The following is a 71926-nucleotide window of genomic DNA, read 5'->3' as shown; positions in this document are numbered from 1 at the left end:
GTTACACCAGAGATGAATTTGGCTGTTTAGCATGCACCTCAGCTCTTTTCAAGGTAGATCTCATATATGGGACATATAGGTTACTGCAGATCCTCAGGGCCAAATGATTGACCCATATTAGCTGTATACTCAAGGGCTTGATAAGATGGATTTATTGATCAAGCAAATGTCAACCAATGCCAGTGGCAGCATCTATTACATACCTGATAAGTATTTCAACAGAGACTGCTTAAGAACATCTTGGTTTGCTTGATCAAAAATATTCTTTCATCTCTTGCACCAAGGTCTTTTCCTCACTCCAGGTATCTAAAGAATAACTTGTATTCCCTAACAGTGGTAATAGAGGTTGGACTTTTTCTACAGTGGAGGGAAAAGTATCTTGTATTCTGCTGCAAATAAAACTTGCCTGACCAACTGAGTTGGAGAAACGGAGTTTAGTAAGAAGAAAAACAAAACAATCCTCCCACCCAAAACTTTCCAAGAGAATGTTCTGATCAGCTACAATAAGGCTGTGGGATATTGGCATTTTCCAGTTTTAGGATAAAATGATATAACCTCACAAAAACAACAAAAACGTGAGAACAGTTTGTTCTTATAAAACATGTTGAAAATCAACCGTTTTTGCAGTGCTGAAATTAGCTCACGGCAAGCACTAGTAGTTCAAAGCCAAGCATTCAGAGTGTGGACGTGGAAGGACAATTTTTATCTTTAATTCAAGGCAATATTTTTAAGCCACATAATCGTTGCCTTACTCCTAATTTGCTTATAAACAAACACCACAAATCAGAAGGAAGACCACCACAAACCAGAAACCCTAGGTGTTGACGATTCATTCAACTTGCAAGCATACAGATTTGTTAGGATACCCAGCTTCCAAAAAAGACAAATTACATATTCCATATGGGCCCAAGTTTGATACAGTTAATGGAAAACATTGAATGGTACTGTTGTTATTTTTATTCCATGTCTTTTTTTACACCATGGACCTTTTATGCTGGAATGCAAGTCAGACATTTCACACAAGCTACTTTCACAATAGCATTATTGACTTGATCATTTGCCCAATAAGACGGCATTCCTGAAGTTTTTCCACTTTACAACAACATTTACGAGGGGGTAAATGAACAACTAACAAAAATGTAACTTTACAGAAAATCCCAAACTGATTTCTGGCATTTTAAAATGCACAAGGCCCTACTGACAATATAAGTTTCCAACTGGAGGTGGGGAACAGTGAAAAAGAGAAGATACACTTTGAATGGCTTGATAATAAAGAGCTACATAAATGTTATGCCAATACACGCAAGACACACAAGAGGAAAGATTTTTCTTACTTTCCTCCCGCTCAAATGTATATTATTCCTGTCTCCAAAATGAGGACCTGCCTGCAGGATCCCATTTTGCAACTTGAAGTTGATGGCAGGAAAGAATCAATAGCTGACACAATACTGAAGTCATATCTACTGCGCCTGTTTGAATTTATCACCATTAATGCACTCTCTTGCTGTCAATCAAGTCAAAATGCCTTTGAGAGTTCAATAAACACTTTATACATAATTAAAAAACAGTATCATGATTTGGGTAAAGGCCAATTTCAGAGTGATTTATGTACAGAATCAAATATGAACCTAAACAGCCTAGTTTGTTCACAAAGAATTTCTTAACTATTTTTTATAGAAAAAAATCTGTGTAGGCTAAAAAAGGTTGCTTATAAAATAGCATAAAACCATAGGAGCATGTGCCACTAAACTGAGGCATATTTCCTCCTACTAAAACATTTAACACAGAAATTCACAAAACCACAAATGTATATTTCAAAAGGTGTTTCCTATTTCAGAAGTTGCAGATGTGCTATCAGCCATACAGGATGCCACGAAAAATACCATGTTTTTAATCAGAACAGTAAATCAGGAGTGCAACTTGGATAAAAACAGAGTGGAGATTGGTTGAACCATCCTAGCAACTGATTGTCTTAAAAAAAGGAAGCAAACTGTAAAAGTTTAGGAGCAAAAGTTAAAAACTAACCCTGGACCTCTTATCCCCAAATATCACAATCATAATCTAATGATTATTCACTTTACATATAATGTAAGCCATCTCCACGACAGGGGGACATTACAGTATTGTTAGAGAGGGCTGGAGGCTTAACATTCTATAGGCGAAACCATGTTTCATTCAACCCTGTAAGTCAGTTTTATTTTAATCAACTGTCGATGCGACCAATTGTACCTATCAGTGTAACACCATCCTACAGCAGCATAATATTTTAGAGGCAAACTCCATCTGCCTCCTAAGTGGTCTGTGGTTTCCCCTCTCCCCCCCCCCCCCCCATTGCAGTTCTGCCAACTACAACTTATTTAATTCTGCACATGTATTTGTGCCTCATGTCAAATCATAAAGGTACCTTTAAAATAAAAAGTATTTGGCATTTCTGAGAAAAGTAACCGGAACATGTTCACAAATGGGCCAATCTGTGGAGGAATTTTAGTGTACACTGTATATTACACTTCTAATTAATATATTGATTAAATATAAGCTGTTGTACCAGTACAAAAAATACCACATTTGACTGTTATAAAATAAACTATTTTGTAACCAATAGTATAGATGGTACTGATAAGATATTGTTTCAGCATTTGGTAAATCGTGCTATACAATATCAAGAAAATGTGAACATATCTTCAAAAAAAGCAACCTCCTGCTTTGCCATTATTTTAAATCTCGTGGATTCGCTACACTTGGGGGGTTAGTTCTTAAAAATTAAAGTGCTGTTTAGAATATTGGCATCTAAGAACTTGAACATGAGAGACAACTACAAGTAAAATCTCCTGCTGCCATATATAATGCAGCAATGCAGACATCAATACATGTATTAATTTAATATCCTCATATAGATATTGTTTACAGCATCACAAGACTTAACAGTGCATGGTACCCCCTACCTCCCGTGTACAATCAAATGTTTTAGATTCATTTAGTATTGTTGGAGTAGGATCTGGGCGCCTTGTCTGCAGGATTTTCTGTTTGGGATTTTTAATTTCCTCCTCCTCCTCTGTTTCACTTTCACAAATGTGAACGACTACACTAGGAGTAGACTCCGTTCCTGCATGAAGCTCGTATTTCTCCCCTATAGAGTATAACACAAAGAAAAAGCAAGTTAAAAGGTTTGACAGTTAAACTCAAAGTAACCAATCTGTAACAGCATCCCACAGGAAATATAAAAATATCACTGAACTATTTTTATTTCAAAACATGTTTCCATTATCATTCACAGTAAATGATGTACTAAAAATCTAAAGATTCGTTTAATCCCTTTTCATCTTTAGTTTAGTCCACTTTCATACTTGATTTGACTAGTGCTGCTTACGTGTTTTGAAATACATTGCCACCATAGTTGGTAAATTGTGCTCTCTGCACACTAATAACACTTAATTGATATTTTGGAGGGAGAAATGGAAACAAATTTACGTGCAACGTTAAAGGGCTTATAGCAATATTTGTCTTAATTTGCATACAAAACTGAAGCAATATCATTTACACTATGCACTTCTACCACACCTTTCAGAGGATCTAAAAAGAGCTTTGCAAACATTAAGCCTCCCCCCATCCTCTGAAGTAAGTCGTGCTATTACTTTATGCATTTTACAAATGAAAAAATGGAGGTCTAGTGAGGGTAAGGGATTTTTTGACCAAAGTAACACATCAAGTCAGTAGCAAAGCATGTCACACCATGCACTGAGAAACTGGAGTTTCCGTTGTCAGGGGAAAGAAATGGCAAGGTCCCCAGAAAAGGTCAATTAAAAGGTCTGGCAGTTAAATTACATGGTGGCCATATCTAAATATGGCCGTGATTGGCACCCTAGAAAATAGCTAAGATAGAGAACTCCATCTAACTGAACCTTACCTTGCGTTTCTCGTTCAACTAAATATGCACTGAGATTTCAGTGGCAAAATTAAGTAAATATGTGGCGCTATCTCAAGAGCATGCAACCCAGCAGGGTGCTAAACTTTGAAGCTCTCTCAATCGATTAAGAAATTGGCAGAAAAGGCATTGAACCATTTTGTCCCTACAAGTAACCATGTAGGGACAACCAGGAGATCTGTGTCTATACTCCACTCCTTTTTCTAGAGAGGTGACGAAAGCTACCGAACAGACATTTCTGAAGCAGAACAGCCACAAAAGCAGGAAGACATTCTTACCTGGACCCAATTTGGAAACAGCACAGAGTAAGTCATAGTTTATTCCAGGAGTTGCATCTTCACTCTGCTTCCACCCAACTGGTGGAGATGCAGGAGGCGATATCAGGAACTGTTTGTCAGGTTCTGGGGGAAGGAGGTAGGACTTGTCTCCTACTTCACTGGACATCTGGACCTGAAGAAACAATACCACCATGATAACAGAATCACAGAAGTTAAACTAGAGGATCTAATAGAGAGAGAAGAGAGATCACTCTCTTGCAACGTGGGACTGTTCTTCATAACACCCTTCTAGTGTTTTATCCAGTCTAGCTTTAAAAGCTGCAAGTAACAGAACTTAAACCACTTCCTTGGGAGACTATTCCGCGGGGAGATTTCTCTCATGGCCACGAAGTTTTTCCTAATACTAAGACTTTGTCTACACTGGAACCTGAACAACGCAACTTTTGTCATTCAGAGGTGTGAAAAAAAACAACCCTCCCCCCGAATGACAAAAGTTTTGCCGACGAAAAGTGCCAGTGTGAACAGCGCTTTGCCTGCAGACAAAGCTACCACCACTCGTTGGGGTGGAAGTTTTTTGTTGGCAGGAGACCTCTCTCCTGCCGACAAACAGCGGCTACACTGCACGCCTTTTAGTGGCACGGCTGTAGCGGCACAGCTGTGTCGCTAAAAGTTGCGTAGTGTAGACATAGCCTAAGTCTATTTTTTCCTCTCAATTTCTTCCGACTGTTTCTAGTTATTTTGTTCAATGCTGACAATGAACTTGGCATTCTATATAACACATGCTGAGCCACTAATCCAACAAAATTTGTACATGGACCCAGTGTCTGTGGAGAGGAGATGCTGGACTGCACTTTAAGAAAAGGAGAGCATTCAGCTTGTGGAGGAGGGGAGAGCTTTGTCACTCAAGAGTGACCCTTCCAGCCAATTACGGAGCTGTATCATCTGCAGGTGGAAAAAGAGTCCCTAATGTGTAGATTCACGCTGAAGTGAAGATAGGATGCATGAGTGTGTGGTTAGAGGGAACTTCAGAACTCTGTCAGGAATGAGTACAGAATAGAGAGGAGATAAGAGTGCATTTAGAGCATCTACATATTGCATCATACCTGTGCAAAATACAGCTTCAGCTTTTTCCCACTGATGTCTGTCTCATGCAATTCTATCCGTGCTCTTGCTGCTGCCTCTGGGGTGCTGAAATTTATCCTTACTCTTCTAAAGCTTTTAAACAACTGGAATGTAACTTGATTATCGTAGATCGTGAAAAGTGCTTCAAATCTTTCCTAAAGGTGAAATAAAAAGATTCTTCAGATACAAAATGAAGATTTTCAATCAGTGGAAATACATTTTCCTTTGACTTTTTCCCTCCAGTTAAGTTTCTTCAACTAAATTACTCCCTTAGAACCTGAAGATTCTCTAGTTCACTCACCCCCTTGATTTTAAAAGTTTAGTACAGACCTGCCCAGCAAGTGTATTGGACATCTCTTCTATTAGAAGCTTGTAAGAGAAAGTAACCAACCTGAAACTCTAAGCCTTGTTTTACTGTCAATTCCATCTCCATTTTTATAGTAATTTGGACTCATGTAAACAAAGGCCTATAGATCTTAATTCATATGGTGCCATCTAGTGACAGCTCAACATAAAGATATTTCCACTTTTAAGTGTCTTTCACCTATGGCGCTCGAAAACACCATGGGGATAGATTATAGACAGAAAATATCGTAATGCCACTATATAAATCCATGGTACACCCACACCTTGAATACTGTGTGCAGTTCTGGTCATCCCATCTCAAAAAAGATACATTAGAATTGGAAAAGATACATAAAAGAGCAACAAAAATGAGTACGGGTATGGAATTAATTTCATATAAGGAGAGATTAAAAAGACTGGGACTTTTCAGCTTGGAAAAGGAATGACTAAGGGGGAGATATGATAGAAGCCTAAAAAAATCACGAATGGTGTGGAGAAAATGAATTAGCAAGTGTTATTTACTTTTTCACATAACCCATGAATCAGGCGTCACCCAATGAAATTAATAGGTTGCAAGTTTACCACAACTTCACATAAAGCACAGGCAACCTGTAGAACTCATTGCCAGCTGATGTTGTGAAGGCCACAACTACAATGGAGTTAAAAAAAAATTAGATAAGTTCATGGTCAGGGAGGCAACCCAATGCTCTGGGTGTCCCTAGCTTCTTGACTGCCGGAAGCTGGGAGTGGATGACAGGGGATGGATCACTCAATGATTGTCTGTTCTGTTCATGCTCTCTGAAGCACCCCACATTGGCCACTGTTGGAAGACAGGATACTGGGCTAGATGGACCACTGATCTGACCCAGTATAGCCATTCATATGTTCTTATGACACTACATAAGTCAGTTCTGTCTGAATTCTCCTGCCTTCTATTATTGAATGCAACCCCAATTATTAATTTCTTCCAGTTACAGCAGAGAAAAAAAAACTGTGAAGGATTTGTTAACTTCTGCATTGGACAACCCTTTCTGTAAGTGTATGTTTCATGTATTTGCCTTTTAAAAGCTGAAATAAAATAGTTCACTGCCTAGCTGATTATACATACACTGCAGTCAATAAGTTTCACCTTTTGTTTGGGTGGACCTTCACCAAAGCATCAGTGGGGAAAAAGAAAAAAAAAAGAGATAGCAAAATATCATTAACATCAAAAAAAATTGTAAGATGACTAGGAGGCAGGCCTGGTACCTGAAAATAAAAGTTAAATGTCTATATTTCAAATTCATGGCATCCCTTTAGCTTCAGTGCCCATCCCATCAGTTACATGGGAATACTGATCATTATCCACCTATGTAAAGGGCTTTGAGATCTACAGATGAAAAGTGGTACGTGAAAAATATTTGTGCAATACATATACACTATTTATATGTAATAGGTGTAATTATTGCAAAGTGGGGTTTGAATGGGGGAAGAGGGAAGATTATGTTTTGATCCAGATATATTCTGCTTGCACAGTTTGAAAACTCCACTAGCTTTGCCAATGGAGCTTGAAGTTTCCTTGAACTCCAGGAGGGTGAGTTGGGTGTGGAGGGCAGCATAGGAGAAACACGTCCATGCTGTTCCGGTTACGTAGACAGAGCGTGAAATCAGACTCCAGATCTGTCAATCCAGCACCTTTTGCAAGCACCAAGTTCACTAGAAAAGTTAGAAGAATAAAATAAATGGAGAGGATAACCCCGCAAGCCCCACCAAAAGAGCTGATTTTTGGATGCACTTTCAGTATGTGCGCACACAGCACATTTTCCATTTGATTCAGTAAGTGTGTCTGCTGCGCATTCACCCCTTAAAAGACGATATAGGGAGAACTAAATCAAGCTACTGAAATCTATGTCCAGAGGCTGACAAAGCAGAGTTTCATAAAACAGATAAAAGCCAAATAATATATCAAAGCAGCTCTGTTCTTGCAAGCATTAGGAATAAGCCTGCATAATAAGTTTTCCATTTATAGACCTAACACACAATCCTGGCCTGTTCTAAAATAATGTCTTATCTACTAAAATCAATCAGCTCAGATGAGCTTGCTAACAGGTCAATCAGTACTGCTCACAAACTACATTTAGAGAAAATTTAACCCAGTCCTAAAATATATCAGTTCAAAAGAAGGCTTCATGTGAATTTACATGCCAATGCAGATTGCATTCTGAAAGCCCACGTGACAAACACCTTACAGAATGATTTCATGTGGCAGCCAATTATCCAAGTGTCATTAGACAGAGAGCTAGCATGTCTCCATACATTAACCTCATGTGCCCAGGTAATGCTTTTGGAGTACAGTACTTACATAGAAAGAGCAAGAGTGGCAACAAGTGACGCTTATGAGAGACACGTATGAAACAAATTATAAAGCCAATGTCTTGTGGTACATGTTTTCAATACACTCCACACAAAAAAGGAATGATGGGATAGTGCCAGCTCTACAGAGGAAGAACTGGAGCAGTTTGGGTAGCTTGTTTAAGAAAGTATTTCCTCTTCAGTTTTGTTTTTAACTAATGTTGCAGTTTTACTAACTTTCTGAAAGGTAACAGATGCTGAAGGTACTGAAGTCCTTACAAACACAGAGATGGATTTGTATGTTTTGTTGTTTTTTATTTTGAGAGAAGAGTGCAGAGAAGAAAATATTTAAAAGATGTTCTACCAGATACAGGAATATTTTTAAATTAGTCTTATTTAAAATACTCAAGACAGTGTCTCTCTACATAAGCTTTCAGCCCATTGATGACAATGTATTTCTGCTCACCGATGACTCATATACATATATTTGGGCCACACCTGACTCATCTTTAGTAGAAGTTTAGTGCCAACATATAGGGCTGGAAGTTAGCTTTTCTGGGGACCTACAGAGACCTAGCAGTAACCCATGCTCACGCTAAACTGAAGATATGTATAACATTAATGGCTGATGAACTAGGTATTTTCTGCAGGGGAAAAAAAGAAAAAAAAAATGAAAGCTCTGCAATTGAAAATAAGTCATTTGAAAAACTCAACAGCCGGCACCTTTCTCCTGCACCACAGGAATACGATTATAGCAGGCTGACAGAGCAACAGCTCTTATATAATGTCCCCTCCCCTATTCAAGTGCAGATCTGTAAGCTGCTTTAAAAATTATTTGCATATCTGATTTATGATTCATCTCCAGTCTATCTGCACTATCCACTTCCCGTAGCTTCCGTAGTACAGATTTTAACAGTTAATTGTTTAAAACGAATATTAAAACAGAACCCCAAAAGAGTTAAACCATTTTAAGAGTAAACTAAATTAAAACAGAAAAGGATAAAAGGGGCTCTGATTTCCTCCCAGATTGGCTACCTCCTTGGTTAGCCTCTGTGCCAGGGTGCTAACAACCCTCCCATTACACACGCCCTTGTTAGGGTCAGTGAGGCACCGAAGTACTAGTGTGTGGATGCCTGAGGCTACCCATTGCCAAAAATAGAAACATATTTTCTTTGTTAACCCTCCCCCCCTTTGAGCCTTTAGCTCTAGAGCTCCTGGCATTAGCATCAAGGATCTCCAAGGTCGATAGCTGTGATATATTGTAATTGGAAAAGACCAATTAAAATCGGACTGCAAAGTGGCTTAGAGATAAGAAGCAGAGGCTATTGGTAAAACAAAAATGTAAAGCACGGAGAGAGGCAAACTAGTTCACTATCGTGCTCACTCTGGTTGACCTTGTATTTAAATGGCTTTGAAAATGGCACCATTTCATGAGTTGTTACATTTTCAGATGGTGTCCAATTAACATGCAGAGGCAGCAAATGCTATGGAATAAAGCAAATAAATCTGGAATTATATGAGTTGATCAGACTTATAGGATAAAGGATGCAGCTACTGGAGATAAGATAATGAGGATTATAGTGAACAAAAAAATCATCAGATTGTAGGTATTCTACAATGAAAGCCACTGGACAGGTCCTTGTAGCTACTGCAATATCTGCAGGGAACAAAGTACACTGCATCAGGAGGAATAACTACAAATGACTTCACTAGAATGCAAAATGAGTTCCATAAAGAACATAAACCAGTGTACACTAGTTAACACATTAACTCCATCTGCATGAGGGAATGGTTAAAAGACAAATACGTTCTGTCAACAAGGGACAAAGAACACAACTACAACGCAGCGAAAAACACAAATCCTGAACCATCCTGGATGACCGCAGTATCTAAAGGATAATGCAAAAAGAGAAAAGGGCAGCAGTCAGCAGCCAGAATGTCTAGATTTTCTAAAAACATGGTATGCTGGCTATCGCTGACAGGGCACCACTTAAAATTTGTTCTATTGGATGCTGGGCTCTTTTGCCTCTACTCCTCCCCACTGGAAGTAACGTTGGGGAACTAGGGAGTGAAATCCCTACTCCCTGAAATTGCTGATGCTATCTTACAGATTCCTTTTTGGCAGACGGGAAATTGGCGTACCTGTATATTTTGCAGGGATATACTCTCTCTTTTCTGTGAATTGTTTAATCGGGTTTATATCTTGCTGATATATTCTGAGCAGCTCACCTTGAGCATAACTTCTCCTTTTGTAATTCTTAAAGTTTACTCTCCTTGGCTTACGGAGACCAGTCCATCTCAAATCAAGTCTTACCCTAATCATCTGGTACAATAATGTTTCAAGAAAGTTTTTTAAAACTGCTTTTTAAAGACATTTTCCTAACACAGGAAAAAATGCAGTGAAGACAGCAATATAGGCCTTTGCGATTAAGGGTAATGAAGAAAAAAGATCTCCAAGACTCTAGGATCTGAAATGTGTTTAAACACCTGTTGCTGACAGAATTCTAGCTTTGTTTCCATGACCAGTTTGGGCAGGGATTATTTCAATCTGAAAACTGTTAAAACTGCATTATAAAACTGAATTCTAGGCTATGGAGGCTAGTGACTCTATAGCATGGCTTGGCTAGTGTGGTTCTTAAAAAAGGACACTAGGAATCCCAAGACACTTAATAAGATCAGGAACTTGCCCCTTGTTTTTCCTTCTCCCACTGTTATGCAATGCCATGTACACTACCTGGTTGTTACCCTTCATCCCAGAGATGGCAGCATTTCTGTGGTGCTGCATGTACATTTATGAAGTGCTTTGAAATGAACAACACTATATATAAAGATTAAGGCTGGTGGAAATTTTGTTCATCAAAAGTGTTTTTCGATGGCAAACTGGGTTTTCAATTAAACAACATTTTTCATTATAATTGTCTTCTTACCGTACACAATTTTGATTTTTCAACAAAAGAAAGTGTAAAAAACAAAAAGATTTCAATTGTGGACCAAAACCAAAAATAATTTCAGCTGGATACTGAAATATTTCAGTTTGGATAGGATGCCATGCTATCTCACAGGCATTTTATTCCAGCTGCCTCATGTTCACATTCTCCTCTGTGGGCCAGGCTTCCCAGCCAGACAATCTCCCGTGATGCACCATGGTCACTGGACCAAAGCCCTTGATGCACTGGCTCTCCTCACCAGAGAGGATAGTATGATGCATCATGGAAGATGTAATCTGACCAGAGAGCCTGGTTTATAGAGGAGAATGGGAGCATGAGGCACGTGAACTACAATCCCCATGAATCACCACACCAGTACAGTAGAAGCCCCTTTATCTGACCCTCCATTATCCGGCTCTCCTTATTAACCAAACAACAAGTGCACACAGGTCCAGAAGCAGATGATCTCTCCTCTAGCAGCTAGATGGTGCTGCAGCCATTCTCCAGATTATCCAAATTTTTGATGATCTAATCTGGCCCCAGTCCCAATTAGATCGGATAAATGGAGTTCTGCTGTATTTCCAAATCAAACTACTTTGGGTTTGGGCAGAATTACTTCAGTTTTCAATTTTTTGCTGAAAAGTTGAAATTTTCTGTGAAAAAAAGCCTTTATCTGATTAGCTCTAACAAAGATACATTATTACCAGAAAGGCTAGAGCCCTTCATCGTGACTTGGATAATCAGTTACAGAACCAAACTGTATCAGCGAGAAACGTAGTAGTCTTGTGTTCCACCCCAGTCATGGGAGCCAGGAACATCTACATTCTAATCCTGCTCTAAGATTGGCTTGCTGTGTGGTTTTGAGCTACTCCCACCATCTGTAACTCAGTTTCCCTATCTAAAAATGGGGATAATTACACCTATTTATATATCTCAGGGGCATTATGATATTTGTCTGGCGTTTTGGAAATATGAAGTGATATATAAGTATTAGATGTAAAACTCAATTATCCAAATATCTTAGGGCACTGACATTTTTGGATAATGAGTGTTTTGGACAAGTCAAATTTGTTTCTATATAAATTTCTGATTTGGGATACAACTACAGGATTGCTCCTCTCCGGGGAAGAGACGGTAGAGGGAAACTAACACTTAAGATGGCATATAATGTGTGTGGGAGGGTGCGGGGAAGGGAGGGTGTTAGATACAAAAAAATATTGTCTGTGAAACAGGTTGTTTAAAGCAATTATTTACTTTCTTCTGATGTTTCTTTCAAATAAAACACAGGTAAAATTGATCTTCAGCCCACAGAACTTAACCATCAAGCTAGTGCTTCACAGAGTGTTTGGCATAAACATGTATGTTTTGGCAGCAATTTTAACATGCGTTACTAAATCAGAATTTGAAGATATCTAATCCAGCCTCACACAAAACAGTCCCGAAAATACACCTGTCCACAAACAAAAATCTACTTGCCTGCTGTTTGTCATGATGATAGAAAAAATAATTATATTTTACTTTTCTGGAAAAAAAACAACAAAAAATCCAAACCTACTTATCATGGGGTAGCAGGTGAGCAGAATTTTGTAAGGCTGCCCTAATCAAATATATTTATACTTAAGTGGCATTATAAATCATAGGCCTGATATTCTTTCCCTTACAGAATAAGGATTGCAGTATCAGCATTACTGTCTGCAGTCAGATAATATATTTCAAGCTGTTGCTCCAGAAATCCCTCACCTCAGGAAATGGAAACGACAAGGATCTCTAGAGAGAGCTGTCGGTAAGGCACTCTCAGTGCTGGGGTCCTAGATTGTGAAACACCTGCTGGATGAGAATGAATCTTAGTCTGCCCAGCTTCAGAGTCCAGTGCAAAACCTGCATTTTGGCAGAAGTTTCCTTGTAATGAGTGACAGAAAGGAGGATAAAGGAAAGGGAAGAAAAAGGAGGAAGAAGGGAAGAAAGGATGGTCAAGTTTAAGCGAAACCCTAGGATGGCAAGAGTGGAATCCAATTTGATGATCTTTATAATTGTGTTTTGCATCTATGCAATTAGCAGCCTATAAAATCTCTTTGGTAGAGTTTAAATAGGTTTGTTTGTTGTGATTAATAGTTTAGAGTGCAGTTCACTGCCACTGCCTTTAAGAGGCTGAGTTAAACTGAAGGACACCACCTAGCATCCCCGATTTGCAGACCAATGTTTCCCAGCTGATACCAGCAGCATGCAGAATTTTAGACAGAACTGTAGAAGGCTTCATAGTTTTGTAAATTAAAACTGGAAGGAAGTTACAGATCAAGCCCTCCTCCATTACATAAACGGCTCACATTTCAGCCATAAAAAGAACGAGGAGTACTTGTGGCACCTTAGAGACTAACAAATTTATTTGAGCATAAGCTTTATAGAACTCATGCACTGTAGAAGATTCTTCCTGATAGCCATTAGAAGCAAAGATAACTACACATCTGACTCAATAAAAAATACGATAATGGTCCAGAGAAGCCTTGTTTGGACTAGAAATTTCAAACCACTTTCAAATTGTTATTTCTTATTCATTAGGTCTGACAAAGTATACTGTGATCAAATACTATTCTTTTAACAGTGATCCTTGTCCTGGAATCAAATATTTAAGTTCTCCCTGGACCATAAAATGTAAGGCAGGAAATCAGCATGCAGACGGGCTATGAAAAGTACTACAGCCATACCACCACACTGAGATGCTAGAAAGATTTTACATTACTAGCTGTTTTATAGTAGCAGAGTCCAATTTGAATTTATTGGCAAGCAGCATTGAAACCAATTTGAACTCGTTGGCAAATCTAGTTATTTTTCACCTGCTAGAATAAGTAATAACACTGAAAATCTGGACAAAATATGCTCTAACTACAATTGCACTAATTTAGATCACTATACCCTATGTACTCTTACCTTTTCTTCTTGTACCTCAAACACAGCTTCTGGCACACTGCAAGCAAAGAGTGAGGTAGGCAAGTCACTTAAATCCATCATCTCTTCCAAATCATCTTCATTTTCTCCAAAGATCATTTCTTCTTCCTCTTCTTGGTCACTGCTGTAAACGTCTGTCTGGCTGTCACTCCAGGACTTCATAGTGTCTCTGAGCATTGTCCACCAAAAACAACTCTTCTTTATGTGCCAGGGCTTCTAGCAGGAATCTGTTAAGAGAGAAAACGGAGGATTACAAGTACTGAATTTACCAGTAAATCACAGTTTCCTGCTACAGTTATTCTTTGAGATGAATCATTTTATGCAGAAAAGAGAAATCAGTGTGAAGGCTGCCTACAGCCTACAGTACAGAACCACTTTATCTCATTCCTATAAACCTGAGACTCAACTGTTTGAGCTGTGAAAAGGAATGTAAGAAACCATCCATTCTAATAAATGTAAACAATTTTTGTCAGAGTAATAGAAAATTAAAGTATTAGAAAATTGTTTTACAAGCTTTCCTCAATGCCATAATACTTTGCATTTAGATAGCAATTCTTTCTCGGAGTATGTCAAAGTATTTTATAAACAAGCTTCACCCAGCTAGTGAGAGTTGTAAAGTCTCCCCATTTTACAGATGGAAAAAACATGTACACTGTAAAGTTAAGTGTCTTGCCCAAGCTCCCCGCAACTCAGCAGCACAGCTAGGAACAAAATCCAATATTCCTGACTCCAAGCTCCTTTTTCTAACTGCTAGAACAACAGTGTCTTCCACAACAAACACTGTATGAATAGAAAAAAAATATATTCTAAGCTGTATGGGTAGTCTGCACAGTGCTATACATGCAATCCTCAATAAATATGAAATGGAAATAAAATGCAATGCAAACAAGATATCACATAGGATACTAAACCAAAGACCTTAGAATATGAACTATTTTTGCATAAGCATGTGTTATACAACACATGTTGTCAACTCTTGCTAAAACACAAGAGCACTTTTGTGGTGAGAAAGGAGAAGTTACCACATTACTGTATATTAATGTGTAACCTCTGGTAGAAGGGATATTTGTTTGGGGGTGGGGAGTAAGTTGTGCAGAACACTGGAAAAACTGGCACCCAAAGTATTGTTTGTTTTGAATATTTTATTTGCTTAACTGGCTTATTCCTCTGAAGCAGTCAGCTAAAAATGCCATTAACTGTAACCAGTATGTGTATGAGAAAAAAAAGAAAATCAATCCATGCTCACTCATGTGTTTGTTTAAAGCAAGCATAACTGACAATAGCCAGATACCGTTAGGAAAATTTTTTTGGAAATGAGGAAAAAAATTATTTGATATCCCCAGTTACTGATGTAGGTATTTATAAAGTGCTTGTGCACTGCAGTACTGAGGCTCCATATCCGTGTGATCACCACACTTGTAAATACATGAGGGCATTTTTGAAACATACATGGAAGTTGGCATTGCAGTTTACATCCAATGACCTAATGTAAACAAGCCTGTTCACACACAGAAATTACAAAGGTTTAACCAAACCTGTGATGTTAACTTATTTAGTTAAGCCAATGAAACTGCATTTGGATACATTTATAACCCACTTGAGAACGTTCATGCACAAAGTTGCATCAGCTCAACATCACGTCATTCAGAAAACCAGTGCAATTTTGTGTGTAGATCTGACCTAACTTGACCAGCAAAAGTGAGTTTTACACATGATTTTCTGAATAGAATATTTCAAATGCATTGATTAACCAACACCACGGGAAAGAGATGTCATGCCAGAATGTGCTTGTGTAACTGGCAAAGAATTAACGATTCCCTGAGGGCTAACTCATCTAAAAGTGAAGGGAAAAAAAGGCATAAAGATAGACTAAAAAACAAAATACTGAGTGGTTTGGAACCTCTGAATTTTAAGAGATCCTTCTAGGCCAGTCAGTCAAGGGTATTAAGAGGGCGAGGGTACACCAAATCAAATTGAGCCATGAGCAAATAGCACTGAAAATACCAGCTGTATTATTCATAGAATGACAAGGGGATGCACGGGGGGAGGGATAGCTCAGTGGTTTGAGCATTGACCTGCTAAACCCAGGGTTGTGAGTTCAATCCTTGAGGGGGCCACTTAGGGATCTGGGGCAAAAATCAGTACTTGGTCCTGCTAGTGAAGGCAGGGGGCTGGACTCGATGACCTTGTTTCAAGGTCCCTTCCAGTTCTAGGAGATGGGATATCTCCATTAATTTATTTTATTTATTTTAAATTTATTTATTTTACAAAAGGCTTAAACCACAGGGACTCTACCCCTCAAAATTAACAATCTATCTGACAAGTACTTTACCCGTGCAAAGGAGGAAAGAGAGAGTATTTGGCACAGAGAAATGGGACTCTGTAAGGGATGGCATAAAAAAAGGCATGACAACAGACGATTTAAATGAATAATGAGGAAGAGGGGTGACATATGGACAGACACACACTAAATATGGCTGAGTTACTGAGAGCCTTGAAAAAGGTCAAGTAACTTGAACTTGACACAGAAGAACCAAGAAAGCCAGTGAAGTTTGAGGGAAGGCAAAGAGGGTAATAAAGGAAAATTAACTAATTACTGTAACATAGAGAATGCCTTCATTTTCTCTCTCAAAACCCCTCCCCCCATATCTTTAAACAGTAAAAACCATCGCCACAGTTAGGTTTTCTGCGGGCGGGGGTGGCGCACAGAGCTGCCTGGCCATGCCTCCGCCTAGGAGCTGGAGGGAAATGCCGGCCACTTCCAGGAACCGCCTGAGGTAAGCACAGCCCAGAGCCCGTAACCCGAACTCCCTCCCACACCCCAACCCCCTGCTCCAGCCCTGAACCCCCACTCGTACCCAAACTCCCTCCTGCACCCCGCATACACAGCCCCACCCCAGAGCCTGCACCCTCAGCCAGAGCCCTCATCCCCCTGCCCCAGCCCAGAGCCTCCCCCCCAAACCCCTCATTTATAGCCCCAACCTAGAGCCCTCACCTCCTCCCACACCCCAACCCTTTGCTCAGTCGGGTGAAAATGAGCGAGTGAGGGTAGGGGAGAGCGAGCGACAGAAGGAGGGGGGATGGAGTGAGTGGGGGGGCGCCTTGGAGAGGGGAGGGGCGGGGCTTCAGGAAGGGACAGGGCAGGGGTCTGGGTAAGGCTGTTCTGTTTTCTTCATTCGGAAAGTTGGCAACCCTAACCACAGTGGAAAGAAAGACTTCTTTACTCCAAGTGAGAAAGGCTTCTTTACTCCATAGATTATCAACATCAGAGTCCATAACAGCTCCTTCAAAATGGTTACATTCTACTGTGTCATTTAAGGAGCTCTAATATGCAGATTACTGACACTAAACAATGCAATGACTGAAAAGCAGATGGAGTATTTAAATTTTCTCTCATATAACTAAGACATAGTGAGCATGTGTTTGTGTACGCTCAGCACATGGACATATTAAACTGGAAGGAGGCACATGCAAAAAGGCATGGGACTGAGCAACAGGAGACCTAGATTATACATATGCTAACGCTCACTGTGTGACCTTAAGGGTGAGTCTACACAGCAAAGAAAAACCAGCGACTGGCCCGTGCCAGCCGACGTGGGCTCAGGGGGCTGTTTCATTGCTGTGTAGGCTCGAGAACCCTGCAGGGTGTGAGGGTCCCAGAACTCTCTACCACAGGTTCCCATTCTGTAAAATGTGGCTTTGTAAGGAAGGGGCTTTGATATCATGCATGAAAAGTGCAATAAAAGAGCACATGTAAAAGATTGTATACAAAAGTAGTCATGGAACATGTACCATACAAGTGATTTAAAAAACTAACCTATCTCATAGACCTGGAAGGGACCCCGAAAGGTCATTGAGTCCAGCCCCCTGCCTTTACTAGCAGGACCAAGTACTGATTTTGCCCCAGATCCCTAAGTGGCCCCCTCAAGGATTGAACCCTAGGCTTAGCAGGCCAATGCTCAAACCACTGAGCTATCCCACCTTCCTAACAATAGTTGTTTTAAATTTAAAAACAAAAGTAAATATCCTTTAAATCAATCCTTGTTTTTTGTTGTTGTTGTTTTTAATTACAGGCTCATAAAAGAGCATCTGAAAGTATAAAACTTCCCTTTCTGGCCAGGCTGAGAGTTGGAAAGGAGTATTGCTCTGGGGATATTCACACTGAAACCTGAGAAGACATCACCATATGCTGCAAAATGAAAGATTTTGGACAAAAATAAGAGTATTGATTCCTGAATCTTACTCCACGCACACACTTTCAGAAAAGCAGCATGTTACATTTACAATCTGATGCATATGCTGGGCTTGTGCAGTACAGCACTCTGTGCGCTAAAACTGCCAACACAGAACGGTCGAAAGGAAAGAGACCAGATCTGTGTGTCCTGAAGAGTCCAAGAAGAAAAACAAAAAAGAAGCCTACATGTTGGTTTGATCACATCAACAGGATAAATCGTGTTTGTTAAAATATTCCACAAGGCTAATTCAAGCAAGCGGAAATTCGTTCTGCTCTCTGGTGGATGGATGGATATCAGTTGTTTCCTTCACAGAGGTAAGCAAAGTTGGTATTTGACTGGCTAAATATTTGTAGGTCAACTGACCAGCAACTAGTGAAATATCTTTAACACACAAAACTTCCACATGCACAATGCATTTTAGGAGTAACAGGTTTAAAAATAACGATTGTCTCTCTTGCAGAAAGTCTGGATTTAAAAGAAAAGAACGGAGAGTCAGGAGGGCTTGGTGCTAATCCTGGTTAAACTCCAGATTTGTAGCGATACCTAGGGCAAGTCACTTCACTCATTGTGCTTTAGTCTCCCTAGCTGTAAGCGGAGATAGCCGACATCACAGTGGTGTTGAGACTAATCTATTCATGTTTGTAAATGACTATGAGATCTTTGAGTGGAAGGCACTAGAGAAATGCAAACTACTTCTTGAGAACAGATTTTTGCATATCATACATTATATAAAAGTCTGAGCAATCAAATCATGTTTTGTTTCTAATAAATGTGAAATGTAGTGTTATCTGACACAAATCCAATTACAAAGCTGTACTTGTAAAAGTTACTTTATTCCACTTAAACTTGAAGTGATTTAGCATTATTTTACTAATCACAGCAAACTTGTTCATAGAAAATCAATGTTGGTAAGTTTCATTATGTCTGAAATACAAACAGGAGTGACAAATTTAAAAACAAATGCCAAATATTTAGAAGTTATTCACTGAAAAACATTATAGTGTAGGCCACAGATCAACATTAGCCACCATCATCCCACTCCTGAGACAAACTTACTCTTACTCGTTAAATTGCAGTTATTCAGATTCATAAGCATAAATCCTGAACTGGAGAGAAGATGAAGTGAATGAAAAATCTCCTTGAATCAAAATCACCATCCTCACACACTTTCAATCCTTATATTTTTTAGTCTTTATTTTAAGCGTCAGGAGCTGATGTGAGAGTTTAATAATCAAGCAACTCTATATTCTAACAAAGTCAGTGAAGAAAAAGCAACTGGTATGACTGGTAAATAAAAGGCATTTTAAATCGAATATAAAATAATTAATATGTCATTCCTAGCAGTCAAGTGAAAAATAAAATCAATGTACAGAAGTTGAAGGACGTGCATTCCAAAAGACACATTTAAACCAGATTGGGGAGTAAAGGGGAAGTGAGAGAACCATCTACTCATGATTAGGCTGAATTCCAAACTCCAACACAGACAAGTTTTAAAATCCTACAAGTTGGGTTTTATAACCAGAAATAATGTCTACTCCTTCACAACACTGATGTCATCAGGCGCTGCAATAAACAATTGTGACATTAACACACAATGAGGAAAACTGTACTGTAACTAGGATACACAACAAATTGTTTAAAAGACAATCTACACTATGTAAACAATGTATGTACATAGTAAAGCAACAAAGTATGATTTAAATACAGATAGAATTTTAGGGTGCAGTACAAAACAATACACAGTAAAGTGGCTGAAGTATAGCATGAAGTGATTCAGCTAATATGATGCAGATGGAAGTAAAATGTAGTAGCTGAAAGGCTAAAAGTCACAGTGACCTTGCACTGTACCTAAACTAGTCTAGTGAAGTTTAGCACTATCATATAATAAGTATCTTAACATGGACACAAGGACCCAATTGTAAGTGTTTTCACGTAAGACTGTCATTTAGCACTGAACAACTTAAACATGGACTATTTCATCCTCACTCCAACGTGAGGCAGACAATCATCATCCCTCTTTCGCAGATGGAAAAAAACCAAACACATGCATAAGTTAAAATGAGTTGCCCAAGGCCAGCACAGCTCAGAATCAGAGCTGAGATTAGAGCATTGGAGTTCCTGGTTTGTAGATAGAACAGGAGTAATTGTGGCACCTTAGAGACTAACAAATTTATTTGAGCATAAGCTTTTGTGGGCTACAGCCCACTTCATCGGATGCCCACGAAAGCTTATGCTCAAATATATTTGCTAGTCTCTAAGGGTACGTCTACACTACCCGCCAGATTGGCGGGTAGTGATCGATCTATCGGGGATCGATTTATCGTGTCTCGTCTAGACACGATAAATCGATCCCCGAACGCGCTCCCCGTCGACTCCGGAACTCCACCGCTGCGAGAGGCGGAAGCCGAGTCGACGGGGGAGTGGCGGCCGTCGATCCTGCGCCGCGAGGATGCGAAGTAAGTCAATCTAAGTCGATCTAAGATACGTCGACTTCAGCTACGCTATTCTCGTAGCTGAAGTTGCGTATCTTAGCTCGATTTCCCCCCCCAGTGTAGACCAGGCCTAAGGTGCCACAATTACTCCTGTTCTTTTTGTGGATACAGACTAACACGGCTGCTACTCTGAAACCTGGTTTGTAGATGTGTGCTCAGCCCACTACATAATGATCACATTACCCCATTTACAGCATAAACACCCTTAACGTGAGGAAAATGCTGACTTTTGCTTAACAGCAATTTAAGAAGTTATTAAATATATTAATGCTATATAGATATACATTATTACTGCAGAAAAGGGAAGCTGTTTGACTAAAGCACTGTAGGGAGATTCCTGGCTTCTTTTTCCAGCTCTGCCTCTTGCTGAATTGAGGTGATGCCTTGTTACTCAACTTCTGTTACCTGTTTCCACAGCTACAAAATAGAAGATTGCCACTTACCCATTGTTGTGAAGTACTCTAAGATCCTTGATTACAGGTACCAAAAAAGGCCCTGATCCTGTAAAGACAGGCACTCAACTTTACACACTGTGAATAGCCCCACCAACTTCAAATGCAGCATTGTTATAAATTAACCTCAACATGTTGTGAATAGTTTGATTGCAGCAACGAAGATATTATACACCATTTTCTGGTTTGTGAAGTAAAAGCTTGGCACAGTACTAAGTTATTCTGGGATGATGGTAGCAGCTTACAAATTCTAGTGCCATGATGCGGATAACTAGTTTCCCTCAAACTGACAAAAAATGAATCATCAGATAAATAATTTTATACCTAAGTTCGGGTATAAAAGAGGAAACTTGGGTAGTTGTAAGCAGCAGAAGAGACCGCAGTTGTTCCCTTCAGCTACTGCAAGCAAGGTCTATGTAAATGAGGGTTTAGTATCTACATTAGTGCCAATTCTAGCCAAAAACTGAGTTTTAACAAATCTTTTCTTTGTGGCCAGATAAAATGAGCAGAAAACTCCTAGCAGCAAAGATCAGCAGTTCTGCATTATTTACACTACAACCTTCCTTGCAAGTGTAAAAAATAGTCAAAAAGGAAACGGTCAAGTAGCTTAGATCCACAGCTTGAACTATTTTTGTTTAAAAAAAATAAGAATGCATCCCCTAATTCTAGTTATTAAATAACAAATCTAATTTTTATAGGATATTTATTTTTTTGCAGACTTGCCAAAAGTATCAGTCCCCGAACACCATAGCTGGCATTGCAGCAACCACTAAACTCTATGAAAGGCTAATCACAGCCACGCAATGCTCCACTAAAATTAGAGTGGGATATCCAAATAAACTAACTGATGTACATATGGTATTTAAGAATTAATTATTACAAGCAGTGTAGAGGGAAGTCTACCTTTTAAAAGACTATATACAAATATTTTACAGCATCTTTTTAAGAGACTAGTCAAGACAGGAAAGAGGAGCACTGGGTAGTGAGTGAGTGGTAGTGAGTGAGTGCACTACACTGGGACCATCAAAGCTCTAATGCAGGCTTTGACCCTCATTCATTGTGTGACCTTGGGCAAACAGCAATCTCTAACTAGGTATTTTTAATGGACTCACCACTGTGAAGCACAAACTCTCTGCCTCAGTTTCTCTTCTATAAAAAGGGGACAATCTTACTTACCTCATGGGTTAGGCACTTCATTTTTGGTTTTTAATGATTTTTACCAGTTTCTTGGTTTTATAAAAGCTATTATTTGTTTTTTACCAATTTTCACCCAAATTTTGGTCCACTCAAGTATGTGAAAATATTCACTATGTTACAAAAATCCTATACATTAGGTAGATATGTTGATGTTAATAATAAATTAGTTTAAGTGTAAATGCAAGACGGTACATTAGAGTAAGGCAATGTAATGGAAGATCACACACATGTATATATGTCCATGCTCAACTCCTAAAAAAATGCCAGAGCTCTCCGGCCCTGGCTCCCTGTTCCAGAAGGAAAGATGGTAGCTCAGATTACCGAGCCACCATCTCTTCCTTCCAGAGCAGGAATACTTTTATTTTTCTCTGTTGTTGCTTTTTTTCTGTCCTCCCATCCCTCAGTATTAACCCAGAAAACGAGAGAAATGCATAATCAGATATCAGTATTCAATACAGTTTGTGTATAGTTAGTCATCCCAAACACAATATCTTCCTTTAGCTAATGTACGTTGTTTGAATTCTCTCTCATGTTTATAGATGCTTAAGTGATCTCATACACTAGGACTACATCGATTCTGTGAACCAAACCAAGAGACTTAGCCACTCAATTGATCTTGACCCCTTATTAATTCCTTTATTCCAGTGAGAAATAATACGATCTGGTTAGCACACTTAGATACCAAGGTAATAAGCACTTTTAGAAATACTGACAAGGTGTTTTTAAAAAAAACTTTATACAGCTTTGTGAACAATGAGGATTTTTGGAAATTCTCCCCTATTGCTCAAGCAATAGAGAGAAATAACAGGTGGTGACCATGTACCACCAGTGCTTTTAATATTTTTTCTAGACCTGCTCTGAGCATTGTTAGATGACAGAATGGAAAGAACGCCAGCAGCAGGTGATTTACATTAGCATCTCCTGTCTCCTACCATTACTAGTGCAATAGTCAGAAAATTTCCAGAAGTCTTTCATGGCACTTTATAGACAGACATATCTGTTCCCAAAGTGTACAGTCTAAGACCAAGCTTGCCAACACAAACACATGTGTAACTTTACCTACGTGAGTAATATCATTTAAGTCAATGTGCTTGCAAGATCAGCACCGAAGTTTAGAAATAACATGTTCTGTTATAACAAACAAGGGGAAATGAAGGAATTAAGAATCAACTAAATGGTTAAGTAGGTTGTTTTGGTTCTCAGACCACAAGAGCATTTAAGACCATTTCAAAACATACAAACACAGGAAGAAGCCAAACAATATACCTTAGAAAACAGCACACTGAACATATGATGCCTAACCACTCCATGACTGTTGATAATAGGTTGTGTTCTATCACAGTGTACTGAACTAGCGATAAATAAATGTAACCTTAAAATAAAATGCCTATTTTTATGTCTCACATCATCAATTATAGCTGCAAATAATAGCAAGCTCCGGATCTTATGAAGTGCAGTGCAGAAATTGCTTTGAATATGTTCTTTGGAGCAAGAGCTTCTACACACAAATAAGTCACCATACAGGTGATTTGATAATTCTTTTAAATTCTCTACACGCACAACTGACTATTGGAGCTCAAGTATTCCGTTTGCGTCGGAGACATCAGCGCAATCAGTGCCTTACAGGTAGGATGCAAACAGGCAAGCCATTCCCATTTGAAGGAGAGGAGCTTTGTGGAGTTAATCCACCATCACATGCCTCCAGAAGAGATCTGCAAGCTTCAGAAGTTGCAGGAGAAAGCACAGCGACTGCTGCATCAGGGAGAGAGATGGGGAGGTGGGGGTGGTCTCCAAACTTTGGGCAACTCCTGCTCCTGTGCAGTACCTCGCCCATCCCCACCCACTTAACCCCCACAGCTCCAGCTCTCCTCTGGGTCAGGCAAACGGGGGATCTGAGCCTAGGAAGCTCTCCCCGCTCATCGAGCCATTCCCCCTTCACCCCCAGGCCCAGGGCCTGCTGCCCGCAGCAGCACCGAGGGATGTGTCCGGAGAGGGATGGACACTCAGATGGGCAAACAGCCCATCCGCGCCCTTTAAACGCAGCGGAGACCGCCCCCCCCCCCCTTTGCACTGGGCGGTTGCGAAACCCACCGCCGCCCCAGGGCGGCTAGCTGCCCCCCGCGCGCGCGCGCGCGCGCGTCCGCCCCCCCGAGGACGCGGCCACGGAGAGGCTCGAGGCGGCTCCCCGGGGGGGCAGTTGTGAGGGAAAGGAGGCGCGGGGAGCCAGCGAGAACATGGAGGGGAAGGGGGGAGCTCGGTCTCCGCTCTGAGGACTCACCGTCCCCGCCTGGGGTTCCCGTCGGCCGCCGCGCAGGGCCCGGAGCCCTCTCGGAGGAGGGCGGGCAGGACGAAAGGCGGGGGGGAAGCTGGCAGCGATGGCAGCAGCTGAGGGAGCCCCCCCCCGTCCGGGCGCGCGCACTGTAGTTCTCCCCGGGGACGCGCGAGCGGGCGCGCTCCCGTCCCCGCATCGCCACGGGGGGGAGTGTGACCCGGATGGAAAGGGAGCGAGCGCGGGGGGGCACGATTCCTGCGCATGCGCCGGCACTTGCCTGCCCGCCGTCGCCCGATATTCGCCTGACTATGAGGAGCCACTCCCGTGGGAAGGGGTGTGTGGAATGAGATGGAGCCCCGCCCCCCGGGTATCCTCTTGGGGGGTAGTGCGGGGGAGGGGCTGGGTTAAGGGGGGCATTGCCTTGGGGGGCTGCGTGGAGGGGACATTTCCTGGGGGGGCAGTGTGGGGGAGGGGCTAGGTTAAGGGGGGTATTGCCTTGGGGGATAAGGTGGGGGAGGGGCTGGGCTATAGGGAGCATTACCTTGGGGGAGGGGCTAGGTTAAGGGGGGCATTGCCTTGGGGGGTAATGTGGGGGAGGGGCTGGGCTATAGGGAGCATTACCTTGGGGGGTAATGTGGGGGAGGGGCTGGGCTATAGGGAGCATTACCTTGGGGGGTAATGTGGGGGAGGGGCTAGGTTAAGGGGGGCATTGCCTTGGGGGGTAATGTGGGGGAGGGGCTGGGCTATAGGGAGCATTACCTTGGGGGGTAATGTGGGGGAGGGGCTGGGCTAAAGGGAGCATTACCTTGGGGGGTAATGTGGGGGAGGGGCTGGGCTAAAGGGGCCTTGGGGGGTAAGTGGGGAAGGGACTGGGGAGCTGGTCACGTTAGCGAGGGCAGAGCCCTGGCTGGACTGATGGATGAAGCTGGGACAAGCTGAAGTTACAGCAGCTCCCTCCCTCCCCGAAGGGCTGTGGGGGTCCCCATGTTGAGCCTGACTCAGTGCTGAACACTGTTATCACTAAAGACGGGGTACCCTGAGCTAGCAAACCCTTATAAATAATTCTAATGTACTCACCGCAGTGTTGGTGCAGGCTTTGGGGCTCTACCACAGCATGTGTACAGACACACAGGGAGATTTCTAGGCCCCTACCATATTCTGTGTATGCATAAACACCCCCCTCCCATATTCTGTGTTCATGTACACACACAGGTTTCTCTCTCCCTCTAACCTGCTAATCCATTCTGACTTCTCCCCAGTTTCGTTTGTTTATTTTTGTATTTTTATTACAGTACCATCAGGAGGCCTCCACTAAAAACAGGTCACCATTGCCCTAGGTGCTGTACACACATTGTGAGAGTCAGTCCCTGCCCCTAGGAACTTAAAATTTATATTAGGGCTGTCAATTAATCGTAGTTAACCCATGTGATTAACTCAAAAAAATAAATTGTGATTTAAAAAATTAATTGCGATTAATCAGAGTTTTAGTCATACTGTTAAACAATAGAATACCAATTGAAATTTATTAAACATTTTGATGTATTTCTATATTTTCATATATATTGTAACCTGTGTTGTAATTGAAATCAAAGTGTATATTATTTTTATTACAAATATTTGCACTGTAAAAATGATAAAGAAATAGTATTTTTCAATTCATCTCATACAAGTACTGTAGTGCAATCTCTGTGTGGTGAAAGTGAAATTTACAAATGTCGATTTTTTTGGTTACATAACTGCACTCAAAAATAAAACAATGTAAAACTTCAGAGCCTACAAGTCCACTCAGTGCTACTTCTTGTTAGCCAATTGCTCAAACAAGTTTGTTTACTTTTACAGGAGATAATGCTGCCCTCTTCTTATTTACAATGTCACCAGAAAGTGAGAACAGGTATTTGCATGGCCCTTTTGTAGCCGGCATAGCATGGTATTTATGTGCCAGATATGCTAAACATTCGTATACTGCTTCATGCTTCGGCTACCATTCCAGAGGACACACTTCCATGCTGATGACGCTCATGAAAAAAATAATGTTTTAATTAAATGTGAGACTGAACTCCTTGGGGAAGAATTGTATGTCCCCTGCTCTGTTTTACCTGCATTCTGCCATATTTTCATGTTGTAGCAGTCTCAGATGATGACCCAATACATGTTCATTTTAAGAACACTTTTGCTGCAGATTTCACAAAACGCAAAGAAGGTACCAATGTGAGATTTCTAAAGATATCTTCAGCACTTGACCGAAGGTTTAAGAATCTGAAGTGCCTTCCAAAATCATGCTTTCAGAAGTCTTAAAAGAGCAACACTCCAATGTGGAAACTACAGAACCCAAACCACCAAAAAGATCAACCTTCTGCTGGTGGCATCTGACTCAGATAATGAAAATGAACATGTGTCGGTCCGTACTGCTTTGGATTGTTATTGAGCAGAACCCATCATCAGCATGGACGCATGTCCCCTGGAATGGAGGTTGAAGCACAAAGGGACGTATGAATCTTTAGTGCATCTGGCACATAAATATCTTGTGACGCCGGCTACAACAGTGCCATGCGAACACCTGTTCTCACTTTCAGGTGACATTGGAAATAAGAAGCAGGCAGCATTATCTCCTGCAAATGTAAAGAAACTTGTTTATCTGAGTGATTGGCTGAACAAGAAGTAGGACTGAGTGGACTTGCAGGCTCTAAAATTTTAGAGTTTTATTTTTGAATGCAGTTATTTTTTTACATAATTCTACATTTGTAAGTTCAACTTTCATGATAAAGAGATTGCACCACAGTACTTGTATTAGGTGAATTGAAAAATACTATTTCTTTTGTTTTTTTACAGTGCAAATACTTGTAATCAAAAATAAATATAAAGTGAGTACTGTACACTTTGTATTCTGTTGTAATTGAAATCAATATTTGAAAATGTAGAAAAATCAAAAAATATTTAAATAAACGGTATTCTATTATTAACAGTACGATTCATCGCACAATTAATCATGATTAATTTATTTAATCGCTTGACAGCCCTAATTTATATCAGAAATTTCCTTCTTCTATTACATTCTCTTTGAAATTACAATTCAAATCTCAAGAAGCAGAGTCTACTACAAAAGTTTTCAGAATTTCTAAAAAGTAGTGTTATGTTAAAAGAAAAACATATTTTCCTCTGTTGCATGTGTAACAGTTAACCTACATTTTAGCTGGAAATGGACAAAACTGTAAAAGAATGATATGAAATGGGGTTCCACAATGTTTATATGACATGTTGCTAGCATTTTATTAATTATGATGTTCATCCATACTAACACAGCTAAAAGTTCAAAATAAAATTTTCATTTTGTCCCCTCACTCACATTTTTTAGGTAGGGTTTGGGAACAAATGGCAGAGTAAGAGAGGGACCTGCAGGAATTCATATTCCTTCTATCACAAAGTAAAAACAATTAATCTGGTGATGAGATTTGTTGCCTAACCCCCCCCCCCCTCCCCGGCTGCCCAAACTTTGTGATATATTTGCATATGGTTACCTAAGTTTATATCCAAACCAAGTACATACAAACATTTGCCTGTACTTATATCTTCCATGAGAGGCAAATAAAAATTGCTGTTTGATTTCACCAATGCTAAAAACCTTTTGATGATCATTTTTGTCCTCACTTTGCAGCTATGGGGAGAATTTCCATAGCAGGCCAGAATTTCAATTTCATGTGCTGTACTTACCCTGATTTAAATGCTTTCTTCTAAAGTTTACCTATGGTCAAGGAAGGGCAGAAAAGAACGTTAGTCTGATCTCCCCTACTAGCTTTCCCATTTACATCTGTTCAAAGAAAGACTCTCCTGGGATGGGAGGAAGGAAGATAAGCAAAGCATTCTCAGAAAGGCATTCTTAATTTCACTTCTGTAGGCAAGAAATTCTGCCATTTAAATGCTGCAGCAACAGAGGCAATATGTAGTTATCCTTTATTATCATAGCCTTTATGGCTGAGATCAAATGCAGTATCAATTTAGTATGTGATACTTCCTCTCTTAGGGCCAATAATATATTCTGTCCTTATATAGGGACTGTAATAGTTCTTTTCTATTTCTATCAACTGATTCTGCAGGGGCATATTTATATTGTTCCTTTGATCCTAAAACACAAGTTGATTGCAATCTCTATAATACAGATAATTTCACCTAATGATGAAATGCAGCCCCTTCAGAATGCAATGCAGTAACTGTTTAACAATGTACTACAGCAAAATTCTACTGAACAATGGAAGATTCTGTTTCCAGTTGAAACTGTGTGGGAAATGTTGCCAATGCCCCTTTACTATATGTTTTAATATTTTCACTTTCATAGTTTATAAATATAATATGTAGTGACTCCTGTCAAAAGCCTTTTCAACACCAGGACATATGTCTTCCAGTGATTTTTCCACTGGTATATGGGTCCCCAGTGTATACATTTAATTAAGAGTATTCTCAGGGTTATCTTCTACTTATCCCTCTGGAATATGGACCCCATATGGTCAGTATCAATTAGGTTGGCAAGCATTCAATTAAGATGTAGTCTAAATTTATAATCTCTTTCATAAAGGCAGTGATAGGAAATGCTGATACATTTTCAAGTCCCTCTGGACTTGAAAGCAAAGACATATTCCACAAAGACGGCATCTCCAGTCATCACAGCAGGGTAATGGATGAGTACCACCTCAGAGAGAAGAGTGCCACTTCCTTAATCCCAGCATTGCCAATCCCAAACACTCAAACAATCATGAGCCAGACCCTCAAAATCATGAGATTTTAAAAAATAAAAATAAAGGGTCAAGAACCAGAAACTAAATAGAACTCTACAGTACACCTGAGTCACATTTTCAAGCTTTTCTCTGAAATCACAAGGGCTAGATTAAAAAAAAAAAATGTAAACTAACTTTCTTATGTAATTACATGAATCCAGGAGATGGGGCTTTCCAGCTAAATAATTCCAACCAACACCAAATATTGTGACACTTGGCAACACTGCAATTCCCAACCCAGTCTCAATGCAGTGCCATGGATTTTTTCCCTTAAGTCACCCATCCAAAAGTAGACTTTTTCTCTTTGAATGTATGTATCATTCATTGCTTATAATGCTCCACTGTCATGATGTCTCTCTTAATATGAACAGAATACAATCAATCATAATTGTTATCTTATCGGTCAAGAAAGAGTTCCATATATTTTACCAGAACCTTTTATTAAGTCTCATTTTTGAAGAGCTTACCTAAAGGACAATTACATAAACATGCAACATTGCTTATGAAAAATTAAGTTACTACAGTTCATAATGTAAAGCTCTTTATTTACATGTTTTAATGTGAACAAAACTTCACAGGCAAATCATTTTGTATATCTGCCAACATCAGGCCTGTATTCCACAGTATAAAGTTACAAGTGAGAGAGACATTTAGAATATATTTAAGCGCCTGGTACATTGAAAAGCCACGCAGTTTCCACTGCGGAGAAAATAAGTGTCTGTCTCACATGCTATAAAGCAGTTTTTAATTCTAAGAGTAAAGGAAGGAGTTAAGGGATGATTACAGTAGCAGTATTCCCACACACCACCATTTTAGTAAGAGAGGGAGCAGTCCACTGGTTTCTGTGCACACTTTAAGGGCTTGATTCTGAGAAGTTGTGCATCAGTGGGTATAGTCAATGGGTTTTGAAAGTGCTCTCTACATCTCAGGATCAAACCCTGAATAAACTGAAGCTCAGACAAAAATATACTGCTTAAAACTATTTATTTTAGAATAAATAGACTTTTAGAAGCTGCAAGGAGGATTGGAATGTGTGGAAGGTGACAGTGAGGTGGAGATGTACTCCTTTTAAATTCTAATGGTCAGTTTAGCTGTAAATATTTGCTGCAACCTGAATTATAATCCGTGGCATCTCAGACCTAAGAGTATTTTGTAAAGAGAGTATAAATTGAGATTAAAACCAACCCACAAGACCTGCCCTTATAAGTAAGCATGCTCTGAGTCTAGGCTGCTAAGTGGGTGGGGGAAGTTTGGTTTGATACCTAATTGTGCCCTGTAACTGCTGGGGCTGGAAGACTGCTTAAACGGAGGGCAGGGTTTCTGCAGAGATGCGTGTGGCTTCTGAGGGAGTGCCAGGCACTTCTACTTGATTAACAGGGATGGTGGCTGCAACACAGAATTGAGGAATAACGCAGGGGAGGTGATTTATGAAGCCATTTTAAATATCAAGCATTGAACACATGCAGCAAGTACTCATGAAGTACAATCTATTGGCTATGTCATGAGTGGCAGTAGGACCAACATAATAAAAACAAAAATTACCCTGGTGAAGGTGCTGCTCCTATGTTAGTATGTTTGGTCACAAATCTGCATACTGAGATCACCCAGTGCTGCCTTAACATGGCACACTGGAGCAGCCCAAGCTATTATTTTTATGTAGATTATATACACACACACCACACCTTCACTAGAGCCATTTGTTAGAAAGTTTTAAAAGCGAGTTTTATTGAAAGCAAATGCTATGAACATTTAAATACATCTAAAAATGGACCATTAACCCTTGAAATAAGGCTGAACTGCTTAAATCTTTAGGGCAAGAGACTGTGTGGACTCTTTATACCCGGTAAAAGGGTCAGAGCTATGTAAAAATCTAAAAGCCCCCAGGACCTGGCCAGGGATGGATTTCCCCAGTGCAGGATCCGCAGAAGACAGCCACATGCTGTGCCAAGAGTCAAGGGCAGGAGGGGTGTGTCTGGGGCGTGGGTGCAGCACTGTGGAGATCTGTAGAAGGCTGTTGTCTATTATTTTTATGCCTGGGGACAGTACAAAAGGTGACAAAGTCACCAGACCCCCTTTCTCTTGAGCTTAGAGTTCTGTGCTGCGTCTCTTAGAGGCACAGTAGAGAATCTCTTTCATGATATCAGTGATAAAGACAACCACGTACTAAAAAGCCTAAATATTTACTCTCCAGGAATTTTGCGTATTGCTCAGCTGCAATTTTTTATTTCTTTTTAAATACCACTAAGAAACCCCAGAAGCAGCTATGAAAACTACATTTGGAGTAACACAAAGGGCTGTATGTAGTCTATGGTAGGATCAGTAACCCAAACACTGAAGTCTACTGGTGGCTGTTACATTATTATAGTAGGATCAAGTCCATTAAATCAGACACTAGTTTATGTCATTTACTGCAGAGGGCTCCAGGACAGAGAGAGTTTTAAAATGTTAAACATTGAATTTGCGGTTTAGTGCTGATCTGTACTGAAGTAATATGTTTCTGTGGTTTAATAGCCACAATGTCAAAACGCCTACTGCCTCAGTGATTAAAAGGGAAGAGATATGAGAAGCGAGCATTCTTGCCTCCCCCCACACACCTTCTCTTTTACCATTCTGCTTTGTATTTTTAAATGAACAAAAGCCACACATACATTCACAAATAGTTGACTACTGGGGATTGAAAGCCAATGGTATTAAATCAATGTCATGAGGAAATCCAATAAGTTTTAATGGACTAGTATTGCCAGAACATTACTTTGTTATCTTGCTTAAGCATGAAAAGCACGATGGGCAAAAAAAACCAGACATTTCTCTAGGTTTCATAAGCTCAAATGTACAGGATGCCATTGATAAGCTCTGAATTGTCAGATGTGCCAAGCTAGTCAAGCAGCTCTGTGTAAAGTAAAACTATAGAAAGTGGCTATCCACCCTTTAGGAGGTCTTTTATACAATTTTTTTCGAGCTGCTCAAAAAGTACCAAAGCAGTGTCAAGTATTTGCTGGTGCAAGTAGTATTTATAGCCAACAAAGCAAACGTTGTATGCAGAAGGACCAACTCTGTTCTCATTTACGATATATTTCACCCAAAGCAATGGAATTTTTTGCTAGTGAGAGCAGAATCTGGCCCACTGTATATAAATACACAAACCCGCTTTTGCAAATCTTAGGTCCTCTCAACCCAGTTTGTGTAGGAGAAACCTTGTGCAGTGCATAGAAAGCAATTGCTATCGACTTCAAAGCAGCTTCTGCTTGTTTGTTCAGCCACACTGCTATGAAGATAGGCTGAAATGCACTGAGCAGACTTAAAATTCCATTCTTTAGCAAGACAGATATATTTAGAAAGGGGACAAAAAAAAAAAAAAAAAAAAGTTAAAGTGCAACTGCCTGAAAAGCAGATGTAATTTACATGCAGCTGTAAGCATTATACTCTTAAAAACAAATATTTTGACCCTGTCCCTTTAATCTGACAAAATTCCTCCCTATCTGCTTCTAACCACCCTTTGGAAGATAGAAAGTTAAATATATTTTTCCTTTTATCATGAATGAATGCACACTGCTGTGTTATTGTTATCCTGCTCAAGTGGTGAACCATGCATGTTCAGTTATTCTTGTTGGGTTGCTCATAAGTAATGGGCTGCTGCCTTTTTACTTTTGAAGGAAAACAAAACCTCACAACACTGAGGCTGAGATTTTCGAATCTGCCAAAGGGATTTGGACACCCATTGAGCATCCAAATCTTTAAGGCAGCTTTGAAAAAATCTCAGTCTGAATCTTTTGTTCAGGAAACAAAATTGAATTTAGACCTTACAAAGAAATACAAGAACACTAAGAAGTTGGTAAGTCTAAAGTTTGACCAACTACAATGCCATTTTAATTTCTTGCACTTCACTGTGTCAATTTCTGCACCATCTAATCCAGTCCGTGGCAAATTCTCTGAAATCAGAAAACTGGTGACCATCATCTGTGTCCTAAATTGATGTGCAATCTAACACAATGGTGCTACCAAAAAAACATTAAACATGCACATCTCACGCAACACTAGACAGAGAGTAGCGGTTATTGAGAAATGCAACACGTTTATGGTCTGGAAAAAATTAAAGGTGGATCAGATCATTTACTTCCTTATTCTACTGTTTTATACCATTCCTAAAACACAGTACTGGCCAACCTTCTTTTGCTTTAGATCAGTGACATTTTAATGCCATGTTAAAGAAGTGTTCATGAGGTAACCAACACATCATGGTCCAACTTTCTGGACCTCCTTCATAATTGATACATGATCAACCAAATTTTGCCCTTCAGTCCTGTTGACTTCAGTTTGTGTTGTACCTACTGCTGGCCGAGCTGAAAAGCGACAGTCACTGTACTTCACATAGCTTCACACATCTTCACAGTGCCAGCTGTCTGGTCAATATCAGAGAGCCACAATACTGCCTGTCATTGCACGTTCGAAGTTAGCCACCTTAAAAGGAGGACTATGATTTACTGCTAGCTTAGGATAAATGTTTCCAAGTTCACAACTATACGGAGTCCTTTATTCAAATAATCCATCTTGAAAGTTAAGTTTGAGACTAGTTTTAAACCATACTGAGTTCAGCTTTAACATACTCATTTATATTTTAATGGATCTAAAAACCAAAGCGATAAATAAATAAAGACCACACTCTTGTTGCCCTAAGTCAGCTTCTTAAAGAGCACTCACTCCTTTTTACTGTGCTCCAGCACACGATAGGGCAGTGCAGAAACTCCTTTGGAACCATGCTCCTCCTGCACTATTGGCAGTGTGGCTGGAGTGTAGATCTCCGCCATGCTATCATTGTTCTCCAGGGCACCATAGGAAAAGGAAGCTTTGAGGTCAGGCTGAACTGCAATTCCTTTGTCGTGCACATTCTGCATGCCTGCAACAGGGGGAGGAAAGGCAGGGATTAAATGGTTAGGAAGAGAAGTCCCTTCTTCCTTCGCCCGGTTATTGACAAATTATACAATTTCAGGACTAGCAATATGCCCTATCAGTTGTGTGAGTGTTAAATAGAAAGACATAAATAACCCTGGAAAATTACAGTGGCTAAGCTCCTTGTGGGCGGGTGATGGCAGTCAGCTATCATTAATTTGAACATCATTTAGTCACAATCCTCCTCTTTCCCCAAAGTTTATTCTTAATTTTTTGAATTTCTGGAGCACCTTTCATGAGAGGGGCATTGAGTGCTTGGAGCAATTAATATTCAGGACCTAAGAATTGATTACTTCATCCTGTGCAGTATAATTATGTTCATTTTTCAATAGTGGCCTGATTTCAGTAGTGGCCCACAACTCCCCCTGTGGTTAGTAGGAGTTAAGAGCATACAGCATTGTGCAACATTGCGCTCCTACCCTCTCTGCCTCATCCACTTGAGGACAGAGCTTCTCCCTAATTGGTGTTTGTAAAGTGATTCATAGGTGAAAAGATCTGGTTTTTATTAAGATTGCTTCAGATTCTAGATCTGATTCTTATGGACACTAAGGCCACATCGCACCACTCTGGCAGGGATAGACTCCCATTTTAAGGTCCCTTTACCAACTAGAACAGTGTAAAGCATCTTTAGCGTAAATGAGGATCAGACCCTCTGTATTCCTTTTAAAACGATTTTGACACCAAAGCTACAGTCATCATATCAACCGCATCGTGGTCACTTACACTGCTGAGCTATCAAAGATAGAGAAGCAACCCATCATGAAGAGAAAAAGTTATGGATGCATAAACAGTTTAACAAATAAAAATAATAAGAAAAAATTCCACAGCAGCCCAACAGGTTGCAACACTGAACAAACGTTAAAATAAAATAAAATTTAGAGAGAAATCAAAACACGACTTTTTATTCTGATAATGGATGTTTAAGAGGCAGAATGGCAAAATATTGGACTTTTCTTGTTACCTGGCATAGCATCCATTGAGATGTAGGGTTCAAATGGTATGGATTTCTTCTTGTTTCTTGTGATTAAGAAGACGCCTAAAAATGCAATGAGGCACCTGAGAGAGAAGGGGTGGGAAGGGGGAAAAAAGAGGAGAAAAAAGGCCTAGTGAAGTGAGTGGAAAAAAAAAAAAAAGACATCAACAAGCCAAGGTTGTTGCTTTTTCTGAATGTCCATCGTGCACCAGAAGAACAGAACACAGAGCTGGAAGAGACAAAACCTGCAGAGCAGAGATACAGCCCTACTCACCAGGAAGCAGCGTCTCTTAGTTGAATAATGACTGTGTTCACATTATTGAGATCCACGCTGCGTGCAACTAGTAATCAGAACGAGTCAACCTTTCCCTTGGCAAAATGCTCAGTTATTAATTTGCACTTATGGGAAGCGCTGAAGTCTTGACAAATTACAGGGGAATGGTAACAGCCCAAAGTTTGATTCACTCTTACTAAATTCCAAGGTTCAACAGTATGACCTTTTAGGCATTTCTGTAGGTAAATGTACTGACAGTTGTCAGCCCTAATTTCTGCAGTATGCTAATGAGAACAGACAAGGTTAATTAGTACTTTCAGTGGGTCTGTGTTTCTGTATTAATTTGTAAGATAGCTTAATGTGTCCCCTGCTTAGAGGGAGCTACTTTAAAAATCAACGCATTGTAACGAGACTCAGTACCGAGATAAGTAAGGAAGAGCTTTACTGATCCTGTCTGCACTGCATGAGTATCCAAGCAGTACTTGATTGGACTCCCAAAACCCTGTCCCCAGCCCAACATAGGTTCAGCATAAAACGTGGGATGGGTTCTCGGAGGATGGTCATTTATTTGGTTGTTCTAATCCTGCTTGGAAATTAGGAGGGACACCTTTAGTACCTTACTCTAAATGTTAAAGGGGATAAAAGGTAACTGGTATCAAGATTGATGCTTCAGGGCATAAGCTGATCTACATCTAGGGTCAGGAAGAAGTTTCCCCACATGGTATAGTTGTTGCACAATTGCGTGCACAATAGAGCTTTTATACCCTTCTGAAGCATCCACCTTGGGCCTATGTCAGAGACAAGATATGGACTTCATGGGCTATTTTACATTCTAGTAGGAGAGTTTTCAGAGTAGGTTATCCTACACATCAATGGACGCTAGAAGACAAAGCAGTAGTATAATGAGTCCCAGATAGGTTTCAATAAAATAATTCCTGCCACAGAGGACATTAAACTCCACTCCCCCTTTTTTAAAGTTTAGCCATATAGAGAAATACATTTCAATCTGCTAACACAGTAAGTAAATCACCAAAGTTCCATTCACTTCAACAGCACCATGTCAGTTTACACCAGCTGAGAATCTGGCCTGGTATTTTTAAAAACGTACCCTAGTGCAAACATGCATATATGGAGAACATCTTCACCAGTGAAGTCCAAGTAGAAGGTTGCTCCTGAGACAAGAGAAGATAACATGAACAGGTTTTAGCTTAAATTAGATTCCCTCCCCCATGTGACTGAGCAAGTAGAGGTACATCTTAAATCACCGCTTCCTCCAGCAATCAAATAATTTTTTGGGGGGAGGGGGGTAAAGTTCATTCCTTTTCCTGTACAGGAATAGCTCCACTGGTATGAGTACCTTTAGACAACACCAGCATCACTTCATCCACACTAGGGGGTTGTATCACTGTAACTACACCAGTATCATTAAAACAATACAATTTTTATGTTTAATCAAGCCCCAACCCCATAAAAAAAGCCACAACAACTAGGAAGTTTATTCATCTGGGGTAAATCTTTCTCTTTATGGGCAGACGCAACCTTCCTTGTGAAGTTTCCTTTACACAAGTTATATTCTAGGATGGAAAATAGTGACGCTCCATTTGCCACAGCCAACAATTATTTGTATTGCTATCAAACATACCTCACAACCACCTCTAAGGCTGCTATGCCAGTGATCTGGATGAAGTTATTAGCACTGAAGAGAGGTACCATATAAGCTATATTGAACATATTGCCTGAGCCCTGCACTGAATGGCAAGACAGGTTGAGAATCTCTAATTGCAACAGGGAGTGAATTCCCACCTGATTGCTTATGACTCAATCCTGCCAAGTGATCTCTGCACCCACTGAAGTCAACAGGAGTTGAGGAGACAGATCACCGTTCAGGATTGGGCTCAAAGTGTCCTGGCTCCTACTCACTTAAATTTGTAATTCAGGCAAATCAAATAACTTGCTGTGTCTGGCTGGGAACCCAAGAGTAGAGAAAAATCAGGCAGAAAAACTGAGCCACACCCATTCAGGACCTTGAATGAGAAGACCACCATCTAAGTCAATATGTAGTTTACAAGGGCACCAAAGGACACTGAGGCCTTGTCTTCTGGGCGGGTTTTACCAGCTATACAGGAATAACCCTCATAGTTATACAAGTATAATCCTCTTGTTTGGACTCCAGCATAAAAATGGCCTTTTCATTTGAGCTTAAATCCCTTCCCAATTGACATACACTAAATCAATCAACGAAAGAAGTGCCACTCTTGTAATAAAAAAAGTGTCCACACACGGATTATATCTATATAGCTATATGGGTATCAATTTATACCTTAGGTTATGCTGATAAAACTTTCCCATGTAGACAAGGCCTGAAACAGGAATATGTCAGCCCGTAAGGATGGGAGCTGCAGCATCCTAAATGCAATGCGAACAAGAGAGTTTTAGAAAAAGAATCACAGCAGACACTTCTTGAGAAAACAAAAGCACTTCTCAATAGCATCAGTCCCACTCTACTGAGCGCTGGTGAGGTTTCACAAATAGTAGAGGAGTTTTAGCCCTGGACCTAAGCTACACATCTAGCAAGCATTCAGATTGCAAGACACCCACTCTTATACTTTAGGACAGAGTGAGTGATCCAGTCTCAGACATAAGCACCAAATCAGTGGTCAGATCTTAAGAGAGTTTTTTCAACAGCCTAATGGGAGAATTCACACAAAATGAAACTGACTACAGAAAACAGCAAGAAAATGCAAGTTATCTTCCTCAGCTAGAAAATCAGGATTTTTCTCCAAAGTCTTTTGCCCTTATTTTAAAAGAACAACAAACCTGATAACATTGCACAAGTGTTTACCTGCTGTAATCGCTGTTGCTGTGGACAGGATGTAGCCTATGCTGGCAATCTGAGATGAGTCATACAGCTGCGAGGCTTGGGTTAAAAACCTTCAATACAATGGCAAACAATGCAGGTTGATTTTTCTTTTTTAGAAGAATTCTCAACATGTGTTTAGAAGTTGCTTCTGTAGGAGATAGTTCTTTCCCTGTTTCTTTCCACCTCTCAAAAGAATGCTCTCTAGATAAAGATTCTAGATTCTCTTCTTCCTTATACCTTCAGTGGAGACACTCCTTATCACAGCAGTTTAAAAGGAGAGTCAGACCCCAAAGGGAAATCCTGGCCCCACTGAAACCAGTGGGAGTTTTCCTATGGATGTCAACAGAGCCAGATTTTTAAAAAGTTCGTATCCGTGTTGCTAATACCAGGGTCAGATGAGAGCGCTGGTAACGCTTCTTTCTGTAGTGTATAGCAGACTTGGTCAATAGTGTTAGCACAGGGCTAACAGTTTTCCCACTGAAGTCAGTGTCAAAACTCCCATAGGTTTCAGTGGGAATAGAAACAGGCCCTTAATGATGAAAGCTGGCAGACCGTCAGCATCACGTTTTCATGAACATTATGGTTTCACTATTCGGTTTTTAAATTACAATCTTGTACCTTTCTTTTAATTCTTAGTACTACGGTTATTATGAAGGAGGTGGTGTTTACATAGCAAAGAGATGAAGAACTTCCCTCTGTCGGGGCCAGCATAACAGTGAGCAATTTAATTACCTAGTGTTGTCCGTGTGGGTTGATTTTTAAACATTTTAACTACATTGTACTGCACAGCTGTAAACCACAATAGGAAGAGACCATATCAACTCACCTTGCTTGAAATACCGCTGTTGCAACCATGCATACCAACATGATATAGAATATAGGGTAGCCGAGCTGGAGGCTTCCTTGTATTGAGACAACAGTCATGCCTGCTATAGCCTTCACAGTCACTACAGTCATAGACCCTGTGAATATGTAATGAAGCTCAGTTGTAACATAGCAGCACAGATCACTGGATTGTTAACTGGAATCTCCAGCCACAACAGGTGGCTGCTAACAAAGCAAAAGGTGACAAGAGCCTCAGCCTTCCTTTTGCAAAGGACAGACCAGGGGAGGAGTGTGATTCCTGACTTCTATTCTCAGTTCTGCCACTGGTTCACCATGTGACTTTGGGTGAGTCACTTAACCTCTGCGTGTGGCTGCTTCCCCACCTGTAGAATGCAGGTATTTACCCAATCTCCATTAATGTTTGAACAGCGCCTTAAGATCAAACAAAAGGGACTAGAAGGGTACAAATATGCCTTACTTCTGATGGTGTACCAGTTTTATTACTAAAACGGAGGAATTTTCTAAACACATTCTCAAGAATTAGGATTGAGAAAAGCCAATTCTCTTCCCCGTTTCTGCAAGCACAAGTCAAGGTAACTCAGAATTACGGTAGTCACCCTGTCCATGATTTGGTTGCCCTGTCAGGCCTCCGGTTATTAAGCTAGATACCACAGTGATGGATATTACATCCATAGCAAAGCTTGAGAGAGTACTGCAGCACACTGAATACTGCTTTCAAAGCACTGGATCACAGAGCTAGTTATACACCAAATGGAACCTTCAACTCCAAACTCTTTAGCATGTCAGTTGGTGTCTCTGCCTTTCTATTATTCTGTTTACTTCGTATTTCTTAAGACAACAGATCAACAGGCAGGAAAACGCTAGGGGAGAAATCCTGGCCTTAGTGAAGTTAATGGCAAACTCCCATTAACATCGATGGAGCCAGGATTTTGCCCCATGTCCAGAGCTTCTTCTAGATTAAACATGGATCTATTGACATAGTATTGTCTTGGAGCCCCAAGAAGCCAGAAATACAACTGCAGTGATAGTGTTGCAGCTGTTCCTTTAAAACTATAATGGCTCATAGAACAGTCACAGTCATCATCTTCTAGCCTTCTCTAGCACCTTGCAACTGAGGATCTCAAAAGCAAGCAATTCACAAACCTTCATGTAATTTAGTTTCCCCAACATCCCTGCCTCCCATTTTACAGATGGGGAAATGGAGACGCAGAGAGGTCAAATGCCTTACAAAGGTCACACAGGGATTGAGTGTCAGAGCCAGAAAGATTGCCGGACTAAAAATCGTGTATTTTAGCCACAAGATCATCCTTCCACCTCAGCTAAAGCCATAAGACACTTCCCAGTGTTTTGCATACATGAACACAACACATTGTCATTAGCAGGGTTTAGAATCTGACATATCCTCTATTTGGGGGACTAGATCCTGCCTCCAGGAGGAGTGGACTGATGGTCCAATAGCTCTTGTCCATCTCTACTTGCTTCAATCTGAAATACTATAGCAAGATACAGGCTGTATTTGCTTTTCATAAACATTTCTGGAATTAATTACTGTGATTAACGACATAAAATGCATGAACGTTCCCCACCGCCAGGAGCTCTTCGCTCCAGTTCACAATATTAAATCACAGTTAGAAAATTTTAAGCACACATTTGAACTTACCCAGCAATGCTACCAGCAGAAGAATAACTACTATGTAGTTTGCATTTTTCCTCTTGTAAAAATACAGCAGCAGGCAGAACAGTATGATTTCCACAAGCTAGAAAAAAAATTATATGCAGAAATAAGTATTAGAAAGTGAGGGATGGGGTGGGAAATCCTTTTTCTTGCTGTGTATGCAGCCTTGATGCTCATGTTGGCAATGGTAATAATACCTAGCTCTTTTCATCATTAGATCTCAAAGCTTTACAAAGGAGGTCAGTATCATTATGCCCATTTTACAGATAGGGAAACAGAGACAGAGGAAGTGACTTGCCCAAGGTCACCAAGGCAGGCCAGTGGCAGAGTTTGGAATAGCACCCAGGTCTCCTGAATCTCAGTCCTGTGTGCTGCCCACTAGGCCACACTGCCTCCCATAAGCCTTGTAATACTATAGCTTTATCTGATGCCACAGAACTGCCTGGTCCCATGAAACTTGATGGATGGAAACGATAGTGTACACATCTTCTCATATTGTGGTACTGCTAACATCCATGAAAGCTGAGGCAGGATCTAGTAAGACTATAGGTCAAATCAGCCCTGATCCGAATGGATGAGATCTTCAGTGACTTTTGCAAGAAGAGTGGAGTGGGATTTTCTGGGGACGTTGCGTTCCTTAAAATAAAAAAACAAAACAGGCCAAATAACGCCAATTGTGCACCCAGGTCACTGTTCTCATTCAGCTTTTCCTAAAGAGGTTCCTGCATGAGGACCCAACCCACCACCCATTAAAGTCAATCGGACTCTTTCAACTGCCTTCAAGTGGGACTTGGATGGGGTCCTAATTATGAGAACATGAGGTTTTTTGCCTTCTGGTAAAAGCACAGATCTGAGTCACAGTACATGGGCATCTTAAGCACAGTTGATGCCAATCTGCAGTCTGTTACCAGGGGTTAACAGTGGCAGGTTGGGGAGGGGGTGGAATATTTTCGACAGGCTTGAATCCTGGCACAATAATTCAGAGAGGGAAGGGAAGCTGAAGACCAGTCAGTTCTAGAAAACACACCCTCTGCTTTAGATTGTGCAGACAGACACATGTGCCGAGCTAGGGAGACAATTATGGGAAAAGCTCTTAGAGTCATTAACAGAGCCATGAGAATGATTAAAGGATTCAAAAACCTGCCTTATAATGACAGACTCCAGGAGTTCAATCTATTTAACTTAACCAAGGTTCCGGGGTGACTTGATCACAGTCTATAAGTACCAACAGGGAGAATAAATATTTGATAATGGGCTCCTCCATCTAGCAGAGAAAGGTATAACATGATCCAATGGCTGGAAGTTGAAGCTAGACAAATTCAGACTGGAAATAAGACGTAAATTAACAGCAAGAGTAATTAACCTTGGAATAACTTACCAAGGGTCATGGTGGATTCCCCATCACTGACAGACAATTTTAAAATCAAAATTGGATGTTTTTCTAAAAGGTCTGCTCCAGGAATTATTTTGGGGGAAGTTCTATGGCCTGTGTTATACAGGAGGTCAGACCAGAGGATTACAATGGTGCTTTCTGGCCTTGGAGTCTATGAAAATACAGCAAGTACCTATGAAAATCCATTTTAAGTAAAAGCCCCAGCCAGACATATTTCAGAAAGCATGGAATCCAACCCATATTTTATGGGCCACCTTACCATATATAAAAGAAATGGCCAGCTGACTAAATGCTTAGTTATATTGTCTCCTGTCATCATCTCATGACTGTTGGGTCCAAATGTTATCAGCAGGTAAGTTCCAATGACTGCCAAACCACAGCCTACGAAGGACAAAACATAGCGTCCTTTGGCAAACCAAAGACAAGAAACAGAAGACATGTTAGTGGATTAGTACAGATGCATGGGTTACACACTGCACATGCATAGTGATCATTCTAACTACAGATCATGCTTCCCCCTGGAAATGGTTCATTCCTCCACCCTCCGTGCCCCTCTTTCAAAATACTAGAAAAAACAAGCAATATATGTGCTCTGAGCTGAGAGCCAAGAGTTAACGCAAGATAAAAAGTCTTCTAAGCAAATAGGTGAGGGTGAGTGCTAAATCTTAGGCCTAGGCTACCTGGCAATGCCTCTTTAACAATGCAGTGTTCATTCTGTCAGGAGGTAGAAAGTCTAAGGCCCCCACCCAGCAAATACTTGCGCCTCTATGTCGTTCCTTTGAACTTCGATTGTGTTGGTGACAGATTGACAATTTCCTGCAATATTCTGAATTAGGTTTAATACCCTTTGGGGTCCAGCATGTTAAAGATGCAATTGTGTATGTGTTACTGTGGAATTGTATGTAACTTCACTAGGAGACTGACTAATGCGCTCTAAGGTATCAGGAACTTCAAAGTTGTTTTTTTTTTGGAAAAAGACATCTGAGGTGGATTTCCTACAAAATATCTGGGAGTAAGGGGGAATGCAAATGACCCATTTCAAATCCACCTTTTTGAGGCTATGCCTGGGGAAGGAAAACCCATTGTCTGTCAACTACCTGGTCCTGGAAACTCTCGATCAAAGACCCTGGAGCTGTATAAAAAGGTGGATTAAACACATGAGCGTGCTTGGTCTGAGCCGAAGCTGTGATTCACTTGAAACCACAAGGAAACCCCTTGGGTGGGGTTTGGAAGGACTGCTCCAGCCAGAGCCCACATTAGGGTTGGGGTGACCTCTAGTAGACTTATTAGCATATGAGTAGTTTTTTTTTAAATTGTTTTTAATAGGTTCTCTCTGTAATGCTTTTTATGTTAAGAATAATATAGGCTTGCTTAGAAAGAGCTGTGGGGTACCTCATACCAGTGGGCAGTCAGACTGTCAACCGTCTCCGCAGAGAAAGTAAGCAGGCCTGCTTTGGCAGCCTGTCTCTGCTAGGAATAACACAGTGAAGGCAGGGAACTGTTCAGCCTGGAGATACCTTGGTCAGAAGGGAGAGAGACATGGGTCTCCACCCAAGAGAGGTGATGACAGAAACCTGAGAGTGGGAGCCCTTGCTGGACCAGACAAGGGGGAATACAGGTGCAGTTAATCTGAACTGAGACAATATTTAAGGCAGGGGTTCTCAAACTGGAGGTCGGGACCCCTCAGGGGATCATGAGGTTATTATGTGTGTGGGGGGAAGGGGGGGGTCACGAGCTGTCAGCCTCCACCCCAAACCCCACTTTGCCTCCAGCGTTTATAATAGTGTTAAATATATAAAAAAGGTGTTTTTAATTTATACGGGAGGGGGGGTGGCACTCAGAGGCTTGCTATGTGAAAGGGGTCACCAGTACAAAAGTTTGAGAATCACCGATTTAAGGGATTTTCAGGATCAAGGCCCAAGGATGTGCCATCAGATTCCTCCAATAAACCCCACATCAAACTATTTCTAAAATCAGTAAGCAAGGACGGGACCTTACAGGTTCATTTTCAACAATCAACCCGAGATATGGAAAATCCATTTGTAAAAACAGCAGATAAACCTTTCTAGTGAAAAATGTCATTTTAAGAATTGGTGTCCCTTTAATAACTGTCATACTATATACTATGAAGTAATGAAGTAAAACTTAAGCCGCATTCAAAGCGGAAATGAAGAATACGGAATAATGGAAGTGAAACTTACTCAGAAAGTCTTTGGGTTTCCACTTTTCTTTAATGAATATAATTCCTATGATTGCGCTAGCTATTAAAAAAGACAAAAAGTTATATGCATTGCATTTTCATAAGCAATCTTACATAAACATAGATACAAGAGTCCTTTTCCTTTACCTATAACAGACACTGCACTGAGTGGCACAATCAGTGAAAGAGGTGCAAAGGCATAGGACGAAAACACCCCCAGTTCTCCCAGCAGCAGAAAAAACAGACCACACCACCATGTCTTGGTCCTGAAATAGGCCCGAGGGTCTCTGGAACCTGCCAGCCGGATGTGGCTATACTTCTAGAAAGGAAAAAATAAAAAAAATAAAAAACCAGATACTTGGGGATCCTTACTGCTTTTCAAGTACAGGACGCTTGGGAAGAGGGTCAATATTTGTTTCATGATACTCACCTGGAGGTTGAGTGCAATACTGATAACTAGATGACCAAATATAGCTAGTAATGCACCGATCAAGTTTTCCTGTAAAGCAAAGCAAACATGCAGATATTAGATTTGCCCCGTGAAGCCAGCGGAAGGTTGGGACGGGGGCAATCCTGATAGAAAGCAGATTTTTGAATACCTCGCTCTGAGTCTCTGAGTTCTGTCTCCAGATCTAACCACTATTCTTATATGATCTTGGGCAAGTCATTTAGCCACTTAATGCCTCAGTTATCCCATCTATAAAATGGGGTTGATTAATACTTTCCTGCCTGACATGGGCATTGTGAGGCTTAATTTAATGTTTATGGAGCTCCTTGAGATCCCCATCAGGAAGGTGATGTAGCCCTGCACCATATTCTTTTTTCAGTAAGTGGCACACCTAAAAATCCATTTTCATGGAGGATCTGAGAATTTTGTGTTCCCCAGAGTACGGATTAGGCAGGTTCTTCAGCACCTTTCTTCAATTCCAGGTTCAGCCTCTAATAAATATCTTGACTGACCTCCAACTGTCACAACAACTGGCCAGATAGGAGCTTGCAGGAAGAGATTTAGAATGCGCTTTTTAAATGAACCAGTTAGTCATTCCAGAGAAAAGCACAGGGGGTGGAAACCACTCCTGACAGACTAGTGTTTTCAGCCCAGCAATACCTTGAACAAGCTAGAGGCAGAATTCAAAGCAACCATGAATGAAAGGATGAATCACAAAAGAGATGCACATCACGATGCTACTAGAAGAGCTTGGAGTGATCTCTCTCTCTGTCAAGTAGGGACATTTACCATTTGCATTCCTCTAGCAACAGTCTAAATCTCATTAGAGCATCATTAACAGTTTTAGTTTCAAACACAGATATCCAAGGTGTAGCGGGTACTTCAGGGTGATTTATTTGGGATAGCTGAGCCTGTGTTTGTCCCTCTCTCTCCCTAACTATTGATATTAAAGATATTGGCATTATTTTTCCATGCACAGTCAGGCAGTGGCATTAAAGTAACAAATTATGTATGTAAGTGGGACAAAAAGCCCTTTGAAAAGTTGAAGGTGATTAGGGTGCAAAAGGAGTTGAATAAGCCATGAGTCTAATCAAGCCAACTTCTCCCAGGGTATCCAAGGGTATGTCTACACTGCAATGAGACACCTGCAGCTGGCCCCTGCCGGCTGACTCAGGGCTTGGGCTAAGGGGCTAGGGACTGTGTACAGACATAGTGAGGCGCAGTCTCTCTCCCATCTCACAGGGGCCTTGAGCCCGGGCTCCAGCCTGAGCCCAAATGTCTACACTGCAATTAAACAGCCCCTTACCCCGAGCCAACTGGCATGGGCCAGTCATGGGTTTTTAATTGCAGTGTAGACATGCCCTAAGAGAACATCCCACTGCAGACAGCAGGAGGGGAGCGATACTATAACCCTACCAGATTCCAGGCTAAGAAGCTCAGCAGGTTCCACTGGTTCATCAACCAAACCTCAATTTAGAAAGGCATGGCAGAGGCACTGCCTCCACCAAACAGCTCAGAGTTGCCGGCTCGGGAGGGTCAGACGTACTGAAACGTGCCCACCCCAGTTCTCTCAGCAGCACTTAGCCTTGCACGGCACCCAGATCTGCATCCTCAGCGAAGAGCCTTGCACAGTATTCAGAGTCATTCTAGCTGGGATTTTCAAAGGGGCCTTTGAGTCAGCAGCCAAATCCCAATCCTACCTCCATTAAGATCCTCTGAAAATTCCAGCCTCAGGACCAGTTAGAGAGGAAGGATGGGCTTCTGGTTAAAGCATTGGGTTCACTTCCCAGCTCCCTGTGTGACCTCGGGCAAGTCACTTAGCATCTTTGGCCCAGCTCCCCAAAGTTATTTAGGCTCCTAACTTCCAGTGAAGTCAGTGAAAGTTAGGAGCCTAAATATCTTTGAGGATCTGGGCCTTTGTCCCTCAGCTCCCCCTCTAGAAATTGCGAGGCAATAATCCTTCCTGTCTCACTTCCTTTGTCCCTCAGCTCCCCCTCTAGAAATTGCGAGGCAATAATCCTTCCTGTCTCACTTCCTTTATCTATCTCGCTGTTGGTCCTTCAGGGCAGGGACTGTGCCTCACTATGTCTATACACATCACCTAGCCCACGAGGGCCCCAGGCGCTGCTGTAATACAAACACGCAGCACACGATCCGAGAGCTCAGCACACTCAAGACAATATTTATATTTCCAAGCCGGACATAAATCCCAGCGCCATTCAGGTCAAGTTTTAGGCCTACTAGGCAGTGCCTTTGGTGAACATCTGACCTTGTAAGAATAGGGATCCTCATGGGGCAGTACAGATACAGCAGCTGTTGCGAGTGGAAGCTGCTGGAGCTGCAGATCTGGGCCTTCTTCCATTTTGGTTTATTCACGCATCTCCCTTGCGGCTTCCTCAACATCCGCAACCGCTCTTTAGAGAAGAGACTTGAGCATGGCCGGTGCCTCCTGGCCCATTACTTTACACCACTTCTCCTTTTCCATCTTGCTCCCGTGAGCTAAGGAATGGGCTGGTCAGTGGAATCCGAGCATCCTCACAATTGCTGTTCTGCTGCTGTCTCCTTTTTTCCCCACACGGCAAAGCAGGGACGAGCCAATCACTCCAGGAAGAGGTGTGGATCAATACGTATTTCCAATAGATCACCAGCACAGCAGCTTATCTTTCCCGAGATTTTAGACACTAAGAAAGATTTAAAAAATAAAAGGTAAATCAATGAACAATCATCACAAAACTTGCCACCTGAGAGCAGTGTATTTATAGTGACGTACACACACAAGTGTCGGGGAGCCAGGTGGTCAACTGAGGGAGGATGGGATGAGAAATTCTGGCCAAGTACACCAGGCAAACCTTTACTCTTATAGTATCACACACATCAGATGGGACCTCAGTGTTTAAGGTTTTTCCTCAAGACACCCATACAGCCCCAACTGCATAGAACTCAGTTTATCTGAGCCGATACTTAAACTGCATGTTGTCCTGAAGGCAAACGTTCCTTTGGGTGGTATTAAAGGTCAGGCCATCCCATTTGGAGAGCTGGAGTCAAAAAGCTCTCTGTCCTCCAAGGCCTGTTTTACACTCCTTTAGTGCCTAGTGACCTTGTGTTGTACACTCAGGAGACACATCATCACAGGTCCTTCCACCACCACACAACCGAGATAATAGTGCCGCTTTTCATTTGCTCTAACCAGGGGGTCCGAGCCTGCTCCCATTTTAATGAATGGCAATGCTCCCATTGACTTCAGTGGGAGCAGGATTGGGCCCTTAGAGACTTCAAGCTCCTGGGGGCAAGCCCCACTCTAGCTGTCTGGGAAGCACCATGCACACCTGAAGGACCTAATAGTAGCGGGCACTTTGATAAGCACCTTTCACTGGAGAATGTCAAAGCACTTTACAAACACCCAGGAACGGAGACTCAAAGTGATCCCTTATTATAGCTGGGGAGGTTAAGGCACAGAGCAGTTTAAGGGCCTGATTTTCAGAGGTGCTGAGCACCCACAGCTCCCAGTGAAGCCACATGATCCTGAAACCAATATGAGCTACGGATGATAAGCACCCCCCAAAAAAATCAGACCTTAAGTGAGTTGCCCAAGGTCACAGAATAATTAAGTGGCAAAGATGGGACTAGGATCCGGTAGTTCCACTGCTCAGTCCTATGCTTGGCTACAAACCAGAGTCTCTTTCCAAGTCTTAGGCCTATAAAGGATTTGCCTGGCCCACCCCCAGTGATAGCAGTTAAAACAAATGCAGCAAATGCCCTTCACATGCCCAGCAGAGGAAGAAGCAAGCCACCTAGCAAATCAGCTGTCTCAGGCTGCAGAGGGAAGAGCAAGATTTTACTTTTGAATGACTGTCCAAGCACAATCCAAATCAAGAGCTTGGCTACACAAACAAAAAAGTTCTTCCGTGTCACTTCCTGGTTTAGGCAACCCACCTGGCCCTGTACGGGCTACTTCTGAGCCTAAAAATAAAACAGGCTGGCTTTTTAGAGTAATGCCCAGCAGGAACAAATCAAAAGAAGACACACAATAGGTTCCCAGACCAACAGAAAACATGAATCAGACCAGAAATTATAGATAATTCATGAACTTTCTATTGCCCATGCAAAACCATTAAAGTCACTCACCCAATCTGAGTTTCAAACACACTCATCTGGCTTTCCACTTAGGCTGAGTGATGAAGTGATCTCTACTGATACTTCACTCCCAGGGATATAGATTTACACAAATTGCTTTTAATTTCTTACCCAACTTAGGGCTTCCAGTCTGCTGCAGTGTTTGGCTCTTCTCAAGATACTGTGATTTGATGCTAGACCTGCCAGTCAGCTGGGAGACTCCTGTATGATTAAGATTACTGGCTGCTAGGCAGGGTGTTAAATGGCAGACCCAGCCTATTGGTTGGGAATGGTAAAGCTTGTTTGCAGTGCAAGATACTAAAGAGAGAGAGAGAGAAAGCAGAGACCAGGAGCTGTGTTTTCATACCATTTTGTGGGGTGGCCTCTAGTGGTCACAATTTTGTATTTGCACAGAAGCCATCAGACTAAATGGGATGTTATGGCCCAAATGTGCAAGATTCTGAGAGATGCTGAGTACCCTCATCTCCTGTTCATTGCACTCAGAGGGGAGGACCCTCATCTCCTATTCAGTGCACTCAGAGGGGAGTACCCTCATCTCCTGTTCATTGCACTGAGAGGGGAGGACCCTGGATTGGGGCTCTTTCTCAGAATACATGCAGTTTTCTTTTTTAGAGGCCCGATCTTGTGAGATGACGAGCACAAACAAACCCCAATGAAATCATTGAGAGTTACAGGTGCTTCTCTCCAATGCAGCCCAAGATGCACTGGTTAAATGGATGTGCTTTGGATTCAGCGTCCTGGATTCAGCCTGCTGCACCAATGAAAGGGATTCTGCTGCCAGTGCATTGACTACCATACTAAAACAATAGTCCTAGTAATAGTTTTTTTAATTAATTAATGGAGATATCCTATCTCCTAGAACTGGAAGGGACCTTGAAAGGTCATCGAGTCCAGCCCCCTGCCTTCACTAGCAAGACCAAGTACTGATTTTTGCCCCAGATCCCCAAGTGGCCCCCTCAAGGATTGAACTCACAACCCTGGGTTTAGCAGGCCAATGCTCAAACCACTGAGCTATCCCGCCCCCCTAATGCTTGTTAACTGATTTGATGATCAAAGGGGTCTTAAGTGTTCTGATTATATCACTTAATGTTAGACACGATGGGACAGATTTCCAAAATAACTCACTACCCACTTAAGCACTTTCATAAGGGTCAGATTTTTTTAACATGGCACCTTGGCAGCTGCTGGGTGCTGGTGAGCACTTTAAAAAAAATCTGACCCTTATTTAGGTGTCTAAATGGGAGATGAGCAATTCTGATTACAGGTGTGGATGCTGACCTTTTATTTCTATCACAGTAGCCCCTAGAGGTTCTAAGATCAGGCCCATTGTTGTAGAAATACATAGCAAGAGGCAGTTCCTGCACTAGAGAACTTGCAGTCTGAAGACACAAGGAGGGAGAGAGAATATCAAGACAAAGTGACTTTGCCAAAAGCAGGTATCAAACCCAGGTCGCCTGATTGCCAGGCCAGCATCTAGCCACTGGGCCAGCTGACTCTGAGAGTTTTTAAAAATCTGGCCCAGGAGCCTGCACAATTGCAGCTAGTGGATGTTGTGCCATTAGGGTGATCAGATAGTAAGTGTGAAAAATTGGGACAGGGGGTGGGGGGTAATAGGTGCCTATATAAGAAAAAGCCCCAAATATCAGGGCTGTCCCTATAAAATCGGGACATCTGGTCACCCTACGCAACATTGACCTCAGCAGGAGCAGACTCAGCCCCTCTCGGCCAACATAAAACCTTGTTAACATTTAGAGCAGGGGTGGGCAAACTTTTTGGCCCAAGGGCCACATCGGCATTGCAAAACTATATGGAGGGCCAGGTAGGGAAGTCTGTGCCTCCCCAAACAGCCTGGCCCCCGTCCCCTCCCACTTCCCGCCCCCTGACTGCCCGCCTCAGAACTCCTGACCCATCCAACCCCCCCCCCTGCTCCTTGTCCACTGACCACCCCCTCCCGGGACCCCCACCCCCTATCCAACCCACACTGCTCCCTGTCCCCTGACTGCCCCGACCCTTATCCACACCCCCGCCCCCTGACAGCGCCCCCCAGGATTCCCACATCTATCCAACCCCCCCCTGTTCCCCGTCCCCTGACCGCCCCGCCAGAACCTCCACCCCATCCAACCGCCCCCTGTTCCTTGTCCCGACTGCCCCCCGGGATCCCCCGCCCCTTATCCAACCCCCGCCCCCTTATCATGCCACTCAGAGCAGCAGGAGCTCGCAGTCCCGCCACCCGGCCCGAGCCAGCCATGCTGCCCGCGCTGCGCGGCAGGAGCGGCGGGCCAGAGCTCTGGCGGCGCGGCGCGCTGCGGCTGTCGGGGAGGGGCCGGGGGCTCAGGGGCCTGGCAGGATGGGCCCGCGGGCCACCGTAGGTTGCCCCCCTCTGCTTTAGAGTGATCAGTCTGCGGAATTGTCTGAAATAACCCGGAGTGGGCTTGGCTGGGCTTTGCCTGACAAGTTGTGTTTCTATCTTAATGAAGAGCAGGGAGCAGACAAAGGGGCTGCTCCACTCTTCCCTGTGGTCCCTTTGTAACAGGGCCTGCAGGGGGTGAGCACAGCTGCCTTAAGACCCATGTGCAGAAGAGATTGTCCGGGACCATCTTAACTAGGGGAACACGCCCTCTAACTTGAGGCGGGCATAAGGCAACCCGATGCCACTTTGAAAGCCTTTCTCTGATTGGACGAGCATGTAAAGCACCAAAGTAACAAGCAAAATGATTGGAGAATAGCTGGTTCTGCTGTTGTCTAGGCAACCAAGTGTAAACTTTCTCAGAGTCCTTCTCTAAAGCAGCCCTGGCAGCCAGGTAGGCAGGGGTGGCACCGCAGGGATGGCAGGGCCCAGCATGCAATGCTTCCTTCCTGTGGCCCCGCAGAGACCAGGGTCCCAGCATGCAACGCTTCCTGTCCTCTGGCTTAGCAGAGACAAGAGTCCCAGCATGCAATGCTTCCTCTCCTCTGGCCTAGCAGAGACAAGAGTCCCAGCATGCAACGCTTCCTCTCCTCTGGCCTAGCAGAGACAAGAGTCCCAGCATGCAACGCTTCCTCTCCTCTGGCCTAGCAGAGACAAGAGTCACAGCATGCAACTCTTCCTCTCCTCTGGCCTAGCAGAGACAAGAGTCCCAGCATGCAATGCTTCCCCTCCTCTGGCTTAGCAGAGACAAGAGTCCCAGCATGCAACTCTTCCTGTCCTCTGGCTTAGCAGAGATGAGAGTCCTAGCACAGTGGTTCTCAACCTGTGGTCCGTGGCTCACCTGTCTAAGGGGTCCATGAAAGACTTAGACTGTAAACTGACTGAATAGAATTCAACTATATAGACAGACAATAGATTTCCAAAGAGGTCCGCACCTCCATTTGAAATTTTGTAGGGGTCTGCAAATGAAAAAAGGTTGAGAACCACTGTCCTGGCATGCAACGCTTCCTCTCACCTGACCTAGCAGATGCTCTTACAACTAAACACAGTACCTGGGCTTCACACTCCTTCTCTAGGGTTATCTTTAAAATAACCTTAAAAACAGAGGGCCAGTGTGCTCCTTGTAGACATTAAAAATTCCCACAGCTTTTTTCATAAGAACAGGGCTTTGCCTCAGTCTTTCCTGATCAAATCCTTTCCCTCCCTCTCAGCTGTGAAGCTGGATTGGCATCATGTCACCCCACCCCACAGGTGGCAGAAGGGTTGATGTTTATGTGTAGGGCCCACACCTGCAGCCTTCACTCACCCCCGCAGTCCCACAGGATTTGGGGAATTCTTGGTGACAGATTTGCTATGAATGTAAAATACGATAATAATCATAATCTGAAAAGGAAGTTCCCTTGTTTATTAAATCTTTACCATTCCAGCCTTGTTTAGAAATTCTGGCTAGTTTTTTTCTTCTAAATTCATATACATTTTGATATTTCCAATTGATGTTTTAGAAACAAAATGGTGACCCTGAGAAGAAGAATATGTCCAGCCAGTGGGCAGTAGTTGCGTAACATGGCTGCCTGCTTCGAGAACTTTTCTTTAGCTACTAGTATCAAAGGAACAGATGCTGTGCAGATCGGGAAAGCGTCAAGAGGTACAGTATTGTGAAGCGAATAATAACCACTTTGCATTTGAGAAGGGGGAAAAATAGCTACAAATATGTTGTTCTTTGAAACTGCAGCATCAGTGAAGCTAATCAATAGGAAGTGACATCCTGAACAATTTATATCCACAGCCAGTTCCAGTCATTCCAGGATCCAGTTTAGAATTGCTCTCCTTGGGCTATTTAAACCAGTGCAAAGTGAACATAAAATGACACCACACCAGAATCTTCCACTATGCAAATGTGTAAATGACAACACGCAGTGGACAATCATGCCCCGGCTTCTAAAACTTCTGTGGATTTGTATCATAGTCCGTGTGTCTCTGCTCCTTCTGCTCATTTAGCACTTGCCACCTCTCCCTCCACACAGCCTCGCTACTATTGGTTTGAGAGCATTGTCCCCTCTGCAGTTTCTCTAGAATAGATCTCCTGTATCTCTTCCCTTCTTTGACCTTCCCTTTAATTTCAAAGATCATCTTAAAGCATATTTCCTCCCTTGTCAACAGCATGGCTGTGTTTACACTGAGCTTCTCACTGTTGCACTACTCCGGGTTCAGCTCCACTATAGGTTGCAGCAGAGGGAGCTCTAGAGTAGACAAGACGCTGGCGATTTTACCACAATGTCAGCTAACATTACTCCGATGACACAGTGGTAAAAACACAGCAGCTGCTGGCTCCTGGCTCCTCTAGACCTCCCACCTGGGCTACCAAAGTAGGAGCTGCACTGGTGGGAAATGGCAAGAAAATCTCAGTGTAGACAAGGCCTTTGAGCCCAATCCTGCACAGCACAGAGACCCAGATCCTCAGTGGTATTTAGGTGCCTAACTCCTGTTGAAATCAATGGGAGTTAGGTAACTAATTACTTTGGAGGATCTGGGCTTGAGTGTCTCCTGGGAGGTTCTGAGTAACCTCAACTGTCATTGTGCTCAACAGGAACTGAGGGTGTGCAGCATCTTCCAGAAGGCGCTCAGCTTTTTGCAGGATCAGGCCCATGAGATGGGCTGCTAAAATGCCCGACTTTAGGCTGTCTCAGCGAAGGTCTAAATAAGGAGACGTGGCAAAAGTGATTTAGCAGCATTGAGTCAGCACTGCAGCTCTTCATGAGCACTGAAGCACCTTTAAAGTGCTGCAGCGATAGGTTTTTCTTTACTTCTTAAATAAAACAGGAAAATTCAATGCAAAAACAAATGATGATTTCTCGACCTGAAGATTGCATTAATGATAGATTTGCATTTCATTTCTGTTTCCAATTTAAAATGAAATCTGGTGCTACAGTTACATATTTCCTGTATCTCCACATTCAGGATCTTGTTTTTATCGGCTTTACCTTTTAGGTTACAAGGTCTCCTCCATTCCTTATAAATACCAGACAAGAATGATCCCAAACTCAGAAAAAAAGGGATTTAATTCTCAAGCAAAGAGGTTTCAGTATAACCAGGTAGGTAGTAGAAATATTTTGAGATTTATGACCTTTGCTGTAAATCTTATGTTGCTATTATCTCTAAGTGATCTTGTTTTATAATAAGTTTGGTTAAGTTGAACTGGACACACAGCTTGTATACATGTTTTAAATAGTATTCCATGGATCAGGCTTTTGAAAAAAAAACAACACTAACAGCAATGCAAAACAGAAGTGTTCTTGAAAATCAGCTAGGAAAATGCTGAAGTAGTTTGATGAAAGAGAGTCATGTGAGCTTGCTGATAAATAACTGTATGAAACTACTCTTTTAACACTCAAGAGCCTGATTCACCACTGAGTTACGCTGTACAATACCAGTGGAGCACCGCTGCATTTCAGTAGGATTTAGGTACCTAATTCTCTTGGGCTCCTTTGAAAAATGGCTTTTGTGCTCTTTTTTTTCTCCTCTCCATTCCAGCCTCCCTATCCTCGGGGCCAAGGCTGAAGGATACTGTGTCTCATCACTGAATTGAATTGTTAGTTTGTTTTACAACCTAAATATTATTTACACCTAGTCTCTTATATTGATTCTAATACTGCCAGACCACCAAGACCCTTTGAATTGAAGTGAATGGTGTGAATGAAGTGAAGATTTGCACCGGTGTAATGCATGCAGAATATGACCCAACTTTTTAGGACTTCTTTCTTTAATCCTGAGCTCTCCGTGCATAAACTCCCTACTACTAGCTAAAGACTATGATGTCTACTCCTCTTTGGCCAGAAGGGGGCAGCAGTAAGATACTGTAAAACTGTACAAGTCAACCAGACATCTACATGAATTCTTTTTCTCTGGCCAATACAGATGACCCATCCTCTATGTGCAAGGGGCCTTTTGGGGTCCAGCTTCCTAACTTCTTCCTCTTCTGATGGGAGGAGTCGTCTCCATGCCTCCTGCAGAAAGTTCCCCGCTCTCCATCTGGTGAATAACACTGCTATGGCTCCCTAGAATGCCATGAAAATTAAGTCAATTGAGGATTTCTGTAGCTTCATGAACCCTTTTCCAAGTGGGTAGATCAGAGAGTTATTTGGTATCTTCTCTTTTTCTTATTCGGCCTTTGATCTCTTCCTTCTTGCTTGTCTCTCCCATCTCAGCGATATCAAGAGCACATTATCTCAGGCCTGAATAATAATAATAACCATTGACATCAAGGACCAAAGATGAGGGGAAATGATCAAGGTGGAGACGTTGCTTAACTGCCTTTTGCATGCGCCGTCTGTCTGGTCAGCTTCCAAGAGTTCCAGATGACCTGATGCAAAGTTCTGACTAAAAGAGAAGAGGTAGAGTTTTAAGGTAGTTCCACAAAACACTCCCTTCTACTCCAAGCATTTCCTGCCGGAAGGATGGAGCAGCAAGTGGGTCAAACCACAAGCAGCAGAAGACCTTAGTAGACTTTTGCTTAAGCATTATCCCTAGGGAAAGGTTACTGCATCAAATACTAGCTCTTTCTAGGGCTACTTTCTGAGCTTCTCCTTCCAAACACACCTGGTCATGTCTCCACAGAACTTTATTACTACATACTATAGACTAAGTACATTAACACATAGCTACAGGTACAGGGATTCACTCCCCACTAGAACTTTTATGTATATTATTGGGTGTTGTATGCAAAATATTTCTGATCAACTAATACCATGACCTAGTGGCCTTCTATACTCACCAATAGAATATGATCTCAAGGAGGTAGAAGTAATAATGGTATGTAATCAGCTCGGGGGAGTGGGGGAGTAGATTTTCAAAGGCACAAATAGCAATTAGGTGCCTAACTCCCTATGTATCTTCCAGCCATGAAGCGTTAGTCATGTAGTGACCTGTTGAAGTCTGGTGTAAGTAGGGACAAGTCTATTGAAATCAATGGAGTTGCACCACTTACATCCATCCTCAGTGCATCCTATAGTTTCTGTCTACAAAGAAAAGTATGCCGAATGTGTCCATGGCCATTCACACTGTAACTCCCATGACCTTTTTTATAAGGAAGGCAGAGTCTTGTGAAACTATATATGGAAATAATAAGAACTAAAGACTCCGGGCCTGATTCCCATTTCGTGACACCAGTTTTCTACTTGTGTATTTGTATTATTAGCATTATGGTAGCGCCAAGTGAGATCAGGGTCCCATTGTGGTAGGTACTGTATGTATAAGTGGTAAGAAGCAGTCCCACCCCAATCTACATAGGGTGGGAGGGGAAATGGATGAACGGAAATGGATGAAGTAACTTGCCCATGGTCACACAGCAGGTCCGCAACAGAGCCAGGAGTAGAATCGGATTCCTAGTCCAGTGCCACAGCCAGTAGACAACACTGTCACTCATTGAACTCAATGGGGTCACACCAACATAAAGCTGGAGTAATATAGTGGTGAGCCAGGATTCCCCCCTCATCCCCTTTAAAGAAAATGGAATGAAGCTAATACAGAATCTCTGCTGGGACTGTCAGCCTGGAGTTGACCCGTTGTTATGAGGATTTCCACGATGTGGACGCTCTCCACTAGTAACCGGATTGTATCCACCAGCTCACAGCAAGCAGCTGGCTGTCAATCAATAATGTCTTCCATTTGCTATTCTCAAGGCTCAGATTTGACCTGGTGTCCTTGTAAAGCTCTTCATAGCCAGTCCTCTCTAATCCATCCTGCCTCTTTAAGTGTCCATTAGTATCTGCGTTCTAACTTGCCCTCCCCACATACCACCCTGTACCCTGTAGCCTTATAGGTGATGAGATCCTGTCAATGTCATTCCTAAACCAACCACAAGGGTTTAGAGTTAGGATCTCCCGCTCCTCAGGCCGATCAGCCCTGCAGAGCTCCTGGCTCTGGCACAAAGGACCTAAATCAGGTCCCAGAATGTGATGTCATGCATGGTAGCACGTTACCACTGGAGTGCCAGTCTGGCCAATTGGATTGGTAGCCTAAGAAGGGGACGAGGTCATTCCTTACTTGCCTCTGCCTTATGCAAACTCTGCTTGGATACTGGGTTTTATTATTTATATATTCCTCCTACACCCTCTCCCACTGCCTGTGCCTCTCCCACGTCTCTCCTATCGTCTCCCTTTATCTCCTTTTCCCACTCCCAGCTTTGTACTTTCTTTCCTGTTGCATGGGGGGGTTGAGATGCCTGCACTCAGGTGTAGCTCATTGCAGGATTGGGGTGTGTGGCTGGAATTGCTCCCGATGTCCTCTGCACCAACTGCCGTCTCTCTCCTCTTCAAACCCATCTCTTCTGTGTTATTCCCACACTATCTTCTCTTGTGTATTGTATATCTCTGTCTGAATCTGAGCGGACACTCCTCAGGACAGGAACCGGACAGGACAGGACCTCTTTATGTGCTTATAAAGTCTCATGTACTTGTCCAGTGCTCCATCCAAAATATTTTCCACTGGTAATTGACAGACAAGGTCACATGACGATGATATGCTCTCCGGGGTCAGGAGTCTCAGATATTTCCATTCCTACATACCTAAATCATCTAACATTTGTGTTGACGTGAGGCTATATTTCTCTCTAGGGATCTCATCCCATACAGTCCTGAGCCTCCAGAAATCCCATTGACGTCCCTCGGATTCGAGGGAGCCCAGCACCTTACAGAAGGTGTTCAGTACCTTGCAGGACACTGAGCCTCAAGAGCTTAAGGTGTCATCGCATAGAACTGAGGCCGGTTTTGGTTTATTTTGCTCTATAAATAGAATCCCGCCCAGTTCTCTTTCTGAAAAGCCCAGGAGAGCTGAGTCAGGAAGGGTGCGGTAACTGCAAATAATGCATTCTGGCCACATGCTGAATTCAATCAGTCAAGTCAGATGTACAAGTGAGATTTCAGACTTGCAGTTGCTCTGAACTCCCAGTCTGTATAAATTGCCCTGTAGGAAACTTAATCTCCCATTTCATATTCATTTTTCTGTGCAATTTGAGACTCACATTAAAATAAGATTATTATTCTGACACAATGAAAACATCGGCTCATTGCACAACGACAGTTACTACAAAACGTTCAGGTGCCCAAGGAATGGAATGGAAAATGATACTGAAAATATGAGAGTGCCATTATTTATGTCCAGGGTACACCTTCACCTGGAATGTTCTGTTCAGTTCTAGTCATCCTATCTCAAAATAAAAGCTGCAGCAGAAACAGAGGGGGCTCAGAAATAGCTGACAAAATGATTAGTCCTGGAGAGAGATACTGGGGTTGTTTAGTTTTGAGAGGAAAAAATTAAGATTTGATCTGATAGATGTGTGTAATGTAAAAAAATTGTATAGGGGAGGTAAATTAGGAGCTCTCTCATCATGTGAAGACAAGGGCCAGTCACTGAAATGGAAAGCCGATAAAAGGAAATAATTGTCTACACAATGCACATTCCGTGTTTGTACAGCACTTAGCACGATGGCATCCTGGTGCGTAATTGGAGCGCCTATGCACTATGGTAATAATAAATAATACAGATAACCTGTGGAACTCACTGCCACCAGATATAATCAAGGCCAAGTGTTAGTAGGATTTTAAAATGTTTAGATCCTTTCACTGATAACGAGAATATCAATAGTTACATTGTGGAGGACACAATATTTATAAGGCATGCTTCACTGTGTAAGACTCAGTGCCATTAATGCTGATGGCATCCACCTCCTCTCCAGCATCTAGTGCCATTGTCTGCCAAGGATGATCATCCAGCGGGAGGGCATGGCAACCTGGTTTACATTTGGAGTTCCAGCTCCTAGGCCGGCAGCCTACCAAGACTGAAGAGCCCTGCTTGCCCTGAGCAGTCTGCCTTCTTTAAAGGTGCCAGACACTCGCCTTTCACACCCCCACTTTTCACAGAAACACCTCTGCCGCATGAATGCAAGTGACGGGGTGTCTGGCTGTCAGAGGCGGTTGGTTTCTCTCGCCATTTGGGGCACTTTATAGGAGCTGTGAGCTCATCCCCAGCCCAGCAATAACAGCCCTTTTCGATTATTCCATAACTGTCCATTAAGGCATTCTTGCATTTTCTCTGGATGCATCTGGTACTGGCCACCGAGAGAGAGGTAGATCTCCGCTCCGATCCAGCCTGGCAATCCCTACGTTCTGCCGTCACAGCTCTGAAACTTCCTAAATAATGTTTGGAGTGTGTTCAGAAGGATGATTGTTGCTAAATGTGCTATGTTTCCTTCTTAGAATGAAATTCCAGGCCCGGGATTCTATAACGTCGTTCACCAGTCTGCAGAGATTAACAGCACCTCATTGTCAAAGAAGGGAACGGGCTACTTTCCTTCCATGGTAAGGGAAAGGGGTTGTATATTTCAGAGCCTGATCCACGGCCCATTAAAGTAAATTAGGCCTAGATCTTCAAAGGTATTTAAGTGCCTAACTCGCACTGAAATTAATGGGAGTTAATTTAATTTAATTTCCCATTAATTTCAATGGGAGTTAGGCACTTAAATACCTTTGAGGATCTGGGCCTAAAGGATTTTCTATTGACTTCTATTGCATCAGGCCTTTAATGATCACATCTTATTTTTCATCCCTTGCTGCCTAAATTTAGGGCACATCAAGTCAGAGTCTTCAATTGGGGTTAAGTATCTAAATGCCCTGAAGGATCTGGATACAATAGAGGTGGGGCACCTTACAAACACTGGAAGACATTGCTATAATTAAGGCTGAATTCCATCCTCCAGTCTAACCTTCTTTTTCAGTTGCTCATATAACTTTTAAAACAAATTCCTCTGGGGCTAAAATTTTCTAAGCTTGATCTCAATCCAAAGGTGATTTTTGTTCCTTTGCAGTAGAAAATTGGAGCAAAATTGGCTGAGCTGTGTTTGATTTATGGAAGTGTGAAGAAAACCCCCCCACATTTCCCCGGCACGTGGGCTAACTGGAAATGTTGCCCTCACCCTAGCTTGAAAATGGCTAAAGCTAGTGACAACAAAGTCAGTTCTTCTATAAATCTCAGTGAGTTACAAATCATAAGCCGAGTTAGAAGAAAATCTGCTCAGTCCTTTTAATGATATGATTGCTGAACGCCGATCATTTTGCACAGAATTTTAAACCCATTTTCAAACCATCACAATGGAGGCTAATCTCATGCACTGACAAAGTGTGCTGCTGGGCATCTTCTTCTCCCAGTGAAGCCAATGGGAATTAATGGTGCTCAGCACTTCACTGGCAGGATCAGACCCCTTGCAATGGGACTCCCAACCATTCATGCAATGTAGTGGGGTTCTGCTGTATCCCTACCCAGTTCTAACCATATGTAAAAGACCAGAGGTCAAAGATTGGATCCAAGCTGTTCACCCGTCTCCCTCCAGCACTGCTGCTCAGCTACTATTGATGTCTTTGATTTGTCTCTTTCCAGGATGCTCGTCTCCCACACAACAGAAAACCCAGCTACCCTGCCGCAAACGCCTACAACCTCTCGTTGGCATTTCAATCCAAGCAAGATTTCAGCACGGGAAACTCCAGTATGTTTCAGCAACCAATCGCTAAGAGGAGAGCGCAAACCTCCACCCCAGCGCCCAACCAATACAACGTAAGGGGCAAACACCAGGAGGTTAAAGCCAATGTAAAACTAACTTTAAGTGCTATATGGGGAATTATATGGAAACCATTGTACTGTGTTTAATCCTGTGTGGACCAGAGCATGGCTGGCCCAGCAAGGGTGGGCAGGGAGAGGAGAGGGCGTTTCTCCTTGTGCACCTGTGGCTTCCTCCTGCTCCATTGAAGTCAGTGAGAGTTTTGCCATTTTTCTTCACTGAAAGCAGATCAGACCCCCGTGCAAGGAGCCGCCTCAGTCACCGTGAATCCAGAGCACATGGGTCACTGAGGCAGCCTGTAGGCAGCCAGGATCTGCCACTGCAGCAACCCTCTGTCTTCCCACCACAATATAACCTGAGGCGTCGAAAGACCCCACAGGATCCTTTGGGTAAAATCCCGGCTTCGCTGACTTCAACAGGAGCATTGCGGCTGCCTTCAATGCAGCCAGGATTTCACATTTGATGTTTTATTTCTAAGAGATGGGTGGTCTGGTGGTTGAAACACAGGGCTGGAAATCAGAGGCCAGACCCTCCACGGATGTAAATCGGCGTAGCTCCACTGACTTGCATGGTGCTCTGCCAGTTGAGGATCTGGCCTTGAGGTTCTATTCCTGATTCTGTGTGATCTTGAGTAAGGCACTAACCTTTCTGTGCCTCCTCCTCCCCCCATCTGTCACATGCTTCACTGGGGTGTTGTAAGTCTTACTCCATGAATGTTTGCAAAGTGCTTTGAGATTCTTGAAAGGAAGCTGTTAAAGACATGTGAAGTATTATGAATAGCTGCCTATCCAAATATTATACCTATTGGTCATGGATTTCACTGTTACCTGGGTGCTTTGCCAGTGCTGATTTATTTGTCAGCTGTCAGATCATTATTACTTTAACTCATTCTCTCTCATTTTTTCTGCAAACCATGTCTGCTGTAGTTCCCTGAGTGTCTGTCACTTAGCACAAGAATCTCTTATATTGACACAATGCTCTTTTCACCAGGGTCTTTTCACACTAAATACTCACTTCAAGTGTGATAAACATCCAGTGGGATGCTGGGATGGAATGTGTCTTGTCTCAAAGCACACAGTAACACCATGCAACAGTTTAGGCCAGTGAGTGAAGAAGAAAACTGTAGCCGACTGAAACTGCAAAGGAGTTTTAGGTTGTTTATGCAAAATATAATGACATTTGAATTTGGCCAGGACACTGTAGTTAACTCCACTACTCCAGTAAGAAGAGCCAGAGGACTGTTAATGACAGTAGCTGGTCAGGATCATCCTGTCTTGTTGTTATTTATATTACAAATAGTGCCTAAAGATTGAGTCCCCAATTTGCTAGTTGCTGTCCATACACATAGTAAGCCTGAGTCCCTGCACCTAGTTTACCATCTAAGTAGACAAGACAGACCGAGGGAGAATGGAAATATTATCCCCATCTTACAGGTGGGGAGCTGAAGCACAGAGGTAATAAATGACTTTCCTAAGATCACACAAGAACTCTGTGGCAGAACTGGGAATCCAACTCTCTTGAGTCCCAATCCAATGCCTTAACCATACACCATCCTTCTTGGAAAGACAGCCCTTCCGCAGCCCAGCCGCTGTGCTGGGGCGTTGGTTAAGAATTCACTTAAAGCGATGAGTCCTACGCACAGAATCACTCAAAGCATTTCCTCCGTTTTCCTTGGTTGTCTCCCACGCAGGTAGCAACCACGCTTGATTCTCCTCCATGCATTAGACGTGACTAACTCCCCACTTAAGGTGGCACAGCTGTAGGTTCGAAATGAGTTTCCATTGATGTGATACATTTATAGGCTCGGACAGAATCAATGATCATGTGTCTTCGTTGTTTATAAAGGGATCAGATCCTCAGCTGGTGTAAACCAACACAGCTCCACTGACTTAACGGGATTTTGGTGAGTCTGTACCCTGCCCCGCTTTTCTCTGAGTGAATTCTGAACCAATGCACCAGTATAGGGACTGTGCTGTTATGGAAAGGCCGACTTTCCCAAAGATGGCCTCTGGTTAAGACACTGGACTTTGTTACAATGTCTTCCAGCTACGAGATCTGCCTCAACAAGTTTTCTGTTGTTTAAGCTAGTTTGCAGGTCATAATTATTTGACATATCACAGTATAATGGGTTCGTAGCATGTTATTTCTAACATTGTAAGAATTTGCTTCTGGGAATAACCTTCCTGGATTAATTACTGTCTTGTGATTTACTGTAAGGGATTGTGTCTAACCTTCAAGAAGCACAACAGGAAACAATCCATTTAAAAGATGGCAGTGCTTGATAATTTATGACCGTAGGCAAAGAGACAGTCTGGGAAGAAACAGAGGGCCCAATCCTGTACACAGGCAAAACTCCCACTAAAGTCAACAGGAGTTTTTCCTTAAGACTGCAAATCAGGCCTTAGGTTAATCTCAGCTGAAATTAATAAGTGTTGATAAAACCCAGCCTTGCAACAGAAGATAAAGCTGATGTAGTGTCCCAAACTGTATGGAATAATGTTTTCAGTGTATGGGCCATATTCAGCCTATCACAACATGTGGTGTACATCATCCAGTGCATTAAACGCCCCAATAACAACTATGTGGGTGAACCCAGACAATCACTATACTCTTGAATGAACTCACAGAGGGAAAATGATAAAAGACAAAACACCACATCACCTGTGGGCGAACACTTTTCTCACAATGCTCACTCTACCTCTGACCTCTCAGCACTCATCCACAAAGGAAATCTGCAACCACCTTCAAAAGACAAGCCTTGAAGCTTAAATTCATAACTTTGCTAGACACTAAAAATCATGGACTGAAGAGAGATGCTGGATTTATGGCTTATTAAAACCATCTATAACCCACTAACAACCCCTGCCCCAGCTGCCTTTCCCCCCTATGACTGGAGGGGTGTTACGTGGCCACTTCACCTGGAATAGTCCCTTGAAATATGTGTTAACTACTCATGCTTAACAATCTGTTCACCTTGAATTTAGTTGTGACACTCTGAGGGGCTTGTCTACACGTACAGGGGCCCAGCTGTAGCGCTTTAGTGAAGACACAACTACGCCAACAGGAGAGCTTCTCGCCAGCGTAGTTAACCCACCTCCCCAAGAGGCGGTAGCTATGTTGACGGTAGAAGCTCTCCTGTTAACATAGCGCTGTCTACACAGGGTGGGGGGTTAGGTCAGTATAAATGTGGATTTTTCACACCCCTGAGTGACGTAGTTATCCCAATATAGGTCTCTAGTGTAGACCTGGCCTGAGTACATTTCCCAGCCCTGAAGAAGAGCTCTGTGTCAGCTCAAAAACTGGTCTCTCTCACCAACAGAAGTTGGTCCAATAAAAGATATTCTCTCCCCCACCTTGTCTCTCTAATATCCTGGGAGCAACACGGCTACCCCACCACTGCATAGAACAATGTATTTTTTTCAGACTGTTGAAATTCAATTGATCTCCGTTTTGCAGAACTATGTACACAGCAGGTCTAATCCAATTCCCATTGAAATCAATGAGATTCCACTGGATGGAGCAGGCCTGGTAAAGTTAGCTTGATCCAATTGAAGTCCATGAGAATTTTGCCATTGGCTTTGAGGCATGCAGGATTAACCCCTAAATGATAGACTTGATCTCTTTGAAGAGTGATTTTGGGCTGGGTAGAAAACTAGAGGCTACATTTTTGTCATTCTAGCCTACCCTGAAGGGCAAAGTTGCAACAGTTTGTTTATGCTCTTACAGGTGCTATCATGCAGATTACCCTTTGGGTGTACTGGAAGCACTACTTCAAACTCCATGCTTGATTTGGTTATTTGAATGGTGCCGGGCGCTTTAAGATCAAGCTGGTGCTGCAAAGACTGGCAGCAGCAACCAAACAAATGCAGCCAAGTTTTCAGTGGGAGCTGCCAGTCCACAGCACCTCTGATAATAAGCCCTCACAAGTTGGGCAATCAGAAACTGAGACACAAAAAACCAGTGAGCTGGCCCCAATATTGCATACATTTGTATCATTAGAGCAGTTCTGATTCACGATGGAGACGGGATCTACAAAAACATAGTTTTTGTTATGTTAGTAAATACCCAAGAGGAAAGTCAATTCAAAGGAATTCACGGAGACTTCATTTTGTACAGGCCTGTCTAGATTTCTGCAAGCAAAGCAACAACGTATGTGCCCGGGCGGTGTTTTTGTCCAAAACGACAAGAGGATTAAGCACTGATAAAACAGAAAAATGGCCTTCTCCGTGTAAGTGAGCTGTTGAGATGGGAGGAAAGGCATCACTTGTGAGTCTGAGTCGGATCCTATCAGATGCTCACCGCCATCACTGAAATCCATGGCTATCCAGGCACTCAGTGTATCACAGGGGTTGCTCAGCACCTTGCTGGTTTGAGCCCGTTCTGACATTTTGCATAGATGAAGGGGCATTAGTAGGTGACACTTCTAAGTTCTAAGGGATGGGCCCTGGGAATGATTACTAAAGCACCCATCCAGATATAGTCACACCCCTGGTAGATTTATGGAACTTAGGGGAATTGCCAGAACATACTTGGGCTCCCTGCAGGGTGCCAGGGGCTCAGGGAGTGGTGTGACGTAGCACACCATAATACACCTAAATCTGTCGTGCTACCATAGAAGGAAACTTCTTCCTGGCCCCACTGCCTCATGAAGTTTATACCCTGAAGCATGAGGGTGGTTGGCTCTAGTCATTTTTACATTAGGTGGCGTCACTGCAAGTGATGTTCACAGTCAACATCTCTTCTGTTTTTTAATTGCTAATTTTCCTACCTGTACGTCCTCCCTGGATGCTCCTTTGTTCAGGATTAAGTCACTAGAGTAGTCACTCATCTTCTGTGCCCGGGGGTAAACTGCTCCAGGAAGCAATTTTTATCATCTCAAGAAATGCTTCCCCCCCCCCCCAAAAAACGCCCAGTTGTGCTGTTTCCTTTTACCTCCGTTACTTTCATTGACTCATGCCCCTTTATGCCCGCCCTAGTGCAATAGTTGAGGCATGGTTTGGTTTTTACATCCCTTTTCTTGTCGTGTTATTAGGCCATTACAGAATCAATGAATCCCTCGTCAAGAAGTCCCCCAGGATTCTAGTGTCTTGCTTCAGATCAAATACTCATCGTGAAACAAAGGTGAACACAATAAGCCCAGGGCCTGCAGCGTATCAGCTAAGCAAACCCCCTAAAGCAGCAAAGAAGACGCCTTCCACGTGAGTCCTAACCTGTAGGCTTTTTCACTGTCAGTCGTTGCTTGTGAACACATCAGATTGCAGGAGGGTCCGGCAGCTGCAGCAGAAGAGCTCACACCTGTCTCTCTGCAAAGCTCTTCCACCGTATCACAGTCAAGCCTGTACTCGGTTGCCTCTGTTGCCATTGGTTTACAGATGGGGCAAAAGATGGCTCCCTTGGGAAGTGAAAGATCAGGCTGCTTTGCCTGAAAGGGGAGGTGGGCTGATAACACTGAAAAGCAAAATACACAAACTGTTATCAATACCGCACAACCACTGTGCAGTAGGGATGATATATGATCCCCATTTTACAGATGGGAAAACCGAGGCAAACGTGACCCAGTGGCAGAACAGGAAATAGACCCCACATCTCTGTTTGGATAAAGCTTAGATGCTTCTCTGAGCTTCACTGAGTCTGCAAAACTGAGGTGGACAACAGGCCTTCCTGCAAGGTTTCAAGCACTTGCTCCTCCAGTTCAGGCCAAAGCAGAATAAAGGAAGAAAAGGAAAAGCCACTTTCTTTCCCCTTTGGCATCATTCTGGAAAGGCAGATAAATCTGCCTATCAGCAGGTTATTCAAGTAGATTTATTATGACCACCCAGTGACAGTGACATTGGTTTGCCTGAGATAAGATTAAGATCAACAGTAAATTCTTGACCAGGGAAAGGTATGAGGAGTATATGGGCAAGTCTGCAGCTATCTGCACACAGGCAGGTGCATCTTACAACAGAGGTTTTGTGAAAGGAGTGGAAAGCTGTAGGGAGAGAGAATTAATGCCAGACAGCGTGTGCTAAACACAGAGGGCTAAATTAAACCTCAACCATCAATCTACATTATCAGCAACTGTCAGAACGATCCGTGTCCAGATGCCCACGTTAGGTTGTGTCCACACTACACACCACTGGTGGCAGAGTGTCGGGTACGTGTCGCTACACGCTCCAGTGAAAAGCAAGTTACAGTCTGTAGCTACACGTGTTAGTGAAAGGGGCTGGCGGGGGAGGGGCAGTGGTGAAAGGTTCCAGCAGCAGGGACCTAGAGGAGCCTTTCCCGGTGGCCTCCCCCTTGCCAGAGCCTTTCTTCACTGCCAGGGTCTTTTCCTGTGGTGGGGAAAGGCTCCACCAGCAGGACGCTACCGTGCTAAAAACAGCAGTGTAGACGGGGAGGGATGGTGATGGTGTGGGTGAATAGAGAGCCAGGTAGGGGATGTACGTGAGTCCATAACCACACCCTTCAGGTGTGTCTTTACTCACCAAAGCTGTGCCTCATGGTCTCTGCTATTTATATCTGTGCTAAGGGCTACTCATGTATGTTCCCTTAGAGACCGATCCAGCTCCCATTTAAGGCACCGATTTACGCATATGAGGCCACATACTCCGCTGGAAAAAACTGGCACAGCTCCATTGACTTCAGGGGAACCACCCTGATTTACACCAGCTGAGCATCTGGCCCTTGCTCTCAGTGGCAGCAGGATCGGGCCCATCATCGAGTCAATATATTTTGCAATAAAGTGAAGAGGCTTGATGCGTGGCTTTGTACATGTACCCAGATTTGCAAAGCATGTGATCCGAGAGGATCTTTTCTAGGTCATTCTTTAAAGCTTTTAGCTGTGATTTTCAAAGGATCCTATGTGATTTGAGCATTTACCACCTATTGAATTTCAATGAAATGTCAGCACCTAACACCATTAGACATCACAGCTTTTATGCTCAAACTTCAAACCCCATCAATTTACAGTGTATCTCAATTCTCTTTTCTTCTAATAGGCGAAAGCAAAACTTGAATTTCTCTGCCCCCGCCATACCACCAGCTAAAAATCCACCTTTGCCTGGGCCAGGGCAGTATGAAATAGTGGACTACGAAGGCCCACCAAAGCATTATATCTCTAGTGCTGTATTTGTCTCAAACACGGGACGGTGGAGAGGGGACACATCTCAGCAAGGGATACCTGGGCCAGGTAAAAATAAAAATATTGATAAATACTTTGTATTTACATAGAGCTTAAAGCACTTTCCATAACTGATTAAGCAGTATTATCCACCTTTTTACAGATAGGGAAACTGAGGCATGAAAAGGCTAAGGGTCAGATGTACAACAGTATCTAGGCACCTAAAGATGCAGACAAGTGCCTTAGTGGGATTTACCAAAATGTCTAAGTGAGTTGGGCACCTAACCTACTTAGGAGCTGTTATTAAATCCCATTAGGCACCTATCTGCATCTTTAGGCACCTAACTTCTTTTGTAAACATGGGGCTAAGTGACTTGTCCAAGGTTACACAGAGATTCAGTGTCAGAACTGGGAATAGAAACGAAATCTCCTGACTCCCAGCCCTGTGGTCGGATCACTAGACCATTTGTTTAAAATATTTTGAGAAAAGCATAGATGTTTGCACTGCGATTGCCATTCAAGTATTGCCAACTGTCAGCATGTTTGACAAACAGCTTATGGGAGTTACATTGTATTTGGAAAACTACCATTCAACTCTTGTTATTACAACCGAAGTTTTACCTGTGCTGCCTTAAAGCCCTATGTGGGCGGGGTGGGAGGAAGCAGTTAGAGGAGAAGGAAGAAAACTGACTCATGAAACTGCAAAGTGTTTGCATACGTAGCCCAAGAGGAAAGCGTACATAGCCCTGAATCTCCTCTGCCTTACGCCTCCTCTAACTCTGACACTGGGGTAACTCCGCTGAGTCCAGGGCAGTTGCTCCTGATTTACATCAGCATATGTGGGAGACGAAGCAGGTCCCATAATTGTATCCAGAAAATGCTTGGAGAAGGTGGAAGGAGGGACCTACTCACAGAGACTCATGGGTTAAACGTACTAACGTTTCCATGAGCATGATGCGCTTTGTTCTAATTACCTACCAGTATATCCAGTGTGCATGTAGACTGTGTAGCCCTTACTCCCACACGCAGTCCCACTGTAGCCAAAGGGCCTGCTTACCTCACTGTGTGCTCAGCAACGTAGGGGATCCAAATCTGGCCCTTTTGATGTTACGATTGCTAACATACAGGGGACAGAAGGGCCAGATTCTGTCACCATTTCCGGACGTTGAGTAGTTCCTTACTCTGCAAGTGCGTGTGGAGTAGGGAACTGCTGAGGGTGAGCAAGGCTGGTGGAATCTGGCCCCGAGTTCCCTGTGTGCAATTAATAATTGCCATGAGTAACACTATTTTCATACAGTGAGTAAGTTAGGTGTATTCGAGGAAGTAAACAATACAAGAAACATGAGCCTAAGTCCCTCTGACAGATGAATGCCTGGTTTGGAAGGCAGACAATAGCAATTTTGCTATTATTTACAGTATATGATTTTATTCATCTGTAGAATTTGTACATCCACAGAGTGCTGGGGAATGTCATACCAGGCTCAAACAGTGCCATCATTTCCCCCAGGGGTCTTGTGGCAGCAGAAACAGAGGGACCGATTCTATTAAAGGATTGCACGATAACCATTGTCCATATTACATCTCAAACGCTGAGCATGCCAAGTGCTTGGGCATAAATGCTGATGTCCCTAAATACTGGTCTACTTATTAGATGTTGGGCCAGATCCTCAGCTGGTGTCAATTGATGCACCTTCATTGAAGCAAATGAAGCTGTGCTAATTTACACCAGCCAAGGATCCGGCCCAGGATGGTTAAAAATGAATTAAAGATGAAGCAGAAGAAGTGAGTGGGGCTCGAAATCCTTACAACAGAAGGTAGTAAAAGAGTCTAAAGTTTTTCCTTCCCATAGTATTAAATTGAAAACCCTGCACATGCATTGTTAACTTGTGAAAAGTCAGGACATCTCCCATCATCACAAATCCACTCAACCCTGCCAGCTTCCTTTTTGGCATTAGAAAAGATCAAATCCCATTCTTTTGAACCTTTTACCGCTAGCTCTGAAGACACAAAAGAAACTTCATTGGGGAAAAGCTCCCTGCAATGAAATCTAAAGTAGCGTTAGCCCATGTGCACTATTAATATATAATGCAAAATCACTCAGTACTGTATGATTTGCATGTAATACAGATCTGCAGTGCTGTGCATGTACTTTGTAGGGAACAATGACATCAGAATAAGAACAATCTAAATTAAATTCGTAGGATTCTATTATTGCGGTAGCCATATTAAAGGATGGTTGGATACCAAGTATTCGTTGTCTGGATTTTAGGACGCCAGATATTTAATAATAATTCCAGGGTTTCTGGTTTATCATTTAACCTAAAAGCCACCGATAAAGATACAATCAGTCAATACAAAAAACAATCACGCTGAACTTTGGATCATGTTAAATATTAAAGAAAGGTCCAAGCGCAGGATCTGAGCCAAACTTTGGAACTAGATCCCAGTGTTACAGCCAGCCCCGTCTCTAATTGCCATGAACGTTAATAAGGATATTAATGAAAGCAGGGCTTGCCCATACCTCTGTACTGTAACAGCAGAGACACGCATATTAGCAAAGGCCCAGGAGGCTAAGGTGGCTCGCTTTTATCTCACTGAACTGACATGTTGTCATACAAATTTGCGGCGATACTCAAGGAGGAAAAAAAGGTCTTGCTGCCTTCACTAAACCTTTCAACACTATGGGCCGCCTTTGGCTGGCTTCACTATCTAAGGTGCTTATATGACCCCATTACCATAGTATCTGAGCGCCTCACAAGCTTTTATGTATTTATCCTCACAGCTCCCCTGTGGGGTAGGGAAGTGCTGTTATTCCCATTGTATTGATGGGAAACGAAGGCAGAGAGAGACTGAGGCCCACTTCCTTAAAGGTTGACTGTTCAGTGGGAGTTAGGCACCTAAATACTAATCTGGGCCTAAGTGACTTGGCCAAGGTCATACAAGAAGTCTGTGGCAGAGCAGGGAGACTAGCATTCTCTCCTCTCATCTCCTTTACTCACGCTGAGTATGTCCTTACTCCTCATGTAGTACCATTGATTTCAATGGCAGAGCTAGGTATGAATAAAGATATAGGAATCTGGCCATTATTTATTACCAATTAAAGATGCTCTATGCAGCCAATGAAAAATACAGCCAAGGGTTTATCGCCCTTTCTCTTATCCCCCCGCCCCTAGCAAACAAGACACCATAGTTCCGCATTAGTCAACAATCTGAAATTTGCATTTAGCTCTTTTCTGTATCTTTCTCGTTATAGGTACTTATCTGCCAGAAGTACCAGGGAAGCAGTCCTTTATCTACAACACTGAGAACAAGTGGATTCCAGTACTGTAAACATCAGAGCCCCCATATTTTGGAGAAATTCTGCAAAGACTGGACTTCATTCAAAACCAGCAGTGCATCCACTAACGCATGGGCAAGCTATAGTGTCCCCGGCCCCCATGTTTTAACTGTCCTTATAGTCTGGCATCTGATACGGGTATTTTGCACATATTGCAAACTGAAAGGTGATCATTAGGCTGAAATTGACCTAAGATCGTCCAATTAAGTTGACATTGAACAATTCATGCAGATATTGTTTGATTCTTTTTTACCTTATGTAATTAGTGGTCATGTATCTTTGGCACTGATAAATTCTGGTCATATATTGGCCAATCACGTGAAATACAGTATACTTGTGGTAATCTATATCTTGCTTTTTATCCCCAGTTGTCTTGGTTGGAACTGTGGTTCCCCTGAGCCTCCATTTAGACCTCTGGCTTTTAGAATGCATGTGTGCTGC

The 71926-nt window shown here is 42.4% G+C and overlaps 3 protein-coding genes across 3 annotated transcripts; 1 reads left to right on the top strand and 2 right to left on the bottom strand.

Moving 5' to 3' along the window:
• Window positions 1-2771: 2771 nt before the first annotated feature.
• On the bottom strand, window positions 2772-24594 carry RCAN3 (RCAN family member 3). The gene is made up of 5 exons (XM_065421714.1): window positions 24523-24594; window positions 13851-14095; window positions 5304-5477; window positions 4201-4372; window positions 2772-3127 (listed from the first exon to the last, which is right to left on the bottom strand). Exons 2-5 carry the CDS (start codon window positions 14043-14045, stop codon window positions 2919-2921), a joined length of 750 nt encoding a protein of 249 aa, XP_065277786.1. The 5' UTR covers window positions 14046-14095; window positions 24523-24594; the 3' UTR covers window positions 2772-2918.
• Window positions 24595-33976: 9382 nt separating this feature from the next.
• On the bottom strand, window positions 33977-47260 carry NIPAL3 (NIPA like domain containing 3). Its single transcript, XM_065421769.1, has 11 exons — window positions 47168-47260; window positions 44881-44949; window positions 44598-44769; window positions 44452-44511; window positions 42510-42655; window positions 40843-40939; window positions 39163-39298; window positions 38319-38407; window positions 36585-36648; window positions 35191-35285; window positions 33977-34176 (listed from the first exon to the last, which is right to left on the bottom strand). Exons 1-11 carry the CDS (start codon window positions 47258-47260, stop codon window positions 33977-33979), a joined length of 1221 nt encoding a protein of 406 aa, XP_065277841.1.
• Window positions 47261-53002: 5742 nt separating this feature from the next.
• STPG1 (sperm tail PG-rich repeat containing 1) lies at window positions 53003-71478 on the top strand. Its single transcript, XM_065421837.1, has 8 exons — window positions 53003-53084; window positions 54428-54531; window positions 59692-59793; window positions 60869-61042; window positions 65163-65274; window positions 66079-66244; window positions 68027-68217; window positions 71402-71478. Exons 1-8 carry the CDS (start codon window positions 53003-53005, stop codon window positions 71476-71478), a joined length of 1008 nt encoding a protein of 335 aa, XP_065277909.1.
• Window positions 71479-71926: the final 448 nt, after the last annotated feature.

This window comes from Emys orbicularis, chromosome 23 (assembly GCF_028017835.1).
Source record: "Emys orbicularis isolate rEmyOrb1 chromosome 23, rEmyOrb1.hap1, whole genome shotgun sequence".
In the NCBI taxonomy this organism is placed as follows: domain Eukaryota; kingdom Metazoa; phylum Chordata; order Testudines; family Emydidae; genus Emys; species Emys orbicularis.
Note: the sequence above shows the minus strand (reverse complement) of the source record. Positions and strands in the feature narration are given on the sequence as shown.

Bases quoted from the DNA above. Each gene is read 5' to 3' on its own strand.
- RCAN3 (XM_065421714.1), bottom strand. From the start codon at position 14,045: ATGCTCAGAGACACTATGAAGTCCTGGAGTGACAGCCAGACAGACGTT. The intron at 4,373-5,303 runs GTATGATGCAAT...TTGTTTCTTCAG, and splicing joins TGAAGCTGTATTTTGCACAG to GTCCAGATGTCCAGTGAAGT. The intron at 3,128-4,200 runs GTAAGAATGTCT...TATACTCTATAG, and splicing joins TGTTTCCAAATTGGGTCCAG to GGGAGAAATACGAGCTTCAT.
- NIPAL3 (XM_065421769.1), bottom strand. From the start codon at position 47,260: ATGGAAGAAGGCCCAGATCTGCAGCTCCAGCAGCTTCCACTCGCAACA. The intron at 38,408-39,162 runs GTGAGTTGATAT...ATTGTATTGAAG, and splicing joins ACAGCGGTATTTCAAGCAAG to GTTTTTAACCCAAGCCTCGC. The intron at 35,286-36,584 runs GTACGTTTTTAA...CTTCTCTCTCAG, and splicing joins ATATGCATGTTTGCACTAGG to GTGCCTCATTGCATTTTTAG.
- STPG1 (XM_065421837.1), top strand. From the start codon at position 53,003: ATGGCTGCCTGCTTCGAGAACTTTTCTTTAGCTACTAGTATCAAAGGA. The intron at 65,275-66,078 runs GTAAGTGAGCTG...TCGTGTTATTAG, and splicing joins AGAAAAATGGCCTTCTCCGT to GCCATTACAGAATCAATGAA. The intron at 66,245-68,026 runs GTGAGTCCTAAC...TTCTTCTAATAG, and splicing joins GCAAAGAAGACGCCTTCCAC to GCGAAAGCAAAACTTGAATT.